Genomic DNA, 72,089 nt, shown 5'->3' with positions numbered 1-72,089 from the left:
CCCCCCACCATGTCATGACACAACAAAGAGGCCCTCACCAGATGCTGACAAGATGCTGGTCCCATGCTCTTGGACTTCCCAGGCTCCATAATTATGAGCCAAATAAACTTCTATGCTTTACAAATTACTTAGCCCAGGTACATGGGGGAAGAGGCATTGGGAAGTGAACCTAGGGTCATTCTACCTCTGAGCCACAACCCCAGCCCTTCTTATCTGTTTTCATTTTGAAACAGGGTCTTGGTAAGTTGCTAAGGATCTCACTAAGTTACTCATTCTGGCCTTGAACCTAAGAGCTTCCTGTCTCAGCCTCCCAAGTGTTAGGATTATAGGTGCACACCACTGCACCCAGCTCAGACTCAGGAATTTTGCTATAGCAACAACAACAAAAATGCACTAAGACACTCTTCTTTCCCTTCTCAATTGGCTTGCTCATTTATGAATTTACATAATGTATTTATGCATAAAATGTGTTTTTCATATTGAAATTTTCAAAATAAAGGTTTTTTTCTATCTCTAAACTGCCTTCTGATCTGGCACTTTTCTTCAGTAGACTCTGTTCTCCCTTACTCTTTTTATCCCTAAATTATTCACCTTGGTGCACTCTACCACACAGTGAAGCAGAAAAAAAAAAAAGAAAAATAACTTTCTACCCTTACATTTCCCACCTCCCTTCCTCTGTGTTTCATCGATCCTAAAGGCTTGCAATATATCCTGGCAAGAACAGAGTGGTCAGAAGTACAGCAGCTTCCCTGCCCTGAATTTTAAGCCTTAGAACAGGGAAAGAGTCTTTTCATATCCCTACTCATCAAAACAAGGTGTTAGCTACAAGAAGAACATATGATTCTTATATTTTAAAAAAAAGGTCATGAAAACCTAATCATCTTGCAAATGGGAACGTACAAGAATGGACACTCTCATGATGCCTTTCCTAGGCCATGGACCAGTTCTGCCGTGGTCAGCAAGGGGCCACCGAGAATATGCCTTTTCCTGGCCCCGGTCCTGTGTCCGTCTGCTGCTGCCAAGGCCGTCTCCTACTGCTCCAGCTTCCTAGGCACCATCAGGTGCAACTGCCAGGCTGAAAGGGAAGAAGCATTGATTTCAGCTTCCTACTTGAGAATGTCCGCACTGCTTTGACCTTGAACAGAGTGATTTCACTTATTTCACTTTCTTGCCAATCCTCGGTCCACAGCCAGACTTTGCTCTCTGCACTGTTTTGATGCATTTCTCTGGGAATTTTTTTCCTTCTGTTTCTCTCTGTGGCCTTTCATCTTGCCTGGCCTTGTGCCCTGACCCTCTCCAAACCCAGAAGGGCCTCCTAGCCAACCAGGATGGGCAATGAATTGCAGCACCAGCTCTTGGCAGACTGCCAGGCCTCAGGGAGGACCAGCAGCTGGGAGGGAACCAGAGCTGCCTGGTCTATGTCTCCTGGCCCTGAGAATCGCTTTGACCCTTGTAAATGAAGACAGACTGGCCCTAATATTGAGGTGATGTGACCTTTGGCAGGATTTTTGCATACTTGTGCCTCCTGGTTCTATTTGTAAGATAAAAATAATACCAGGAAGGTACAAATATTCACAGAGATACCCAATGTCAGAGCAGCGGCGAGTGCTTCCTAGAAGAAAGCAACGATTGCTTTAGGCTAGTTCTATTAAAGATTTGAGACAGTAGTGCAGGAGAATTAAAATTTGATCAGACTTTCCAACAATAAGATCCAAACTAGATTAGGTAACTCTGTAGTCAAGCAATTACACTTCCTTTCCAATGAATATATCTTATTGCCAGAAGTTGGATTTCTCTAGGAAATACTGATTCTTGTACAACACTACTATTTTAGGACCCATTCTTCCCTTGGGCCGTTCTTCTCCCCTATACATATCCCAACAAGAGGCGAGACTCTCTCTGAGTCAACACTCAACCTTACTACTTGGAAGCAAAATGAAGATCTTTAATTTCTTCTGCACACTGGGAGTCAGAAAGAAAGAGACAGGAGAACTGGCACCAGTTAGCTATGGTTTGGATGTGTTCTGTTCTCTAAGGATTTGTGTGTTAGACGCTTGGTCCCAGTGTGGTGATATTGAGATGAAGGAACTGTTAAGAGGTGGGGCCTAGCCGGGTGTGGTGGCGCACACTTGTAATTCCTACACATGAGAGGCTGAGACAGGAGGATTGTACAGGTTCGAAGCCAGCTTCAGCTACTTAGTGAGGCTCTCAGCAACTTAGTGAGACCCTGTTTCCAAATAAAATATAAAAGTAGGTCTGGGAGTATAGCCTGGAGGTAGAAAGCCTCTGGGTTCCACCCCCAGTACCACACACACACACACACACACACACACACACACACACACACAGAAAAGACGTGGGGCCTAATAGATAGTAATTAGTCATGGGAGAGTGCAGCCCTCAGAAGGAGTTAATGCTGGTCTTACAGAGTGGATTAGTTCCTGCAAGAGTGGGTTGTTGTAAGAAGAGTGAGCCTGGCCTCTCCTTAGTGCCTCTTGATTCCTGTCTCACCTTGTGATCTCTCCCTCTTGCATGTGCTCCCACCATGATGCCATCCACTATATTGTTGATTTGCCCAAATCAGAGCCAGGCAGATGCTGGCACCATGCGCTTGGACCTCCAGAACTGTGAGATAAATACATTTTTTTTCTCTTTATAAAATACCAGCCTCAGATATTCTTGTTATAGCACCATGTGGATAGAGACACAGTTCTACCTTCATTGGTTACACCTCTTTGGACCTCAAATTCTTGCCCCTACAAAATGAATAAGCTGTTTCCTTAAAAGTCTTTCCAGGCTTGACTACAACAATTCATTCCTAGCTGTGTCAAGTGCACCACAGCTCTGAAGGCAAGAGGAAAATAATTGGCTCTTGGGTCCACTGATTTCTCTTTAAACACAAATGGAAACCCTTTTCAAAGGATCCTGCTAGAAAGCCTGATACATAGGAGAAGGGGAACTGTTATCAGAGAAAGCTTTACTCCAGAGTCTTGGGCATCAATTCCTCTTGAGAAGTACTGGAATTTATAGAGACCCAAAATACTCTTCTTTAAGCATCATTTCTGCCCTTCACTCCCTGACGAGTTCACTGCACAGGACATGAGCACTTTCGTGTGCACTATTAGAAATGAAAATGAATTAGGTAAGATGCTTTTCCAAATCAACCAAGTTCACAGTATTTGGTAGGGAAAAAAGGCAACAAGGCAAAAACTGAAATGTTCTAGCTGATAATTATTCTGATTTTTTTTAACCTGCTCAGAACAAAATTAAGTATTTGAAAGATTTTAAAATCAGACACACCTGGACTCAAATTTGGGCAAGTTAGTCTCATTCAGTCTTCCCATCTTTAAAATGACACAAACACAGTACCTTTATCAAAGGACTGGCAAGATAATACATGTACAATTTCACTTTCTTTTTGTAAATACTTTGTCAGAGTTTCTTCATGCCAACCCTTTTGAATAATAACTAAGGATATAATTCTGAGTGTAAATGTGGCCTTTATCTTCATGGATTTTGCAGTGTGGAGTCAACATTAATTAGATATTACACAAATAATTTTGTAAGCTTAAACAGTGATAAGTGCTATGTGTCATTTGGGTGCCCCAGGGAACAGATGCAGAGACAGAGTTAGAAGCATAAAATATTCATTGAGAGTTAATGTCTGAGAAAAGTTCAGGGTGGGGGAAGCAGGATTGGGCAGGAAGAGCCTCAGACCACAACACTCTGTCAAAGGCTTGGTCAATTCAAGAAGGATTTGGAAACAAATATAACCCATTGGAGGAACCCCACTTTGGGAAGACATGACTGGGTGCTAGGACCCTCACTAGGCCCAGAAGTGAGAGACTTCTTGGGGCTGCTGCAGAAGACTGTGGCCCTAGTGGAGAACTAAGGGAGACCCTATAGGCACTAACAGCTGGAGGCAGTCAGTGTACCCTACTACTTGCATGTGAATGCTGGGGTTGTAAAGGGAGATTGCCCGGAACCCCCATAGCTGCACAGGCTGTGATGGAAAACCCTAAGAGAGGTTAGTGCAGAACCTCACTTGAACATCTCTCACAAAGCCATTTGAACAGAGATGTGGAGGACCAGGCAGTGCCAACCAAGTCAAGGCACAGATAGGATGAGGAAGAGCAGGAGTGAAGCACAGGGCCAGAAGACAGCAAGGAGCTGTCTCAGAGGGAAAGATTGGCTAAGGGGGCGTGGAAGGAAGAGATGCTGCTAAGGAAGTGAGATTTAGAAAGGAGAGTCTGCAAAGGAGTTTAAATAAGTTTCCCATGTTCCTTCTTCATCTCCTTAAGGAATGTCGGTGAAGACCTACATTGTTCTCTAGAATTTTCTTCAGTCTCCAATAATGTGCTGAATCTGGCCTTGAAGTAGAAGCTCTCTAGTACAGCTCATTCAGGTTCACCCAGAGATAAGGTATCCCAGGATTTTGAAGAGATGTGTATTATGGGAATTAGTTTTAGACAAAGAGACACCTTCTTCTCATCCTCTAGAGACTAAGGTGAGAAAAGAAGGTTGAGAAGGGAAGAGTTTTCTGTATATTAAACAGATTTTGAAGAGCCAGGCACAGTGGTGCATTCCAGTGCTTGGGAGGCTGAGACAGAAAGATTGCAGGTTTAAGGCAGCCTGGGCACTTAGTGAAACTGGATATTGAAATAAAAATTAAAATGGCTGGAGGTGTTGCTCAGAGGTAAACTGTTTCTGAGTTCAATGCCCAGAAGTTAACACACACATACATACACACACACACACACACACACACACACACACACACACACACACGGAATGATGCCGGTGCCATTTGCAGAAGCTTTATTTATTTATTTTGTGGTACTGGGCTTTCTGGAAGCCCTTCTACCTCCGGGCTACACTCCCAGACCTATTTTATACTTTTTTTTATTTTTGGAAACAGGGTCTCTTAAACCAGCGCGGCTGGCTTCGAACCTGCACGATCCTTTTGTCTCCACCTCCCAAGCACGGGGATTATAAGCTTGCGCCATCACCTCCGGCACTGCAGAAGCTTTAGAATTGTGAAGTTTATCAAAGAAATCTGAAACTTGAAACTTGGGAAGATGAAAGAGGAAAAGCTACACTGAAGCTACAATGAAGAGGAAGAGGCTGAATTTGGAGTAAATCTCCATAGTTCTTCCTCTTTCTTAATATTCTGCCCATTGACTTCCCCCATCAACCCAGGAAACAGACTTTTTTTCCTTATCCTCAAGTTGCTGGTAGAACTAAGAATAAGCAAGGCTTTGTTCAAAGAAGAGCTGTTATAACAAAATAATTGTAATTAGTGTGATAGTGCAGAGAGAGACGCTTCATTTTGTCTACAGAACCCAGGGCCTTATTTGCATTTGAAAAACAATCTCATTAGAGGAGCATATTAGATTTCAAAATATTTTCCAGGAAAATGTTTTGGAAGAATCATAGCAATCTTTTGCTTGTGTATCTGCACACACAGAAATATACAAATTCTGGATGTTCTAATTAAAAGCACATATACAGTTTTTCAATTAAAAAGCATTCAAAATGTAAGATAAAGTGATCACTAGATATTACTAAATTTTAAAAGGAGAAAGACTTATAGGGAGTTAAAAATAAAGGGATTGGGAGTTAGATGAATAGATACTAGAGAACACTGGCAACAATAAGAGAATTGTGGGATCAATGCTATTTTTAAATAATTGCAATAAAACCTTTCCAATAAGAATCAGGGTATTTCATTGGCTTAGGTGATTATAAAAGTAATACCTTTTTTTCAAGAATTTTAATTGGGTGGCTAAAGCCAGATGCATATAGAGTCACTCCTAATGCTATCATGGCAAACAACAATGGTGTTCAATTCACCAGCTGAGTAAATCCTGCAACCCAAAGGGATTCAACACAGCTACTCTGGACATAAAATTACCTCAAACTACTTTTCTTCCTTTCATGTTTCTCTTTTGAGTCTTTTTACTTCTGGTGAAACCTATTCATGTGTGCTTCAGCCAGCATTCATACCCAATACCCAGCAACCACAACTTAGAGGAAGGAAGATTTCTTAAATCACAGTTCTGGAGATTTCTGAGATTTCAGTCTATGTTAGGCCAGATGATGTCTGTGGAGCTCAAGGACATGGAAGCAGGAATCAAAGAGAATGCAAATGGAGGGAATCTGTTCTCACATCATGCAGGCCAGAAGCAAAGAGAGCAAGGGAGGATATGTGTGTGTGTGTGTGTGTGTGTGTGTGTGTATATATATATATATATATATATATATATATATATATATATATATATGTTTATATTCCCCAAGGCCATACCCCTAGGAACCCCTTCTCAGCAACCAAGCCCCACCTCCAACACATTTGCCTTATGTACAAGGTGAGGCCTGGGGGGATCTTCTAGATCCAAACTATAGCAACATGTCAGGCTATTTGTCTGTGTCCATTCCCCCCTACTCTTACCTCTCAATATTTCAGTTTCTCTCTTGGTTCAATGATTACAGAAAATTAAACTTTTGATTGCAAAGGATTTATAGGAAGGAAGACCAAGACCAAACAGGTTAATTTCCCCCAGGATCATGTAGCTGGTTAAAGGTACTGCTGGTAAAAGGCCTAGAAGCCAGGCCCCTCTCCTGCAGACATCCTGCTCAGCCCTTGCTCTTCAATGACTTTCCTGGAGTAGCTTTCTCATCTTCTAATTTTCCCTCTTGGGAGCGTTCGCCAGCTCATTATGGCTCCCCTATGGCATGGAGATCAATATTACAGTCGTGCAATATGTTTATACAAGTGCAATCTCTTGTGCTCTGGTTTGTTTCTTAAACACATTTTGTGGCCTTTTGGCCTAGTTTGCACATTGGGCATATGTTTCACTTTAAGCAGGCTGGCCTAAATGCCTTCCCTCTATGAGAAGGCTTAAAATGGGAGAAAATAACTCACTAGAAAATAATCTAATTTTCTTTTAAAGAAAATGTAAGCCGGGCATGGTAGTACACACTTGTAATCCCAGAATTTGAGAGGCAGAGATAGGAGGATCCCGGTTCACAACCTCAGCTACTACTTAGTGGGGCCCTTTGCAAATCAGTGAGACCCTGTTTCAAAATAAAGAATAAAAATATAGGGCTGGGGGTATAGCTCTTAAGTAGAATGTCCCTGAATTCCATCTCCAGTACCAGAAAGAAAGAAAGAAAGAAAGAAAGAAAGAAAGAAAGAAAGAGAGAAAGAAAGAAGAAAAATCCATGATCCTATTTCCTTACCCACCACTATAACCATTATATGCTTCCTCTAAACTGTCCTCAAAAGCATCATTTTAAATGTCATTGTTGTCTTTCCTTAACCCAACTTAGCTCAAACACACTGTTGGGTTAAGCTATTTATAAACAATTTTGCTCTTCCTTGGAATCAGTGAAAGGACATCCTAAGAACATCAATACATCTAGAGCCTAACACAAAACTGGGAGTTGGCAATAATTTTTGGTCATTCTATGGTTGGAAGGGTTGTGGCAGACTGCTAACTGCCTATTTAGTATCATTTTTACCTTACTTTAAAGAAACTTCTATGTTAGCCGGGCGTGGTGGCGCACACTTGTAATCCCAGCATTCGGGAGGCTGAGACCAGAGGATCGCGGTTCGCAAACAGCCTCAGCTATTTAGTGAGGCCCTCTGCAACTCAGTGAAACCCTGTTTCAAAATAAAGAATAAAAAATAGGGCAGGGGGTGTAGCTCGGAGGTCGAATGCCCCTGGGTTCCATCCCCAAAACCCGCAAAAAAAAAAAAAAAAAATCTATGTTATTTAAGGAAATTCAATGCCAGGCTTAAACTTTTTATTTTTGTAGTATATTAGTCAGCTTTCTGTCACTCTAACACAATACTTGAGAAAACAAATTTAATAAAGGTAAAGGTTTATTTGGACTCATGGTTTCAGTCCACAGTTGCTTGGCCCTGTAGTTTGAGGACTGTGGCAAAGTAGAATATCATAGCAGACAGCATTTTTGTTGGATGAGAGCTTCTCAACTCATGGTGGGTAGGAAATAAGAGAGGGAAAAATATATATACACATATACATATATATCTTTTTATATATAGAGAGATAAGGATGATATATGTCATATATATCATAATATATAACCATGTATATTATATTATATGTATATATAATTGTATATAATATATAGACATTTTATAGAGAGAGAGAAAGAGAAAGAGAGAGAGAGAGACAGACAGACAGACAGACAGACAGACAAAGGTCCCAACATCCCTTTCAAAGACATGGTTCCATCACCTCTCAACTGTGTCTATAAACTGTGCTATCTGTTGGCCAAAATTTCAACACATGACCTTTGTGGTGACATTAAGGTCCAAATAATATCACATAGCCTCTCTTTTAGTTAGATTTGTCACATCAAACCAAAGTGGTGAAAAGATGGAAGTAGACATCATAGTGTGGAATATTGTAAGAAATACTCTTTAAGGGGGACTGGCTGAGATAGTTGAGAAGTACAAGTTTGCTTTCCCTGATTCTTCCTTCATTCTGCCTACATGGTGGTGGATATAATGACTGGAGCTACAGCAACTCTGACCACAAAACAACCTTTAAGATGGAAGCTACATGCTAAGGATTTTGGCATCTGACAGAATAAGGCTGCAGCATCAATGACATTATGGTACTACCATATCCGCTCGACACTACCAACTTCCTAACTTTATGTTATCTTGGAGAAAAGTATATTTCCATCTCATTTAAGCAATACTTCTATCAAATTTCTTTTACTTGAAGCTACATAGTACTAGTTGATAATAAGAGCCAACAACTCTGAAATGTTCTCAGGGAGAGCTGCCCTTGAACACCTTCTTTAGTTAATATTTCCTCTAAATTTGTATCTTGTAAGTATTGGGGATTTCCTGATTCCTTCCACACATTTACTTCCTCTTTCTTTGCTTGTTTCTTCTTTTCCTTTCTTTCTTTCTTTCTTTCTTTCTTTCTTTCTTTCTTTCTTTCTTTCTTTCTTTCTTTCTTTCTTTCTTTCTTTCTTTCTTTCTTCACCTCTACTTTCTACATTGGTGCCTTGGCAAAGCCAGAACCTCCTTAGACTCCTTGGGCTTAACTCTTTTGACTCTTAGTGATGAGCTCTTTTCCCTATTTCCCATTGCATTCGCTGAAAAATTCTGGCTTTGCCTGGGCCTCTGCTGCTGCTGCTGCTGCTGCTGCTTTTAAAACTCATTCCCTTCTCACTTCCATCCCTCCACAAAAGATGTACAAACTGACCAAGTTTATACCAAATACTTCACAGAAGATTTAACATGTAATATTCGTTTTCAGGACTTTCTCTAAGATCTTCTCAAGATTGTTTTCTTCTAAAATTTCCAGATTTCTTTTTTTTTTTCCCTAACAGTCTCTATCAAACCTAGTGACTAGCTCCCCCATAGTTGCAGAAAGGGGTTATCCTGTGAATGATCCTAATGGTTGTCCACAAGTGACTCATGAAGAAAATGCTGCTTCTACAGAATTTTTTCTAAAGGTTAGTCATAGAAATGGAGAGGCCCTACTCCATTAAGCTTATGACAACACAGAGGATCTCCAATCCTTTGAGTCTGTATTTACTTAAAAAATACGTGATAACCTTCAAACCAATACAAATAAACTTGGGAGTAGAAATAAACAAAGATAAGTAAATTATTAAATAACCATATTGGTGCTTAGATTTTAAGGAAGTAACCTTTTTTTGTGTGTGTTTGTGTGTGTGTGTGTGTGTGTGTGTGGTACTAGGGGTTGAACCCAGGGGCTTTCTACCTTAAAGCTATACCCACTGCCCAATTTTATTTTTTTATTTTGATACAGGGTCTCACTAAGTTGCAGAGGGCCTCACTAAGTGAAGGAGGCTGGCTGCAAACCTGTGATCCTCCTGTCTCAGCCTCCCAAGTACTGAGATTACAAGCATGTGCCACCATGCCCGACTGGCCCATGCTTGTAATTTTAGTGGTAAATTTTTTTCCCTAGGCTATCATTCAGCAACATTAACTGGTGATTATATATTAGTTTGGTCAAGTATTTCCTCCTTGAATTTTGATGGTTATCCTTAACCCAAGCCCATACAAAAACAATCTTCTTGGTATAGATTCCCTACTAACAAGGCAAGCAGGGGATACTATGGTTGGGTTTTGCTTTTTGTTTTGGTTTGTGTGTGTGTGTGTGTGGTACTGGGATGTGGAATCCAGGGGCTGTACCCTCAGCCCTATCTTATAATTTATTTGGAAACAGGGTCTCACTAAGTTGCTGAGAGGCTTACTAAGTAGCTTAGGCTGGTTTCGAACCTGTGCATCTTCCTGTCTCAGACTCCCAAACACCATGCCCAGCGGGTACTATGGTTTGAATCTGGAATGTCCCTTGAAAGCTATGTTTTGTAAGCACCAGTTCCCAGTACAGCAAGATTCAGAGGCAGGACCTTTAGGCCATGATTGGATCATGAATGTTCTGACCTCATCAATAGGCTAATTCATTTGACTAGTGGATTAATCCATTGTTAGCTGAATGGACCATCAAAAAATAGGACCTAAGTGGTGGAGGAAGTAGGCTACTAAAGGCATGCCCTGAAGAGTGGGGTTTTTTTCTCACCAGTCTCTCTCTCTCTCCCTTTCTCTCTCTCTCTCTCTCTCTCTCTCTCTCTCTCTCTCTCTCTCTCTCTCTCTCTCCTCCTCCCTCCCTCTCTCTTCTCTTCTCTTCTCTTCTCTTCTCTTCTCTTCTCTTCTCTTCTCTTCTCCTCTCCCTCAGCTACCATGAGCTGAGAAGCTTTCCTCCTCTACCATGCCTTTCTGCCATGATATTCTATCTTGAAGTCAGCCAACCATGGAATGAATCCTCTGAAACAGGGAGCCAAAATAAATCTTCACTCCTCTAAGTTGTTTTCAAGTATTTTGGTCACAGTGATGAAAAGCTGACTAACACAGGGAACTACTGACTAATGTGACTTAATCTGGGTCATGTGTGCTCCTACTTTTATAAGAGTCTAGCTGTGACCCGGAAACATGGAAGAGACCACCATGGCTGCCTCTGAGAGGAAGGGTTCAGAGAAGATGGCTCAGAGGAGATGAAGGGCCAGGTAAGGACGTGGCTCAGCTCTCAGAAACTTATCATTACTCTCAAAAAATTGGGAATTGGTGTAAGAGATATAGCAAAGGTAGTCTATTTTAACAAGTGCAGATCTAAGACTCAGGACTTAAATGGCATCTCTCTTTGGGGACTGTTCAGAATATCTAATCTGGGGATTAAGTCATTTGTCTCCTAGAGATTCTCATTTATTTTGTCCCTTTATAATGTAAAAAACAATCATATTATTTACCCACCTCCATTTCTACCACCAGATTTTATCCCCCCCACCTTTGATGACTTGGTAAACAAAGGGCACCCCACCTATCAAGACCTCTTTTCTAAAGATAAACAACAAAATACATAGATAAAAGGCAAAATGAAAATAGCTCAAAATCAGTTAATATACTGGACTATGGATGATATTTTCTTTCTATTTTCAGTCTCCCCATATTTTATTTGCTTATGATACATATTAATGAGTACAAACATTTCCTGAGCACTGACTCTGGGCCAGGCACTCTGCTAAGCGCATTACATTTTTTATCTCTCTTAATCCTCTTTTAAAATCTTTGACTTTACATATAAGGAAGTAAAAGGAATTAATTTATGAGTGGGTAACTCGCATGGGAGTCCAAGTCTATCTGATGTTAAGGTTAAAATTCTTTCTACCATGTTTATTTTTATGATGGAAAACATATGCATTAAAATATTCAGTCACGGGTTTATCTTAGGGAGTTGAACTATTGTAAAATTGAAGAATATATGGCATGGTAGCATAGGTATTGTTGTATAGCTAGTATAGGTACAATAGGTATTTAAAGCCTGTATTCTGGAGCCAGAATTCATGGGCCCAACTCATAGCCTCAGGTCTTATTAACTCTGACCCTGAGCAAGTCATACAATTTCTCCATGCTGCATTTTCTCCTTCTATAAAAAGGAGATAATAAAAGCACATAGCATTGGGTCAGATTAAAAGAATTATAATATGTAAAATACTCAAATAGGGCCTGGCACAAAGCAAGTTCTATGAATGTTATTGTTGTTATTATTATTTTATTCTGAGATATTTTGTTTGTTTGTTTGTTTGTTTGTGGTACTGGGGATTGAACCCAGGGGCATTCTACCTCTGAGCTACATCCCCAATTCTTTTTATTTTTTATTTCTTTTTTTTTCTTTTTGCAGGTCTGGGGATGGAACCCTGGGACATTTGACCACTGAGCTACACCCCCTGCTCTATTTTTTATTCTTTTTTTTGAAACAGGATCTCACTAAGTTGCAGAGGGCCTCAATAAGTAGCTGAGGTTGTCTGCGAACAGCGATCCTCCAGTCTCAGCCTCCCGAATGCTGGGATTGTGAATGTGCACCACTATGACCGGCTATTTTTTATTTCTAAACAATGTTTTGCTAAGTTGCGTAGATAGGCTTTGAACCTGTGATTCTCCTGTCTCAGCCTTCTAAATACTAGGATTACAGGCTGCTCTGGAAAATTAACAGAAACCAAGGAGTGGATCATGAGAACTCCAAATAATAGCCAGTAGGCCAGAAGCAAGGTTACCACCTGGGATTTGTGACTGGCATCTGAAGTAGGACACAGTCTTCAGGGACTCAATCCTCAACCTGTGACATTTGACTCTAACTTCAGGTAGACAGTGTCCGAGTTGAATTATAGGATACCCAGATAGTATCTACTGCAGAACTGCTTATATGTATGGGAGGGGGGAAACCCACATCTGCTGTCAGAAGTGTTAAGTGCTTTGTTTTTACCAATCTCTTTCATCTCCTGAAAATAAATTTGGGTTGTAATTCTTCTAAGCTCCTGGATCAAGGATTTTAAGAATGAGACAGCCTGCCTTTTCAAGCAGCAGAGCTTTAAGGTAAGAGAGATCTAGGACATGATGCTCTCAATCTTTGGGGCTAAATATGCTCCTGATAGGGAGAAGTCTCCTGGTACCACTGTACACAGCACAGACAAGCATCGGAGTAGAAAATTTCTTTTTTATATTATCAAAGGTTTGTTCATCATTTTTAAAAGCAGAGAAAAAAGTGGCTAGGAATTGCCAAATAAATTTAAAGAAACAAAAGCACAATGTATAGAAAAACAGAAATATTTCTGCAGCAGAAACAATATTGTCTAATATATGCTCAAAAAGCCATGTGAGTTCTGTAATTAGGAGAATGGAGGAGTGCAATGGTCTGAATTTCACTGTAGGAAGAATCCCTAAAGGCCTAGTTATAGGATCACGTGTTCCAAAGCAGGAATCCTTGCTCAGAAAGTCATGAGCTATATCCTCAGGCCTGGCCTTGCAGATCACATTGGTGGCATCCAACTTGAAACGCAAGAATACGTATGAAATAGCAGATGAAGTAAAAGCTAAAAATCCCAGTCAGGTCAAAACAGAAATGGTATGCTGCATTTGTCCTAGGAAGTATAAACCAAATTGATAATACTTCACTTCCCACCTCACCTTGCCTGGCATCAAATTCTCCTCTAAGGTAGCCATAGCCATAGTTCTTCTAGGTGTTAGAATCTCTCTCTCTCTCTCTCTCTCTCTCTCTCTCTCTCTCTCTCTCTCTCTCTCTCACACACACACACACACACACACACACACACACACAAATGGTTCAGTCAATATAAAAGCTCTTAGGCTAAACTGAAATGTGTCATCTTTTCACTTCTTCTCTTTGGTCTAACTCTACATCTTGATAGGGCAGAACAAATTTATTCTGCCTTTCACACAATTGCTATCAAAATATTTGCAGACCATGATCACCTATTCCCTTGGTTGATGATTCCCCCTTCTCTAAAATAAATGAGATTTTATCAATTATTCCTGATTTTCTGACCCTTACCATCCTATTGACCTCACTCTAGTTGGTAAATATCCCCCAAGAGTTGTGGTAACTACCATGGAAACCAGCACTCCAGTGTGGTCTGACCACAGCCCACCACAGGAGGACCAGGCCTCTCTCTCCTCTTCACCTCACTTCCCCTCATGCAGTCAAAGATCGGATTGGTTTTTCTCCACAGCTACATCAGAATGTTGGCAAATATTCAACTGGCAGATAATTAAAGTCCCCAGTCTTTTCATATGAACAATCTCTGTCCAGGTAATCACTTCCATCCTGAATTTTTATGGCTGGGTTTTCTTTTACCCTAAATATAGAATTCTGCAATTATTTCTGATATATTTCATCTTATTGAGTTAGACAAGACACACCAGACTGTCTAGACAATTCTGAATTCTGATTTAGCTCTGTAGCTGTCCTTTTCAGCTTCATGTCACCTGCAGGCTTAGTAAAAATGCCATTTAACCTATTGATGCATTGCAAAAGCAAAGCCAACTTGTCTGCATTATTGTGTGTGTAAGCTTCAGTACATGATGCAGAATGACTTCTAAATTAGCTAGAGCAATTTATAGCCAGCTTTTTTCAACCCACCTTCACGACGAGTAATACAAAGCACGCAGAGAGGGGGAAAAAGAAGACTATTTAATGCAGGTAGTGAGCAAGGAAGAAAACAGAAAGAAGTAGTGACACTACCTGCACCTCCTTCCTTATTTGATCTCTGATCCCAGGATTGAACAGATTTTTGGTTTGGTCCAGGTATTATCCCTTGGAGGTAGATGTGACTGATGATGGGTTTATAGCTCCTCCTAAACCATATCTCATTCTTATCACCCAACTTCCCTGTGCAGGGAGTATGGGGGCAATAGGTTGGTATCAACGCATTATTTGAATAGGATGGATGCAGCAGCCCCAGTCCATACAAGACTCGGCCCTTTGATAGTTCCCCATTTCCCTGTCAGAACCCATGCTGTCCTTCCTCTTCCCTTCACCTCCATGGGATCAGTACCTGCCAGAAAAGGAGTTCTTCTTTTTGTTGATTTTTTTTTCTCCTATTTAGACCTACTCAGAGAAACTGAGGCCTTTTGTGGTCTTCTGTTAAGAAAACAAAGCTTACTACTAATACTAATGAATGATAGAGATAATTTTATGACCAGGGCCTGCTGACCAGAATAATGTTTTCTCTGATACAGTTAAAATGAAAATATTCTCTGAATCTGAACATATCCAGTATGACTTTACAGCTCTCTGCCTCAAGGGAGATAATGATAATAATAGTGTCTAGAAAAAAATTCCCTTACATGGGCTGATATGTGTTTTCCTTTTTCTTCACATCACAAGATCAGATAATCTCAAATGGAACTTTAATAAATGTCCTACACAGTCATCAGACTAGGAGCCATAAAACAAGAAAGAAGAAGATAGGACTGTGAAGAGCTGGCCCTAGAGTGGGGGGTGTGTCTCTGTATTAGCCTTTTCACTTACCAGCCTTATGATCTTGGGCAAATTCCTTACCTCTGTTCCTAAGAAATGAAAGAGCTATTGTGATAAAGAGTTAACTAAGTAAAGGAGTTAGTATAGTATTTGCCATATATATTAAATAGCCTTTTAATAAATATGTTCAGCTTTTTCTAGTATTCAGATTCTATGCTTTGATCTAAAACAATACAAAATGATAACAGTTGTTGGTGGGGTCTTAGAATCCTAGTGTGCTCGAGATTTAATCCAACCCTTTTTATAAATGATGTAAATGAAACTCGCCAAGGAAGGAAAATGAAGTTTGTCTTGACACAGTGTGAGCAAATAGCCACATATTCTGACTCCCAAACCTGTCCTAGTTATGGCCCTTATTTTTCCCAGGAAGCAACAGGAATTAGCTGAATAAATAAATATAGATTTTTTTTTTTTGCAGGTCTGGACTCAGGGGCATTCAACCTCCAAACTACACCCCGTGCCCTATTTTTTATTCTTTATTTTGAAACAGGGCCTCACTAAGTGGTGAAGGGTCTCACTAAGTAGCTGAGTCTGTCTGAGAACTGTGATCCTCCAGTCTCAGCCTCATGAAAGCTGGATTACAAGCGTGCACCGCCATGCCCGGATAACAAATATAGATTTTGATGCTACTATATTTTATGTAAGAATATAATAGTTATTATGGAATATATTAAGTTATATATTTATATATGTATGTTATTCTGCAGAAAGAATATGAATTATCTATAAATACATCTTACATAGCTCAAAAAAGCTTATGTTCAAAATTCCTACTTCCAAACTCCCATCTACTAAGCAACATGGGATTATGGAAAGAACACAGATCTTGGAACCAAGTGAGTTTGCATTCAAATCCCAGTTCCATCACTCACTGCTTACATGATCTTTAGCAAGTCACTTAACTCTTTAAGCCTCAATTTCATCTGGAAAATGGGGCTATCAAAACCCATTGCAGAGCCGGGCGTGGTGGCGCATGCTTGTAATCCACACGGTTGGGAGGCAGAGACAGGAGGATCGCGCAGGTTTAAAGCCAGCTGCGCGCGCTGGCTTAGGAGACCCTGTTTCCAAATAAAAATGCAAAAATAGGTCTGGGAGTGTAGCCCGGAGGTAGAAGGGCTTCCAGGAACCCCAGTACCACCAAAAACAAACAAACAAACAAACAACCCATTGCAGCCAGCGTGGTGGCGCACGCTTGTAATCCCCGCGCTTGGGAGGTGGAGACAGGAGGATCGTGCTGGTTAGAAGCCAGCTGTGCTGGCTTGAGACCCTGTTTCCAAATAAAAAAATATATATACATATAAAATAGGTCTGGGAGTGTAGCCCGGAGGTAGAAGGGTTTCCAGGAACCCCAGAACCAACACCAAAACAAAACAAAACAAAACAAAAAAACCTATTGCAGTATTTTGGGTGATGCATAAGATATAAAGTATGGCTAAGCAATACCTAGTATCAAGAGATACCCATCCCACATAGGTACCCCTCCTTAGATTATTCTCATTTTTCTCTCTTGATTCTGGTACTCTGCCAGGTACTAGTGAGATGGAAACCATATGGAGAGGGAAAGCTGCTGTCTGTCTTGTCATGAGTGGGATGGAGTCTTTCCCCCTTTTTAATGGCAGCATCAAAGAGGTCAATCTATAAGAACTATTCAAGGCCACTTGGTAATATAAGGCAACCCTAGAGCACATCAACTCAGGAAGCATGCCAAAACCCAGGGTTCCTCAGCTCAGGGAAACTGTGTCTAGACTGTTCAGCGTCAGGCTTTGGTTTTGCTGGCTGACCTTACAGCTGTCTAAAAGTTGATTCGCATCTTAAAGCAGCTTTTGCTTTGGACGCTTGGAATATCTACTACCACAACCTCCTTCTTTTTCTTAAGCTTCTTTATACCTCAGGTATTTATAAACATTTATGGAAGGAGGGAAATAAGGAATGAAGAAACGAGGGAGGGAAGGGAGGAAGGAGGGAAGGAAGGAAAGGAGAAAGCTCAAGAATACAACAATGACTGGCCCTGAGAACTGAGAAATAGCATTTTGTTCTGAGACTTGATCCATACAATCAATCCATAATGGATCAGATCAGAATATGCAGAGTCATCTTAAAGTGACAGTAAAGGTTCTCTCCCAAATAAGGCTTTTCTATTTTTTCTTTTTTTCTTATTTTTTAAATTAACAGTGAGGATTGAACATTCTATCTTCGAGTTACACCCAAAGCCCCCCTCTTTAAAAAATGAAACAGGGTCTCATTACATTGCTCAGGCTGTCCTCAAACCTGCAATCCCCCATCTCAGCCTCCCAAGTACCACCACTCCCAGCTCTCATATAAGACTTTTATATCAGTGATTTCTCCATTTGCCTGATGACCAGCATCACCTGAGATCCCTGTAAACATTCAGATTCGTAGACCCCTTCACAGAACAAATAAATTAAAATTTTCTGTGAGCTAAACAACACACACACACACACACACACACACACACACACACACACCACCCCTGTATGTCTTTCCAAGTGCCCAGCCTCATTCAGTTCCAAAGACTGGCTTTGTGAACTGTGATTTCACTGTAAAAGGAGGTCTCAAAAAGATCAACAAAAAGATATAAAGAGCAACACACTGGTCAGAAGACTGGTCAGCAGAGCTGGGCGTGGTGGCGCACATTTGTAATCCCAGCATTTGGGAGGCTGAGACAGTAGGATCGTGGTTCACAGACAGCCTTAGCTACTTAGGCCCTCCGCAACTTAGTGAGACCCTGTTTGAAAATAAAGAATAAAAAATAGGGTAAGTAGTGTACCTTGAAGGTCAAATGTCCCTGGGTTCCAATCCCAGACCCGCAAAAAAAAAAAAAAAAAAAAAAAAAAAAAGAAGAAGAAGACTGGTCAGCAAAGAGAATATGGGAACAGGCACTCAGTGCCTACTGTTAGCATGGTTCTGGAATGGGGTTTCCTACCAGGGTTCCCAAAACACCAAACTATCTGGAAGGTGAATTCTCGTTGAGGCAACAGAGGTCCAGATCTGGGCATCCTGATGTTATTAAATCATTTGCATCATCTAATTCCCTTTATCAAAGTTTCTTGCTCAACAAGCAACCCTCCAATTGATCACTTTCCATGCACCTAGCCTATAGGGAGAAAAGGAGCAGCTCAGGCCAAATGCTTCCCACTGTAAATTAATAAACTGGCATACTGGTTAAGGATCAGTCCCTTGTGGGTTAGTATGAGTCAGCATCCCTGAGTCTGATCAACTCAGGGCCTCTGCCAAGATCAAGTTTCTGATGCTGCAAAGCTGAGGGCTTGACCCTGGACCCCTGTGAATTCATCAGAGCAAACGTGTGCCATTCAGGCTCCAGGAAGTCAGCCAGTTAGCCTCACCTGGGGAAGGAGGGAGAAGGAGCACATTTTCCAAAGAAGCATACTATGGAAGACCTTTTTGATACTGTATGTGCTTTATTCAGAGGCATTCTACCTCTGAAATACACCCCTAGCCCTATTTTACATTTTAGTTGGAAATAGAGTCTCACTAAGTTGCTGAGGCTGGCTATGAACTTGCGATCCTCCTATCTCAGCCTGCTAAGCACTGGGGTTAAAAGTGTATGCCACCACACCCAGCTAAAAATAATTCTTGAAAAAAATCATTTTTGCCTGGCACAGTGGCATACACCTGTAATCCCAGCAACTTGGGAGGCTGAGGAAAGAAGATTGCAAGTTTAAGGTCAGCCTTGGGCAACTTAGTGAGATACTGTCTCAAAATTAAAAAAAAATAATAATTAAAAGGGCTGAGGGTGTAGCTCAGTGGCAGAACACCCCTGGGTTCAACACCCAGTACCGCAAAATTAAGTAAATAAATAAATACATACATACATAAATAATTAAATCCCTTTTCTGTTTTCAAAGGGCTTCCACGTGTTTTAGCTCATTTGACATATGCAGCAGTCCTGGGAGGTATTGGGCATATTTTCTCATATCAAGGATGAGGAAACTGAGCACACAATCACTAATCTAAGAACCAAAGTAAATGGCACAGCTGAGACCAGAAGCCAGGTCTTTGACTCTTGTTCTTTTCACTTCTCCTTTTATTTAGTAAACAAAATATCTTGAATGAGTCCCTAAAAAAGCATTAGAAACACTTGAGTGGAACAGAGGGGACCGTCCTTACATGCATGTGTGTAGTGGGGACTAAGTTAAAGACACAGACATGGAAGGGATAGTTGACAGATGAGCAGAAAGGAACCCAGGGCAGTGCTGGAAATAAGAAACACACTCATTTTTTTTTCTTAGCCAAGAAAACTGGGACCAATGCAATGTAATCAAACAGATGATTTATTGACCATGTCAATTGATCCTCCTGTCTCTGCCTCCCAAGCCCGGGGATTACAAGCGTGTGCCACCACGCCCAGCTTAGAAAAAAGTATTTTAAACCATGTATTTCAGTGTGGTGAGGAGTGGCCCTGATATCTTTTTTTCTCTTCTTTAATGACAGCATCAAAGAATGCAATCTACAACCAAGGCATTGGAAAGAGGTAGAAGCTGCCCATGATTAGGAATCTGGCCACCAAGAGCATTTGGAAATGTGGCTTGGTGACATGTTATCAGGAATAGATGTTTGTGCAGCATTCTTCTCGGAGAAAAGAAAGGATGGGGTGTGGTGCTCTCCACAATTTCCTATCACTGTATTTTATCTTAGTCCCTCAAGTCCCAGGTGACTTCACTAGACAGTTCCCCAAAATAAAACTGTTTTATTTAAATGCTTTATACAATTTTGAAAACAAAATCCAGATTCCAGAGGTCCAGGCATCTTGAGAGGGGCAGGTCCCTGGGCTCCTTTTGCTCTAGGTCTGACCCAGGCTCTGGCATGATCTGCAGCTGGGTCTTGGAGCTCCAGCCAGACCTCTGTGAACTGTCCCAGACACTTGCCTATGTCTTGCTTCATTCTTCATGTTTTGCTAACTATTTGATCTGGCATTCTCTTTAGAAATCTGTACATTCTTTGCGAGCACTCTGGGGTGGCAAAGGGAGAGAGCTAGCTGCCTGTTTCTCCTCCGACGGGTTCATGTCTGGCTAGATCAGCCTCCCACCTCTCTGGCTGATTCATCAGGCTCAGTCTATTCAAACAGATGGAACTTCTATTTAGGTATTTTAATAACATGTATTTAAGATACCCTATTGAGAATCTGATCTGGCAGAGGTTTGATGAAGTGTTGATGTGCTGAGAAACCAGCCTCCCTAGGCAAATAACTTCATCTTCCAAATTAGATCATTAGAATCAACTCAATAAGGTACTTAACTGTGGGCCTACTGTGGGCCAGCCATTGAATGCTCAGCATTGAGTTGAGTCAGAAAAGGAGAATGCTTGGTATATCCATCTTTGAAAGCTTCTAATTTCTCTGGGGAGAAACAGCACATGGCTAGATGTCACTGCAATTATTTTATAAATGTTGTTGCCTATGATATACAAGGGGTTTGAGTAAGTAAGAAGCTAAACAATCAGTGTAGTGGCCATAACATCTGTTTTATATAAAGTCTACATCAATCAGTTTAAGGGAAAATGGTTGCCCATGGTCTCTTGTAATGAGAAAAATGAAATAAAATATCTAACATTTATTGAGCACCTTGATTGAATATGCTGATTGCTCTTCAATGCCCCAAGTTTCTTCTTGACATCGTGCTGTTGCTTCTATTCTTGCCCTAACTTCAGGTGATATGCTTAGGTGGATCCTTAGGCTGATATAAGCTATGTTTATTTGACTCTGCTTTTTTTTTTTTTTTTTTTTTTTTTGGTGGTACTGGGGTTCCTGGAAACTCTTCTACCTCTGGGCTACACTCTCAGACCTATTTATTTTTATACTTTTTAAAATTTGGAAACAGGATCTCTTAAGCCAGCACGGCTGGCTTTGAACCTGCGAGATCCTCCTGTCTCCGCCTCCCCAAGCGTGGAGATTACAAGCGTGTGCCACCATGCCCGGCCCTTGTTGCTGCTTTTTTAAGATTGAATTTGGGATTTTGCAAAACAAATTTGCTCCCAACCTTCAGGCAATAAACCTATCTTTTCTTCATAACCTTTGCTTTTAGTCCCATGCCCTTTGGATCTTGTTTGGTAACCAGCAGCATTTACTATCTTGTATTGGTCTTCAATCAGGTTTGTGAGACTCAGATTTTAATAATAATGTAAGCTCTTTAAGGGTAAGCCCCATTTATATTTGTTCAGTTCATCAATATTTGTTCAGCACCTACTCTGCACCATATCACAGTTGCCAGGGAAACAAATATAAATAAGAAAAGATTCTTGTTCTCAAGGGCTCACACATATAATATTTGCTACTCTGAAATGAAATATAATCTCTTTCTAAAAAATACTGAGCATAGTGTCAAACACCTAGTAAGTCTTTATACATGATGCCATTATTACTTTTTTTTGAGACTGGATGGAAGAGTAGAAATAAATAAAATTGGGAAAGGAAACTGAAACTGTCAAGATGCTTTTGGAGGCAGGTAACAGAAAACCCAACTCAAGTGGCTTGAACAATAAAGGGGATTTATTGGCTCTCCTACAGAGGTAGGGTAGTGATTGGTCATGATTCAGTTGGGGCTTTGGCTTCCCTCTTTTGTGGTTATATGTTATTTTTATCCTCAGGCTTATGGCAAAATGACTTTAGGAACTCCAGGCTTCACATTTACATATAAGATCCAGAAAAAGAGAGAATCCATCTTTTCTAATAACACTTCCTTCCTGAAGATTCAACAAACCTTCTTGCCATCTTGAACCACCTGAGTCATAGGTCTTTTTCTCAACCAATTCCTTGGACTTGCCTTAGGCTAAGTTCCTGACCCAGGCACTGTTACGGAGGATGCAGTTACTCTTATCACTGAGAATGGCCTTCTTATACTGCTGTAATAGCCAACCTTCAAATCTCAGTGGCTTCCTTTAGCAAGCATACTTCTTGCTCTCATTACCCGCCAGTGCAGGTCGGTAGGGGGAGCTCAACCATTATTGTCACTCTGGGGCCCAGGCTGATGGAGGCTGTCTGCAGAAGAGGGAAGGGGGCCTGGTAATTGATGCTCTGATTTTAAAATCTATCTGGAAGTGACATTATGTTATTTCTATGCACATTTTATTGGTCAAAGCTAGTCACATGGCTATCTCTAACATCAACAAGCTGGGAAATGCAATCCTACCATATATCTAGGAAGAAAAGTAGAGTAATTGTGAATAGTCCAAATTACTATTATAATTCCCTTGGCTCACTCAAGACCAACTGGAGATATGACTGAAGAATTGGCTTCTCCTGAAGCACATGTACTTCCTTGGGAGAGGAATCCCTCAGAAAAAAATCAGGTTTCATTAGGAAGGGAAAAATGGATGCGAAGCAAACGACCAAAGATGTCTACTATCAAAGTTGCATGAAGGCAAACTGATCTCAGACACTGAAGAAATGGAGAAAGCAAGATTATGAACAGATTGGTGAAGGTCAAGAGGAGCAGAGGCAGCCTCTGTAGGAACCACCTAGAGATCTGCACAGCAGAAAGGGCCCCAATGAAAACAGGCAGGAAGGTCAATAGTGTATGAGTTAGCCATCTTTGCTGCTGTACTCCCAGGAGTGCAAGCATAGAAGATCAGGAACACATGAGGGATGATGGTGTGTGTGGCTTTGTGGGAGGCCTTGAATTGTTGAAGTTGGAGAGAAGAAGTTGAGTGATCTTCAAATGAGCAGTAGGGCCAAAGTCACAGTCTAACTTAGAACAAAAGTCATATTCTCTCTCTCTCTTTTTTTTATTTTTGGCAGTACTGGAGATGGAACCCAGGGGCATTCTACCACCAAGCTATATTCCTAGCCCTAGTTTTTATTCTTTATTTTGAAACAGGGTCTCACTGAGTTGCAAAGAGCCTCACTAAGTAGCTGATAAAAGTCATATTCTTACACTAGAAAAAGTCCTTGAAAAGTTTCCTGTAACAGCAATAAAGACTTGTGGTAGTTGGTAGAGACAGGTGAAATGGAATCCAAATGATGGAAAATGGTGGACAGCCGATCTGAAAGAGATACTGAAACAAAGATGAGGATTCTGTCCCAAAGGGCCTGAGGGGTTAGAAAAAGTCTCCAAGGGAGAAGACAGTGTAAGTTTACATTAGAGTCATGTTTCTACCCATGGGAGGCAACACAGTCTAAAAGAAATAACTCTACCTCTGCAGTCAAGAAAGTTGGGTTTGAGTCCCAGCAGTGCCTATAAATAGTGCAATATGGACAAATCATACATTCCTTTCAACTTGTTTCCTCAGCTGAAGGAAGGGTGTGGTAATGTCTCTACTATCCTCAGAGCTTTATGTGAAGACTGAACAAGACAGGGAAGCCCCAGGGTAGACTAAAAAGCGCTAGTGTACGTATGGAATTAAAACACTGAAATGGGCCAGTGGGAGGACTTAAGAATGTTTAAAGTATAAGCAGGATGCTCTCTCCAGTTGAACAGGGCCCAGAAGGAAAGACACAGTAAGATGAAGAGGAGATATCAGTGTCTGGAATAAGACTTTTAATGGCAAGCAATAGAAACCCAACTAAAATTGGCCTGAGAATAAAATAAATTAACTTATGAACTAGAAATAACTGCAAGAGTAAATATGGCTGCAAATATGGCAGGATTTAGGCGCTCAAGTGTTATAGCTGGAAATATGTCTCTCTTCACCCTGAGTCTCTACTTTCTGTTCGTTCCATTTTAAGGCAGCTTATCCTCAAATAGTGACAAGCATTGCCCCCCACAGCTACCAGTTATGTTCCACTGGTTTGGTAACGCTTATAGAAAAAGAGAGCACATTTTCATTTCAACAACAACAACAACAACAACAACAACAACAAAAAGCCCTTAGGAACTCTCCCCATCTAACCTGGATCATCCAGCCCTCTCTGAATCATTTACTGCGCCAGGCATCCATGGCAGCTGAATCACAGAGTGAGGAAGGAACACAAACTGAGGGAAACAGGAACCATAGGAAGCAGGTGTAAGAGATGACTGTGAACAAGAGAATGCAGGACAATGGAGGAGGAAACACCAAGAGAGGAGTCAAAACAGAGGGAAGAAAGTGCCACACAGGGGAAAAGGCAATTCAAAAGGGACTTGCAACTGCACTTTGTGGGATGGGACAGTGGTATATTGAGCAAAGGCTGAAACAAATGAGTCAAAGAATGGGAAGGCAGTGAGGAGGACATAGTTGAAAAATCCTAAGATGGCTCAGTATGCACTTGGAGAGACAGTAGCTGAAGAGGGGGATGCAGCTGGTATCACAGGCTTTTGTTTATGTCCTTGCTTGGTGGGTGCTTTGTTCCTGTGGGTGGGGAAGGTGTGAGGGTAGCGTGGGGTGAGGAGGCAGTGCCAGTAGGAAGGAGCTAGACAGCTAGACTGAGGCTGGAGATGTGGACATAGATGCCCACAAGGCTGCAATAATTTTAGAGCTTCATGAGACTCAGTGGAAAAAAGCAGCAGAGAACTTATCACGAAATCTACTAGAAGTTACAACCTGTCATAGATATGTGAAATGTGACTGACATACACCGCATGATAAGTCCTCTCCACCCACACGCTAAACATAAAGGCCCATCCTGTCCTGCCTCCTTTCCACCCTCCCACATACACATTATGCCTGACACAGGCACAGCACAGCAGGGAAGGGTTCTCTTGGAACATTGTCAAAATCGTTTTTCAGAACTCCCAGGTAGGTCACTATCTGAAATGAAAAGCCACCAGCTTCCCATTTGTGAAGCCAGTGGAAAAGAGCTGATTAAACTGACTTCATACTGAGCGAATCCTGTGAGAGGCCACTTAATTCTAGATCCATCCTCTGGATGTTAATAATCATCCTCACTGCCACTCCTGATATTGGTACAGTTTGAAGCATTTTCAAACTGAACAGCCTCACCTCTGTGCTTAAACCAAATGAAGACCTTCCCCACCTCTGACCCTGCACTTGAAGGCATGTCTGTGTGACAGAACTGGAGCACAGACATCACAGTTCCGGGTCACTGGAAGTCCAGGAGGAATACATATTATTTCCCAGGAATTAATGTAAAAGGCAACTTAGACAGCTAATTCCTTCTCTCTCTCTCTCTCTCTCTCTCTCTCTCTCTCTCTCTCTCTCTCTCTCACTCACACACACACACACACACACACACACACACACACACACACACACGTCCAGAACTCATACCTCACACCTTTTATTAATCTAGCCTATGCAGTTATTGCCAGGAAAGTTTCTCTAGCCACAAGCCAGAGTTCTTGTATCCTCTAGAGATGGCCATATCCAAAACAGACATCTTGGTTACTAGTCCCTGCTACTCCCTACTGAATGACAGTAATTATTGCAACACAGGAAGAGATATTACTTTAAAAGAAATAGCACATCAGCACAGATGTACTACTGTAGGACCCAACAATTCCTTGGTATATAGCTCCCCATATTAAAAACGGGTACCCAAATACATGTACATGAATATATATATATCACATATAGCTTATATATATATCACAATAGCTTAAATATGGAGACAGCCTAAGCATAAATCAACAGCTAATGAGAAATATAGTATGTGCATGTAAGAGAGTATTTATTACTCAGCCAGAAAAAGAATATTGATACCTACCATGTGTATATGCCTTAAAATATTATGCTAAGTGAAAGAAGCTAGGCATAAAGTCACATGGTGTATTTCATTTGTATAAAATATTAAGAGAAAGAAAATTCATAGACAAAAGATGGGTGGTTGCCAAGGTTTGCAGGAGTGGGATGAGAAGTTGGGGAACAACTGCTTAATGGGTGCAAGGCTTTCTTTTAGGGTGATAATAGTGTTTCAGAACTGGATAGAGGTGATGGTTCACGATATTTACTTTTAGATGGCTCATTTCATGTCATTTACCACAGTAAATAAAAGGAGGGGGGTAAGATACAGATTCAGCTGACACATACATCTCTCCCCTTTACCATTCCTTCTTTCCACATGATGGTGAAGGTGAATCAGCAATTTGATGCAACAAGCATCTTAAGCCAAGGCAGGCTGCACATAAAGATAAAAGGAGCTTGGGTCTTTGATATCATGAAGGCAACCAGAGTCACCAATCATGAGAAAAATAAAATCCCTGATGTTTTTAAAACGAAAGAAAAGTCATAACACCATTTTGTTCTTTAAAAAAAATTTTCTTTAAAGAATGATCTTAGTACAGATGAAGTAAACAAACTCATGTGCAAGCCTTGGGGTTAGTTGTAGTTGTTAGATGTCCTTTTGGCTAAATGGCTTCCAGTTGTTGGAAAAATGCCCTCTGTTGCACTCATCATCTCAAAGCATGTTCAGAAGAAGTTCTGGACAGATAATACAAACTAGCTAGCATCACTACATTAGGTGTACAAACAGTGACAGACATTAAAATAGTAGCCTTTTATATAAAGATCATAGTTTACTCATGACCTGAAGACACTGCCACGTTTTCATTCATCAGCTTGTCTTGTGCTAGAACTTGAGCCAGGTATATGAACCACAATATTACAGTGAGCAAAAACATAAATGCACTCATGGAGCTACATTCTATCAGGGAAAGGGAGAGGGTGGAAGTTATACAGTCAACACATGCGCAATTTTATTTATTTATTTATTTATTTTTGATACGTGGTTTTAAACTGAGAGGCATTCTACCTCCAAGTTATGCTTCAGCCCGATTTTATTTCTTATCTGGAAACAGGCTCTCACTAAGTTGCTGAAGGCCTCGCTAAATTGCCAAGGCTGGCTACAAACCTGTGATCTTCCTGTCTCAGCCTCCCAAGTACTGGGATTACAAGCATGCACCACGATGCCTGGCTAATTTAACATATATTAATATAGTGCACATAGGTCAACACCTTGGGCTTTCAACTGTCCTGATTTATAAATGGCTTTCCGCTCCCCACCTCTGGCATAGCTTCACAGATGCTCAGGCTCCTCTCTTACCCAAAAGTCAGCAGCTTTTTCAATATCCTATCATTGGTCTCAGTAGTTAAAATTTTTTGGTTCCTTAATACCATAGCTGCCAGTTTCCTTCCATTCTATTCTACCATAGGAAAAAAAGGAAACTAACAAATCACCCCTTATTCTCCTAAGGAGAAAAAATAAACCAATAGCAAAATCCATTATGATTCTCAAGACAAGGATCCTATATACAAAAGTCTACCTTTCTGGTAGAGAATGGGAAAGGAGGTTAGGCATGGCATTCAGGTCAGTTATGTAAGGAAAAATATAAGTAACCATTAAGTACAACATATAAGGTTACATGTGTAAGTAGCACCTGAGGAAAATGCTCTTGACCAGTGTTATCCAACAAAATTGCAAAATGCAGGCTACAAATATGAGCCATTCAAGCCGGGCGTGGTGGCACACACTTGTAATCCCAGCATTTAAGAGGCTGAGACCAGAGGACTGCGGTTCGCGGACAGCCTCAGCTACTTAATGAGGCCCTTCGCAACTTAGTGAGACCCTGTTTCAAAATAAAGAATAAAAAATAGGGCAAGGGGTGTAGCTCGGAGGTCAAATGCCTCTGGGTTCCATCTCCAGACCCGCGGGGGATATATATATATATATATATATATATATATATATATATATATATATATATATCATACAATATGTATGTATGTATGTATTTATGGTTTTTTGTTTTGGTTTTTTTTTGTTGTTTTTAGTGGCACTGGGGATGGAACCCAGGGTTCTACCTCCAGGCTCCACTCCCAGACCTATTTTATATTTTGTTTGGAAACAGGGTCTCACTAAGCTGCTGAGAGCTTAGGTAGTTGAGGCTGGCTTCAAACCTGCACGATCCTCCTGTCTCAGCCTCCCAAGTACTGGGATTATAAGTATGTGCCACCACACTCAGTTATTCATATAAATGTTCTAATAGGCACATTAAAAGAAGTAAAAATAAATAGATAAAACTATTTTAAACAGCATGTTTTCTTTAACCCAATATATCTAGAGTATTATCTTCTCAAAACATAATCAATATAAAATATTACATATCCTACATTCTTTATTCTCAAACTCTTCAAAATCCAGCATATATTATATAGTTTTAACACATCTCAATTCAGACTAATATACATTTCAAGTGTTCTATAGTCCTATGTGCCCAGTGGCTACCCAACTAAAGTACTCAATAAATTCTCTTTTGCATAAAATTAAAGCTAATGGCTCCCAGTATTGAAGCTTCTGGATTGTCTGGCTCTAGAAGCTATATTCCAGCACCCCCTACTGATAGTCCTAGTGACTTAGCCCTAGGTACCATGAATCGCAAGCGAACATAATTAACTGATTAAGAACATAATTAACTAACTTGCAATTCAGGCAGGAACAAAAAGACCAGCCCTGATGGAGAAAAGGTCACATTCACCTACTGCTAACTCATCTCTTTACCTATCCTTTCAACATTTGAGAGCCTACTATGCACCCAAATTAATTCATTCTATGTGTTAGTATTTTGCCCTTAATGGGCCTGTAGTCTTTTAGGGGAGGGATTGAAAATGAACAATTTTCAAATAATTTTACAGTGAAGAAATGAAATCGGAAAATATGATTGTGAATGGAAGAGATTACTTTAGATAGGGAAGGCAGAGGAGCTGGCTTCTCTGAGGTGGCATTTAAGCTGAGAATGAAATAACAGGGAAAAGAGTGAAGAGTTTTTACGCAGAGTACAGCCAGGCAAAGGCCTAAGGCAGGAAAAAAGGCTGGCCTATTTGAGAAGCAGGGAGAATGTTAATATGGTTATAGCAGTTAACAAGGAGAATAGTAGGAGATGCCGATAGCCAGGAGCCAGGCCAGTAGGAACTGTTGAAGAGGGTACGAGGTCTGGATATTATTCAAAGAATAATCAGTGAAAGATTTTAAGCAACAAAGTAAGATATCTGATTTACATTAAAAAATATTTCTGTGTGGGGAAATTTTAGACTACTGTGGTGGGGAGGGGTAGATAAGAGTGAAAGCAGGGAGAGAAGCTGGGGGCTGCTGCAGTAGCCAAGGTGAGAGTTGCTGTGGCTGAGAATAGGTGGTAATGTTAGAAGTAATGAGGTCAGATTTAGAATATATTTTCAATTTATCACCAAGTCCTGTCAGCTCTACCTTCAAAATTAGGTTACATAAATTAGATAATATTTTGGGTCTGACAGGACTTGCTTATAAATTTGATATGGGCTTGAAAAAAAAAAAAAGGTGGCCAAGTGTTAAACTTTTGGTTTGAGTTTGTAGGTGAAATGACACAATCATTTACTGAATCTGAAACAGGAGTAAAATCTGCTTCTATATTTTTGGTGAGTTGGAAGTTATTTGAACTCTATTTGAAGATACCACCAGCTGGGCATGGTGGTACATACTTGTAATTACAGCATTTGGGAGGCTGAGACAAGAAGGATCACAGTTTGTGGACAGCCTCAGCTACTGTGTGAGGCCCTCCGCCACTGAGAACCTGTTTCAAAATAAAGTTAAAAAAAAAAATAGGGGTGGGGGTGTATGTAGCCCAGAGGTAGGATACCCCTAGGTTCCATATCTAGTACCGGGGGGGGGGGAGTTACCAAATTCCATTAATTCAACCTCTTCAAACTTTTTCATATCTATCCCACCTTTTTAGCCTCACTGACTCGGACGGGTCTTTAGACCAAATTATTTTGTGGTAATGAGGACTAAACTCAGGGGCATTCTGCTTCTGAGCTACACCTCAGCCCTTTTTATTTTGTTTTGAAACAGGGTCTCACAGGTTGCTGATTCTTGCTACCTTGCTGAGGCTGTCTTCAAACCTGCAATCTTCCTGTCTCGGCCTCCCAAGGATTAGATGTGTGACATCATGCCCACAAGACCAAATTATTTGAGATGACTAAAATGGCTTTAATAATCTCTATGTTTAAATTCTAATTATCAATAATAAAAGTTGTTCTCCTGCTTAAAATGCAAAAATCCCTTTAAAGAACAACTGGGGAGTGTCTATTAAAATTTAAAATGAACATGTCCTTTGCTATGGTTTTGATGAAGGTGGAGTTTCCTAAAGGTCCATGCACTATTAGGTTGGTCTTAGTGTCGTGGTGTTGAGGTGGTGGAACCTTTAAGAGGTGGCATATAGTGTAACGTGGTGTAGTTACTGGGCATTGCCTTGGAAGGGATCAATGCTGGTCTCATGGTATAAGTCAGTTCTTGCAAGAGAGGGTTATTATAAAGTAAGTCTACACACTGCATTTGGCCTATTTTGCACACGGCTATTTCCCTTTTACTTCTTCACCATGTTGTGGTACAGTCAAATGTGCCCTCACCTGAGGTCAAACAGATGGGCTGCCAATCTTGGATTTTTAGCTTTCAAAACTGTGAATTAAATATACCCATTTTTTACGCCGGGCATGGTGGCACATGCTTGTAATCCCCGCGCTTGGGAGGCAGATCCCGCAGGTTCGAAGCCAGCTTTGCTGGCTTAAGTGACTCTGTTTCCAGATTTAAAAAGAAATAAAAAATAGGCCTGGGAGTATAGCCTGGAGATAGAAGGATTTCCAGGAACCCCAGTACCACCAAAAAAAAAAAAAAAAAAAAAAAAAAAAAAAATACACACACACACACACACCCCTATTTTTTATAAAGTACCTAGCCTCAGAAATATCTGAGTTGTTACAATATAAAACATGTTGTAAATTTTTTGTTCTATAATAAAATATATTGGAACAACACAAAACAGACTAATACAACCTTTGTTTGGCTATTTCTCTTTTATAATTCTATCTCATAGAAATAAACAATAAAAATATAAGCATAATTCCTTAAAGCACTGTAAAAGTGAAAAACCAGATAATACCCAATTACCCACCAATAAGAGAGCTGTTACAGAAACCATCATACAACTGTATTATAAAATTCTATTTATTTTTAATAAAATACAATGTATATGATATTGTGCAAGTTTTATGTGGCTCTGAAAAAACTAAGAAAATCGAGTTAAGGAAGATTAATTTTGGCTCAGGTTCAAAGGCTCCAATTGCTTTCGGCTTTTGGTGAGGTAGAACATGATGGGAACACATGGGAGAACAAAGCTGTTCATGTCATGGTGGCCAGAAAGCAGAGAGTGATCAAGGAAGGGGCTGGAGCAAGACACACCCTTCAGGGCACATTCCAGTGACCGAATACCCCCACTAGACCCTACCTCCTAGAGTTCCTACCACCTCCCAACAGTCCATTCAATTATGAACCCACCAATGGATCAATCCACTAATGAGATCAGAACCCTCACAAGCCAATCACTTCCCCAAAGCCCCACCTCTGAACACCAAGGCACTGAGACCAAGCCTTCAACACAAAAGCCTAGGGAACATCCCAGATCTGAACTTTAACAGATGTGATTTCATTTATGCAAAAAGCAGTGTAGGCTGTGTGTGTATGTATGTATGTATGTATGTATGTATGTATGTATGTATGTGTGTGTGTGAGGGAAGGGCATAAAGGCCTAGAAAAGATCTGGAATGATGTACATTAAACTATCAATAGTGGACATCTCAGGGTAGTGAGATAGGAGTGGGCTGGGGAGTTTCAGGTTTCAATATATATACATTTCTTAGTGAATAAATTTTAAAATAATACAATAATACATTTATGTAACACCAACAACAAAACTACACTACCATCTTGTATGTCATAACATGATGCATTTTAGGACCTGGCACCAATCATCTTCCCAGATAAATTTCATATCCTTATTTACCTCAAAGAGACAGTAATGTACTTTGGTATGATGAAAACCTTGGGTTGATTGTTGAAACTGGGTCATGCTTTAGGCCTACCTTCTTTGCAACTAGAAGAGAAAAGGCTGCCTCTGGTGCTCAGGACATGAAGCTCTTTCTGAAAAGAAGCCAGGGTACTTGTTCCTGCCCTTGAGGACATGCCAAAATTGGTTCATTCCTTTACCTATCTAAAGGAAGAAGTACAGATTTCATGACTTTCCCCTTTCTAGCCCATTTTGGTTTTTTTTTTTTTTTTTTTTTTTTTTTTACAGGTTTTAAGATTATCTGCACTTACCTTATTCAGAGTTTGTTTTGCTTCTTTTACAGCAGAAAGAACCAACAGAATAGACACTAAATTTATCGTATGCCAGTTTCTTTCTAAAAATCTTTCTCATTTCCCCAAGATTTTATATTAAAAGTTATAGTAGTCCAGCTCTGCTAAAAATAACAAATATAAAATAACTTTGATGAAAACAAAATGCTAAACAAATAGAAGGTAGAATTATACCAGTTTCTAAATTCTTAAGATTTTCATATTTTCTTTTGATCGTCATTTCCTACTTTCTTTTTTTAAAACTGAGAATAAAGAGAACAAGAAATTGTCATTTCCTAGTTTCTTTTTTAAAACCTGGGAATAAAGAGAACAAAAAAGTACATATGTAAGTCTTTCTATTGTGGTCCTGGCTGGGAATCTAGCCATAAAGTCAACCAGTAGAAAATGAACTTGCGCTTACCAATCTTGTTCCCACATTTCACGTCCAATTCTTTCAAACAATACCAACAGTTAGCAAATACTTAATTATTTCTCCCTCATTCAAATGACTAAAAGTGAAGAACTTTGGCAAGATGAGAAAGGAGAAAACTAATCAGCTATTGTTCATGCCATGGCCAGCTACATCCTTAACCCTAAACCTGCTACTTACACTATTCCCTCAATTCAAATATCCTTCACTTGGTTTCAATTGCTACAGTACATCGAAAGGCTTTTTAAAAATCATTTGGCCTCATTTTAAAATTTACTATCTACCACTTAAATAGATAAAATATTAGAGCTGGAAGGAATCTTGATCATAGTGCACTTCTTTCATAAATGACAGTTGAGAAAATAGCCCAAAAGGATGACAAGAAAACAGCAGTGTCTAGTTAGCTAGACACTGGAACTCCTGAACTAGTGATTCCAGACTATGTAAAATCGAATATTTTCTTTTAATTATTTAAACTTAATTCTATCTAAGATATTTTGCAAAAAAAGAGACTTCAAAATAAGAAAAATACTTCAACCTTAAGGACAGACAGAATGAAGGCTGCCTTTTGCCAGACACAGGTATGGACCACCTAATGCCAGGGTTATTTATTCATCACTTTTGCAAGTAAGATAAATGACATTTTTAGTGCAGAGAAGAGGGGGAAAATTTTTTCCTTTTGAAGACACAGTTAAGTTCCCATGCTGACTCCTCGAGGTGGGGAATTGTGTTATGGAATAATGTTCAAGTAAAGATAAAGTATTAATAATGGTACTCATTGCAATAGTGTTTGAAATAGATTAGAGAAATACACTCATTAAGTGCATTAATCAAGAATTATATATTTTCCCTTGAAACCACATAGCTGTTAAAAAGAATGTTATTTCATAACATAATTCCATACTACTGAAAAACTAAAAAAAGAACATTCGGTTTTAAAAGTTAACCTCTAGTTATTTTATCAAAATCAACTACTTTGTAGAACTAGTAAGAGTTTAAAAGGTGAATAACCCCATGTATACAAGATACATAACTAAAGGTCATTCGTAGACAACGTATTGCCAGAAAAGTTTAATTCTATACAATTGCACCTGTTATATGAAATAATATGACTAATAAGAGAAAAAGACTTTAATATTTTTTAATGGGAAGAATACACATTTTAATTACGCTCCAAGATGTTATGGAGCTAGATACTAACAAAGTTCAGTCAGTATAAAATAGGTTTATTGTCAATATCCAGTCATTAATACAACCTAGGCAAATGAACCATCACTTTGTACCAGGCTCAGATACTCTAAAATGCTATCTTAATTTCACTCATGGACTATAAAATGATAAATACTTAAAAAAATTACAATTCAGGAAAAAATATTACAAAAAATACAATTATTGTAGACCTTTATATGAAAGTCTTTTATTTTTAAAGTTCTGCCTACAGGAATAACACCTTGCTACATTCAGAACCAAAACAAAAAAACAACAACAAAACCCACTATATTCCTTGAGGTTAGAATGCTCAATAATAAACTGGATGCATTCTGAAATACTATGAATCACAAGAATCAAAAGAGAGACAAAGAAAGCTTCCAATGATGTTTGAAAGAGAGTGTGACAGAGAATAATCAATTATTCTATGCTGATTTCTGAAGGAATGGTTTTCTTATTTTTTTTTTTTTTGGTTCCCTTAATTTGTAGCACTCATAAGAGGTTTATAGAAGAGGAAAAAATGGGACCAGTCTCAGCTTTATATAAAAAATTCTCAAATCAGAACAAATTCAGGCAGTTCTAAGGCACAGTTCCCAATACTCTACACTCTTCAATCCTTTATACAGGCTCTTTGTCCTTTGTATTTTTTAATCATTTCTTCATAAGGGTTTAACAAGCATACTTTGTTTTTAATCACCCAAAATCCAAACCAAAAGGCAATAAGTAAAATAACAGAATCTACCAGTGTAGCTGATTCTAAAGACAAAAATTTCAGTTTAGACATTAATCACAAAAGATTAGGAAATACATACCTTTCTTCTGTACATACTCTCCCTTCCCTTTACATATTTCTCCCAAATCTTAATTTGGGAGAAATAAGCTTTAGCACTTCCCCCCCCTCATCAGTGATTTGCTTTTGTTGGCAGCTAGAGAAGGAACTGTTTGGAATGCTTGGTCAGAAGAGAGAAAAAGAATGTCTTCAGTGAATTACTATAATTTATCACAGTAGGCTTCTGTATGTACATAAGACAAATTTACCTTATGCATTTCCCTCATTTCAGAAGGTAGAAAAATGTGTCTTTGCAAGGAAGAGGAAAAAATTAGGTAAGGAAATACATAAAAATATCAATACTGTAGTAACAGCAGAGAAGGGAATGCTTACAACTAGCTTTCTGGGAAGTTTCTGGCATAAAAAAATCAAACTTTCCTTCCTGTTATTCTTTGTGCAGGACTAACAGGTGTTTATATCAAGTGGGTCCTCTCCCTCAAGGGTGAGGATGTTCTCTGAAGTGAGGCTACAGACAGGGAGAGGCTCACTCGAAGAGGTCCTCAAACATGCGCTGCCCCATTGCTATGTATGTCTCCTTCTCCTCTGGAGTCATCTGGGTCACCAGCTCTGGCCGCTGGCTCACTTCACTGTAGGAGAATGGCCGGCCAGCCACTGTGACCACGGGGTCATCTGCTACTTCCTCAAATTCATCATCTTCCTCCTCGTCCTCCTCCCGATGGTGCACAGCCATAGCAGCTGAAGGCCGGGGCGGGGAGTCATCATCGGACTCACTGGTCTCGCTTTCTGAATCACTGGCATTGGCAGCATTCACAGGCGCAGCTGCCCCCACTGAGCCGGCTGCAGCAGAGGGTGTCTTCTTCTCATGAATGAGCAGTGCTCGCATGACCTCCTCATTATCATCTGGCCCTGCACGGCCTTCCTCGCGCTCCTGAAATGCATCCATATCTATGCCACCTGGGGATTAAAACCCAGAAAGTCAAGCTCCTTACATATAAAAAGCATCTGTTCTAACTAAGGAAATACATATTTAATGCATTATAGTGAAATAAATAATAATATGATAAAATACACAGGCTTCACTGGCTCCACTTCTTGAACTGCTGTCCATATTTCAAATAAACTGGAGCTTAAGTAGGATAATGGTCAAGTACATGGGTCTTACAAATAATATAGCAAAATTTGAATCCTGGTTCTTCCATATATAAACTGTAACACCTTGAGTAAGTTATTCAATCTCTAAATTTCTGTACATTTTTTATAAAATGGATGATAACAGATCTGCCTTCTAAGGCTTTGGATAAGAATATATGAAATAATGTCTACAAAGGACAAGTATAGTAGCTGGCATCATAGGAAATCAAAACATGGTTCCTCATCTTGCTAAAGTAAAAGCCAAAGGACTTACAATGGCTCTAATGTTCTACATCATCTGGATCCCCTGACCCCTGACATCTCCTTCCCCTCTCATTCTCCTCCAGTAAGGATAGCCTCAGTGGGACTCCTTGCACACATGAGGCACACCTCTGCCTCAGGGCATATGTACTGCCAGTTCCCTCTGTCTGAATTATTTTTCTTCTAGGTAGCTATACAACTAGCTATATCTTCCATGTCTTCACTCAAATATCATTTATAATGCTCTATTTTCTCCCCAAGGCACTTAGTTTCTAACATAATAACTTATGTCTATTGTCTTTGTCACTTCCTAAGGATATAAGTTCTACAACAGATATTTATCTTTTTTTTTTCCACTGATACCCCACACACCTAGACAATACCCGTGCCACTTGTTGGGCACTGAATAGCTATTTGATGAATGAGTGAGTGAAGAAATGGTGGTTTTATTTTCATTAAGCAAACTATAGTTTGAAATCTATAAAAAGGCATTTAATTTCAGCAACAAATCTCTTTATCGTACACCTGTATCATTCTTGTGTATACATACTGATTGATGTAGATGAAATACTTAAGAAAAACATTCGTATTTTGAATGCTGCTAATACTGCTATCTTAAATATAAAAAGGACTGAAAGTGTTGTTTGGAACAGCATTCCTTGATTAAAACATTAACACTTAATAACTTTGTGATTTAGAACAAGTTGTATCGATAAGAAAGAAAAATAAGTCAGAAAAAAGAGGCTTATGATAACATAAATAGCAAAATGAGAGTTAAAATTAAACTTAACTACTTCAAAACATGAAGGCAGAACTTCTTCCCCAGAGCTCTTATTGCCAATGCAGTATTTTAACAGAAAAGGAAAAAGGAAAGGAATGCATGTGAGTTTCTGAGGTAATAACTGCTAATAAAAGTGTGTTCCGATTAATTAATTAATTTTACCAATGCAGAATTTTAATTTAAGTTTAAAGTAATTATAAAATTAGAGGGAAAATTAGTTTTGAAAAATAAACTCATTTCTCATGAACCTTGAGAGGTTTGGGGAAAAGAGAACTTGTTTTCTTACAGATAAAAACAGAAAACAAAAACAAGGATACATGAGTATTTCTCTGGATGATAAAGTAGATACAGTCCTAGAATAGTCCTATTTAAAAGTTATAAATTACTAACATGTATACTATGAAACATTCAAGTTCAATGATGCTAAACAATTCTGAAGGTTAAAAGACCACATTGCAACAAAAGGAAGAGTTTAAGATTGTGTAAACTGGCAGAAAGGAAGTAGATCTATTTTATTTAGACATGTAGAAGAAAATGTGTCTATAGGAAAATAATCTAAAACTATTTAAAGATATGATCCAAGATATTAGATATAGGGCAAGGGAGGGACCTAAAAGGTCCCTGCACATGGTTCTAAAGTTATTGTTCTATTAACATGCTTCAAGAACCAAAGCAAAGCCAGGCTGGTGGTGCATGCCTATAATCTCAGTACTTAGCTGGGTGTGGTGGTGCATGCTTATAATGCCAGCACTTGGGAGGCTGAGACTGGAGGATCACAGTTCGCAGAAAGCCTCAGCTATTTAGTGAGGCCCTCAGCAACTTAGTGAGACCCGGTTTTAAAATAAAGAATAAAAAAAATAGAGCAGGGAGTATAGCTCAGAGGTAGAATGCCCCTGGGTTCCATCCCCAGACCCGCAAAAAAAAAAAAAAAAAAAAAAAAAATCTCAGTACTTGTGAGGTTGGGCGTGGTGGCACACGCTTGTAATCCCGCTTGTAATCCCTGCACTTGGGAGGCAGAGGTAGGAGGATCATGCATGTTTGAAGCCAGTCTTAATGGCTTAAGAGACCCTGTTTACAAGTAAAAATATAAAAATAGGTCTGGGAGTGTAGCCCAGAGGTAGAAGGGCTTCCAGGAACCCCAGTACCACAAAGAAAAAAAAAAAAAATTCAGCCTAAGCAACTTAATGAGGACTCTTTAATCAATTTTGCAAGATTGTGTTACAAATAAAATAAGGCTGGGGGTCTACCTCAGAGGTAGAATGCCCCTGAGTTCAAGCCCCAGTACCAAAAATTAACAAACAACAAAACAAAAAACAAACAAAAAACAAAGCAACATACAAAAATGTCAGGTAAGAAAATCAGAGAGATATTGGGGATATTGGAAATAAAACTCAAATAATTAATGATTAATCTGTATAGAAACAATAGGTACTATTTGGTCACTGTGTCTCAAGTAAACTGTATTAGCACTGATGATGGTATGAAAAAGACAAAACAAAAACTGGGCAAAGATGGCTTTGCAAAGAAAAATTACTTATAAGGAAAGCAGAATAAAAAAGAATTAGAACTTTTTAAGTAGTAATGAAGACATGATTGATATCTGTAAAATTTAAAAAGATAACAACATGACTTGAAGTTTGAAGAAAATTTAAGTGTGAGACTAAGGCTCACTTCATGCCTTCCTTGGATAAAGCCTATTCTGCATCAGGAAAATTTAACAAGGACAAACTTGACAGCATACTATCCTATTTTATATAGGAAACCAGAGTAGGTGAATTTGGGGACTTAAGGCCTATACAAAACAGACCCTAGAAAACTTACAGGAACATACGTGGTCTTCCTTAGATGGTAAGTGGGTCAAGAGACTCAATTAACTTAGATGACTTATTTAAGGCCCATAAAGATCATATTCTACTATTCTAGGAATTATAAATATTGAATGTTAAATTTAAAAGCTTAATTGTATGTAATATTGGTTAATCATAGTTTTATTTAATTTTGTTTCTAAGTCCAAAGAAAAGAAGGTTTGGTTGCTTTAAGAAAAGGCAAGAAACCAGCATGGGGAAAACAAACCTACTAAATAACTACTACTATAGTTATTAGTATAACTACTCTATAATCTAGAAAAACTTAAATCAAAATAACTAAACATAAAAAGCTAATTAGTAGGAAGAAGGAGAGTTAAGTATGGTTGTCAAGGAAAACTTTTTTTTCTAACTAGAATATCAAAGAGAATCACATTCAAGGTATCATTTGCCTTTATCATTACTACCCAAAAACTCCACACTACTTCCAGAATTCCTAGTATACACAGTATACAAAATAATAATTTTAAAATAAAAAAGGTTAGGGAAAAGGCCAAAACAAGTTGTTTCCAATACTGATAAATTACTTATCATTAAAGAATCATACCCAGGTGACATGCTGGTAATGATACTCAACCTGGGAACAGGAGCTGATGAAATCTAACCAGAGGTATAGACTCCCAGTTGCCTCAGCTTTCTCATTTCTAAGTAGTCTATGTCCTGTCAGTCTTAACCTTCCATTTCCTATATCATCATACAAAGTCTTGACTAGAACTTAAAAAGTAAAATCTTGTGGTTCTCAGACTTGTGAAGATTACTACATAATTCTCAACCCTTTTTGGCTCACGGAAATTTCCACAATCTTCTAGAATAAATCCTATCAATCTTCTTTGGCTGGGAGGATATTCAATTCTTTATGCACGTCGTTTCTTTATATATATTTCAAGTAGCACAAACTCCTTGGTATTTTGGAGAAAACAACATTAAAATTTGGACTAATACATAGTTATGGTTTTCAATTCAGAAAAATAAAATAAGTTAGGGCAATAGAAGATTAAAGGAAGGTAATTCTGTCCACCTTGAACATAATAGCATTTTTCCAAGAAATTAATACAAAGATATGGTAACTTTCAAATCTAAAAATGGAAGTTTAACAACAGTTATTTTGTCTAGCTGAAGGACAATACAAGTGTATTGGTTAGTTTTAATGCTTACTGCTTAATTTCTTACTTCCCAATACATACAATTGTTTTGTATAACAGGTACAGTGAATTATCAATAAAATTAAGAACTGCCTAGACAAGTTCTCCACTCAGCTAATTTTCTACTGAACCCAAGTCATATCCATTTTACTGACTTCTATTCCTACCTTCCTTCATTTCTTCAGAACCATATGCTCCTTGGACAGTACTCTCTCTCAACCAAATGGGTCTCTCTTTGGCAGATTTTCCTTCCAGTGAGGTGCGATAAACATCTTCTTGGTCCTCCATATTAATGACAACATTCTGAGTGTACAAGTCCTCATAGGAGGGGCCTTTGGTGGTCCATGCTTCTCGGTGGTGCCCACTTGCCACGCCAGCAGCTCCAGCAGCTGCTGCTGAGCGGTCCTTGCTATGCCGAAAGATTAGAGGAGAACAAGAAGAAGAAAAATTAAAAGTCTTGGTATTGAAAAAGGACAGCTGGGGAGATGATTATTAATGTATTATGAATAAATGTTTTCTTAGCCATTAGGCATACATGCTTTAACAATTCTGAGAACACTCTTCTATAACTTGGGGTGAAAGTTGCATGGATTAGAAAAAGACATCATACTTATTTTTAAATTCCTCAAACACTAGACCTTGCAAATAAATGACTGAGCTTTTATAGATTGATGTTTTAATAAATCTACTTAGGGAAGGGAGAAAAAATATACATGGTGACATAATCCGCTTAGAGATACGTGTCTAGCCAAAACAAATACTCCCCCCAACCAAAGACCTCTCCCAGGAACATCTTTCATGAGAATTTTGTTTTAAAAAAACAAAACAAAAAACAAAAGTTATAATTTTACCAAATAATCTCTCATAACCAGGTGTGGTGGCACATGCCTATAATCCCAGTACTGGGGTGGCTGAGATAGGAGGATCACAGGTTCAAAACCAGCCCCAGCAATTTAAAACTCTGCAACCTAGTGAGACTTTGTTTCAAAATAAACAATGGGCTGGGGGTAAAGCCATGGGATACCTCTGTACCTCTGGGTTCAATCCCCAGTAGCACAAGCAACAAAGACTGTTTCAACATTTCAGTTTACCCCACAAGAATCAAATAAACACTTTGCTCCTGCCACTCATGGAGTAAGGCATATTTCTCTGCACAGGCCAGCCTCTTCTCTACCAAGTTGTATCTTTCTATTTTCTCATCTATGTTGATTCTCTGTATGGGTCTCCAATTACTGTTTCTACCCCAGGGGTTACTTTGTTTTGCTCTTTACCTCTGCTCCCCTGGCCTTTTTTGCCTAGTAGCATGTTATAGGCCTGACTGTTTCTTATCTTTCTCTAGTTACTTATCCCCCCATTTCTGAGTGAAGTCAAGACTTCCATCTTTCTGCTGTGTGGTTTTCTTTGCTTCTGTCACTCTCAATCAATGCCAAATTCTTTTGGATATGCTCAATTCTGTGTCTGTATTATATGATGCCTTTTCTTTCTCTCCCATGTACTGATGTTTTCTGCATCAATTTCTATGCAGGACTCACCCTCTGTCTTTTCACAGCTATGAGCCATCCATAAACTGCATTCATGTTTCTTGAACTACCTGCTCACCCAATACTTTTTGCTATGTTCTTTTTGGAGTCCATTGACTTTCTTGGCCTCGTGTTTCTCCTTGAATTCTCTAAATCTTTTCCATGGATTCTGGACTATTTCCTGTATGGAGCCTGTTTCATTTTGAAGCCAACTAATTTTTTGTCTTCTCTCTTCATAAGCCATTTGTTACTTTTCCTTCATTTTAGTCCCTTGTCTGTTCTGCTTATTATATTACTCTACATTTCTTTCTGGGCCCACTTCATATCTCCTTGGGCTGTCTCATGCTTAGTTGAGGTTTCTTTGATGTATAATCTCTCTGTTAGTGTATCTGTTCCATTATATCTCCCTTCAGACCACTGTGTTTCTGACCATCTTCTAGAGGTAACATGGGGCTCATCCTATTATTCCTGTCTTACCACCTCTGATATCCACAGGCCCTCTGTTAATTCTGCAATCAAATAAACTCTTTCCTGTTGCCCAATCCACCCTGACCCAGTCATTCAATCCAAGCCTTCCAGCTACTGCCTCAGTATTTGTTTTACTGCTGCACTTTGGACTACTTTGTATAACCCTCTTTCTCACAGCATTTTCCCCTGCACCTATTCTATATGTTCCACATTCTAATAACTTCTTTTGTCTTCTCCCTCTTTGTCTCCTTGCTCCAACTCTCAATCAGTTTCTCTCCCACTCTGGGTCTTTCTAAATATATGCAATTCATCTATTTGTCTTGCTGTATTTTGCATTCACATGCTATAGTTGCAAGTAACTTGTTTCTCTCTACCTACTACCTCTTTCTGCATTCATCCATTGTTACTTTTTTAAGTTACTGTTTGTCTCAATTTAACCACTGCTCCTAGTCATTCTCCTGTTTTCTACCTGTTTTATACTGTCTTCTAAAAGGCTGTGAGGCTCCTCTCCCTATAATTTGGCTGCATACTTTGGCTTGGAAGTTGGCTTTTTTTTTTTTTTTTTTTTCTTGGTGGTGGTACTGGGGTTCCTGGAAGCCCTTCTACCTCCGGGCTACACTCCCAGACCTATTTTTACATTTTTATTTGGAAACAGGGTCTCTTAAGCCAGCACGCGCGGCTGGCTTCGAACCTGCACGATCCTCCTGTCTCTGCCTCCCAAGCGCAGGGATTACAAGCGTGAGCCACCACGCCCGGCTTTGGGAGTTGGCTTTTTGAATTTTGGTTTCCCTCAGCATTCACCTTTCTTTATCTGCTCTTGGCTTTGAAGGGCAAGAAAACTGCACTGGAGACAATCATACAGCCAAGAGATTTAATCAGGCAGCAGGTTGGAAGGAGAAGTAGTCAGAGAGAGAGAGAGTGTGTGGCCATGCTTGGGGTTAAATACAGTCGTAGGCTGAGTTGGCACTTTGCCATGGGCCAACTGGACCAGATGTTGCATCTCATTGGAGGGTCGTCTGCCCTTTAAACTTATTGGTTGACAGAAATGGTGTGTGGGCAGTTTATTCAGCCTCTGGGAAGGGGTTGGACCTTTCCAGGAAACCGAAGCTAAGTATGGGGGTAGGGAGAGTGCAAGAGAGCTCGGCCCGGGTGGGAGCTCCTTAAAGGACCATTGGCATGTCTATCAGGCTTGATCTATTTTTGTGCTTACTCTACATTCAGAGTCTCTCCTCCCTCACTTATTTGACTCCTCGACTCCTCTCAATGCCTTTTCAGTTTTCAGCCAACATCTTTGTCATATTATGTTGAGTGTGCTCTCTATACCTGTCTTCCTCAAAATGTGTCTTCTGGGCTAGTTAATTCTACTTGGGACAGATAAGAAGGGCATATTTTTTCTGGCTCTGACCTGGTTAACTATATTCCTATCTATCTTTCCTTCAACCAGACTCTTAAATGACTCACTCTGAGGCTACTGTGTTTCTCTTTATACATAATCCTGAACACTAATTTTCACATATGCTCTATCTTTAGTCTTAACTCTTAAGACTATCTCCTGAAGGTACAGGGATTATTTTGACATCCTCAGTAGATACCCACTCTAGATACATCTGCACTGACAAGGGAAGGCAGAATGATGAGATGACTCTGTTAAGCGAGTGTCTTTGCCAGTCATACCAGTAGTAGCTAATGACGGCTCAGTACTACCCTAGAGACAGAGGGAGAAAATGTGAGGAAAGCTACAAGCAAAACTGGAAGAAGAGCTTAAGAACCATCTTTTCTCTCACTTCTGCACTAGTCAAATTTCTTTCTTTAATTTTTCTCTTTTCCTTCCTTCCTTCTTTCTTTCCTTCTTCTTCTTCTTTTTTTTTTTTTTTTTTTTGTACTAGGGCATTGAACTCAGGGTCTCAGGGGCACTCTACCACTGAACTATACCCCTAGCTCTTATTTTATTTTGAGACAGGGTCTTGTTCAGTTACTGCACAATGGCTTCAAACCTGCTATCCTCCTGCCTTGGCTTCCCAAGTACTGGGATTACAGTCCTGTGCCACAGTGCCTTGCTTGCACCAGTCAAATTTCTATTAATCAACTGTATCCATTTGGGGTCACATCTGCTATAGTTTGAAGGTTTCCACCAAAACTCATGGTAAAATTTAATCCCTATTGTAAAATACTAAAAGGGTGGAAACTAAATTGGACTATGGGATTTGGAGGTGAGACCTTTAGGTAACAATTATGATTAAATGAGACCATACGGGTGAAGTTCTAACCCAATGAAACTGTGGCTTTATAAGATGAGAAGGAGAGACCTGAACTAAAATATTCTGTCTCATCATATGCCCTGTGCACCTTGGGGCTGCAGAGGTTCCCATTAGCAAGAAAGACCTCACAGAGGCACCCAATTGATCTTGAACTAACTTTGAGCCAAATAAGTGTCTATTCTTTATAAGTTAAAAATAAAAAGAATTATTTTGAGTAGAGAAAAATAAAACCAGAGAGAAAGAGTAGGATAATTAAAATGTTAATAGAAGATAACTTTTAAAGTCTTTTGTTTTCAGTATTCTATTATGGAAATTTAAGGTGGATTCTATTGGAGTTTGAGGCAAGAGAAATTTGACAAATTTCAAAAACTTTAAAAGATACTCTTACCTATAGAGTTAACTCTACAAATTTTATTTCTACCTTCACTATGGATACAAATCTAAATCACCAGCCAATGTGACACTAAAAGAAATCTAGATGACAGACAACTAGGCTTACTCCTGTACATTTAAAATTATTCAATGGAAAGAATGTGCAGAATTTAACTGAAAATGGCAATTCATGTTTAAATCTTTTTTACATTATTTAGGAAATTTTAGAATTTTCAAAATCAATCTCCCTTCCTTCTCTTGTTCCTTCCTTCCCCAGGAACGTGTGCATGCTAGGCAAACGCTCTACCACTGAGCTATACCCCCAGTCCTCATATCACTTTTGTGGTTTCTTTTCTTATACTTGGGACAGGATGAATGATTATATCCTTGGAACAGAATGGGTCATTACAGAACTTTATACTCCTATTATACAGAAAGACCAAATCAATACCACTTCCAGGATGTTATATCCAGGCAGTGGAGCTTGCCAGATGCTTGGCATAACATCTTCTAACCTAGCACCAGTAGTTATCACATGGAAACAAATGTACTTGTTTGGCTGGCTCCAGGAAACCCATCCTATCTTTCTTGCCAGTCTGCACTTCCCTCTTTCTTCATGGTGAGTAGGATATTTAGTTTCCTTTTTCTTGATCTGCTTATTTCTTCTACTTCTTGATTCTTCTTCATCCCTGGAGTCATATCATTCTTGATTAGAAGATGGCTTGATATAGCAAGCTGCTATTTGCCGTCTAGTGCTTTGTATCACTAAGACTTATCTCAGTCATGCAGTGACTGAGGGTTATTTAAAGAAAGACTTGTAGGGAGAAGGTGCATTAGAGGAAGGATGGCTGTGGTGATGGTGGTGACTGAATGTTATTATAGTGGGAAGTATCTTATAATAAACAGGATTAATAACTATAGGTAGAAGAACACAAGAATAAATAAACTGGTATTATATTGTATAAAAAACAATCAGAGTGTGTCCAAAGAGACTTCAACATGAAATAACCCATAGGCTTAAAAAATTATGTATTTGTAAAATAATTTTCACTCACAAACTTGTAGGTTAGACTAAAACTTTAGTTATATTGGAAAAGTATAATTTTTTTTTTTGTGTGTGTGTGTGTATGTGTGTGTGGTACTGGGGGTGAAACCCAGAGGCTTTCTACCTCCGGGCTATACTCCCAGACCTATTTTATATTTTTTGGAAACAGGGTCTCACTAAGTTGCTGACAGACTCACTAAGTAGCTGAGCCTGGCTTCGAACCCGTGTGATCCTCCTGTCTCAGCCTCCCAAGCACTGAGATTACAAGCGTGCATCACCACGCCCAGCGGGGTGGGGGGGATTCTTGCTAAGAGATCCCAATGACAGTAACAAAATCTTAAGGCTACCTAGGAAATGGATGACAATGGTTCCTTACCAACTGTGGCTGCTCTCTGCTTGTTTACTGATTTTATTCAAGTATCAGTAACTAGTTGTTTTAAAGAACTCTGGAAACTTCCCTAGTTATTGGATGTAAAACTTAACTGTTGACTTACTACCACGCCCTCTGCCAGATGCTGGTTTATAAACCAACACAAGTACACAAATTCTAGATAGTGAGGCATTAGGAAATAAATAGGAAGATGGCGACGGAGGAAAGCGGCACTTACAAGTCCCGCTAACAATCCAACTCTACTACCACAAAACCAGCGCCTTTCAGAGCCAGAAAACACCACCAGCAAAGAAATAAAAACGGTAAATACAAGGGACAGAGAAAAAGGGCTGGAAAAACAAGACACTGGAAAAAAAACAGCCCGAAGTGCCGCGCCCGCGCGGCACGGAGCCGCCAGAGCCGCCGGAGCAGCCGGAGCCGCAGCGCAGATTGGGGGGAGCCGCGGTTCAGAGCATCCGAGCAGAGCGGCCAGAGCAGCTGAGCGGAGCGGCCAGAGCAGCCGAGCGGAGCGGCCAGAACAGCCGGAGCAGCCAGAGCCGCAGCGCGGATTGGCTGGAGCGGCGGCACGGAGTAGCCGGAGCCGCGGAGTAGAGCGGCTGGAGCAGCCGAGCAGAGCGGCCAGAACAGCTGAGTGGAGCGGCCAGAACAGCTGAGTGGAGCGACCAGAGCAGCCGAGCAGAGCGGCCAGAGCAGCCTGAGCAGAGCGGCCAGAACAGCCGGAGCAGCCAGAGCCTTGTCGCGGAACGGCCGGAGCGGCCGGAGTGGCCAGACCCGCGGTGCAGAGCAGCCAGAGCTGAGGTGCAGAGCGGCCGGAGCAGCCGGAGCGGCCAGAGCCGTGGTGCAGAGCAGCCAGAGCGGCGCGACCTACATCTCCCCTAGCAACACCAGGCTCCAGAGAGGAGGGAGACTCAAAACGGAGCTCAAATCCAGAGAGCAGGTACTCTGGCCTCGCGGCCTAGGATGCAGAAGCAGCGTCTTACTGCTGGCGGCAGCAGCGAGTTCACCGGACGGCCCTAGACCAACCCACTCAACCAGCCACCAGGCGCCTGAGAGGAGGGGTGAACAGCGAGCCGAGGTGAGCAGGTGCTGAACAGCCGGGCGGCAGTCGGCAGTTTTGTTGGTGCAGGGAACATCTAAAGCTCCCAAGGGCCAGGCACAGCACAACTGGCAAGAACTTAGAGCGGAGTCCAAAACCAGAGAAGAAATACGCGCATCACGGCCGAGGGCGTGGCAGTAGTGTCATATTGCCAGTGGCGGCAGCAGCGAATCCACCGAGTTCACTACAGCTCCATAAGCGCACTCAACAACCGTGAGTCAAATTGTGGCCCCTAGGGGAGAAATCCCAGTACTGCACTCCCAGGGACTTGCGCACATAGTCTCCCTGGGTCGGAGATTTTAGCAGTTGCAGCCCAGTGGGGGAGTGGCAGTGGCAGAGATATCATACCATAGTCACAACTCCCCACTGGAGAACGCCCAACTTGGCACCCCCCACGGTCTAAGCAGCCTTGATTGACTCCCTGGGTTTGACACTTTGTGATACAACCCAGTAAAGGAGTAGTGGTGACTGAGATACCACAGACTCGAGATCCAGAGCATCTTAAGTGAACTCGTAGTGACTCAGGGAAGAACCCAGAGAAGGCACAAACTTCCAAAATCATGGGAAAGAGAAATAACAATGGAGCAGTGAATGCCCACAACCCCACAACATCAGAATCTGATAACACAGAAATCCAAAGATCTCTAGAAGATCAAATTAGGAAAATAACTTTAGAAATAATAGAGGACTTTCGAAAAGAATTTAGAGGGAGTCAAAGAGAGATAAAGGATGCAATTAATGAAGTAAAGGCCTCAATTCAAAGTATAAGCAACAGATTAGACCACATGGAGAATAGAATCTCGCTTCTTGAAGATGATCATTTTAAAAATGAACGCATAGTTTCTAATTTAGAAAAAAAAAAAACCCCGACAGCAGGAATCTGACATTGAAGAAATATGGGCCCATTTCAAGAGAGCTAACCTAAGAATAATTGGAATAGAGGAGGGAAAAGAAGGTGAAACCAAAGGGATCAACAATCTCTTCAAGGAAGTAATAGCAGAAAATTTTCCAAACATAGAGCAAGAGGTCGATACACAGGTCCAGGAAACTTATAGAACTCCCTTTAGACAGGATCAGAGAAGAGGATCCCCACGCCACATAATTGTCAAAATGACCAATGTGGAAGCCAAGCAGAGAATCTTAAAGGCAACAAAAACAAAGGACCAAGTGACATTCAGAGGCAAACCAATTAGAATCACTCCACACTTCCCAAACCAAGCTATGAAAGCCAGAAGGGCTTGGAGTAACATATTCCAAACTCTGAAAGAAAACAACTTCCAGCCAAAAATTTCCTACCCAGCAAAACTATCCATCAAATTAGATGGGGAAATAAGAAGCTTCCATGACAAACAGCAACTGAAGGAATTTATGTCTTCAAAACCAGCGCTAGAGAAAATACTCAAGGAGATTAACTGCAAAGAGGAAATGGGTAATACACGCCGGAACCAAAGAAACAAGAATTCCCATCCAGCAGATAACTAAGCAAAGAAGAATAAACAGTATCTCAAACAGAACTAAGACCTTAACATGTTGGGAATTAAAAATTATCTCTCTATAATCACACTGAATGTAAACGGCCTCAACTCCCCAATAAAAAGACATAAAGTGGCAAAATGGATTAAAAGCCAAAATCCATCCATCTGCTGCTTACAAGAAACACACCTTACAAGTAAAGATAGGAACAAACTCAAGGTAAAGGGCTGGAGCAAGGTAATCCATGCTAACGGTACAAGAAGACAAGCAGGAGTAGCAACTATGATATCAGACAAGTTAGACTTCAAACCCAAACTTATTAGAAGAGACAAAGAAGGTCACATTTTACTGGTAAAAGGAATAGTCCAGCAAGAGGAAATAACAATAATCAACATCTATGCCCCAAACATAGGGGCAGCTACTTTCATAAATCAAACTCTTTGTGACATGAAGTCACACATAAATCCCAACACAATAATACTGGGAGACTTCAACACACCTCTCACAATACTACACCGATCTTCCAGACAAAGGGCCAATAAAGATGTCTCAGAACTAAAGAACACCATTAACCAAATGGACCTGTTGGACACATATAGAATATTTCACCCAACTACAGCAGAGTTCACATTTTTCTCAGCTGCTCACGGAACCTTCTCCAAAATAGATCACATCCTGGGACACAAAATGAGCACTAGCAAATTTAAAAAAGGTTACATACTTCCCTGTGTCATTTCAGACCATAATGGAATGAAACTAGAAATCAACTATAAGAAGACCCAGAGAAACAACATAAACATGTGGAGACTGAACACCACACTTCTGAATGAAGAATGGGTCATAGAAGATGTAAGAGGTGAAATCAAGAAATTTCTAGAAACAAATGAAAATAAAGAAACAACTTATCAAAACCTCAGGGACACTTTGAAGGCAGTATTAAGAGGAAAATTTATAGCACTGAGTGCTCACATAAGAAAAACAGAAAATCTTCAAATAAATAGCCTTATGACACACCTCAAAGCCCTTGAAAAGCAGGAACAATTGAACCCGAAAGCCAGCAGAAGACGGGAAATTATTAAAATTAGAGCAGAAATTAACGAAATAGAGAATAAAAAAACAATACAGAAAATCAACAAAACCAAAAGCTGGTTTCTTGAAAAAATTAACAAGATTGATAAACCACTAGCCAACCTAACTAAAAAAAAGAATCAACCCAAATTATGAAGATAAGGGATGAAAAAGGAGACATTACTACTGACAGCGTAGAAATCCAGAGGATTATCAGAAACTACTTTGAAAAACTATACTCCAACAAAATGGAAAATCTGGAGGAAATCGACAACTTCCTAGATAAATACAACCTTCCTAAACTGAGTCAAGAAGATATAGAACACTTAAACCAACCAATAACAATCAAAGAGATTGAAATAGCAATAAAGAGCTTACCATCAAAGAAAAGCCCAGGACCAGATGGTTTCCCAAGTGAATTCTATAAAACCTTTATAGGAGAACTAATCCCAATACTACTCAAACTATTTCGGGAAATAGAAAAAACCGGGACTCTCCCAAATACATTCTATGAAGCCAACATCACACTAATACCCAGACCAAATAAAGAGAGTTCAAGGAAGGAAAACTACAGGCCTATATCTCTGATGAACTTGGATGCAAAACTATTAAACAAAATACTAGCAACACGCATTCAAAACCACATCAAGAAAATCATTCACCATGACCAGGTAGGGTTCATACCAGGGATGCAAGGCTGGTTCAATATACAAAAATCAATCCATGTAATTCATCATATAAACAGAATCAAAGACAAAAACCACATGATCATCTCAATAGATGCTGAAAAAGCATTTGATAAAATTCAACATCCATTTATGATAAAAACACTGCAGAGAATTGGAATAGAAGGAACATATCTCAACATTATTAAGGCAATCTACAATAAGCCCACTGCCAACATCATATTAAATGGGGAAAAACTTCAAGAATTCCCCCTAAAAACTGGAACGAGACAAGGATATCCACTATCTCCACTTCTCTTCAATATAGTACTAGAGACTCTAGCCAGAGCAATAAGGCAAGAAAAGGAAATCAAAGGAGTACAGATAGGAAAAGAAGAACTTAAGTTTCACTATTTACAGATGACATGATACTATATTTAGAAAACCAAAAGGCTTATAGAACTGATCTACAAATTCAGCAAGGTATCTGGATACAAAATCAATCTTAAAAAATCAGAAGCTTTCCTATACACCAACCATAAATCCACTGAAAAAGAAATTCAGAAAACACTTCCACTCAGGATCTCCCACAAAAAAATAAAATACCCAGGAATAAACTTGACCAAGGAGGTAAAAGATCTCTACAAAGAAAATTATAAAACACTGAAAAAAGAAATCAAAAAAGATCTTAGAAGATGGAAAGACCTTCCATGTTCATGGATTGGCAGAATAAATATCATTAAAATGGCCATCCTCCCAAAAGTGATCTACAGATTTAATGCAATGCCCATTAAACTACCAAGATCATTCCTCAAAGACATAGAAAAATCAGTCCTTAAATTTATCTGGAATAACAAAAAGCCCAGAATAGCCAAGGTAGTTCTCAGCAACAAAAACCACGCAGGAGGAATCACAATACCTGACTTTAAACTATACTACAAAGCCATTGTAATAAAAACAGCATGGTACTGGCAAAAGAACAGATATAGAGACCAATGGAGCAGAATAGAAGACCCAGAAAAAAGTCCACACACTTTCAGCCAATTGATTTTTGACAAAGAGGCCAAAAACATACACTGGAAAAAAGATAGCCTCTTTAACAAATGGTGTTGGCAAAACTGGTTAACCATATGCAGAAAATTGGATGTTAATCCCACTTTTTCACCCTGTACAAAAGTCAACTCACGATGGATCAAAGACTTGGAAATTAAACCAGAGACTTTGAAGCTCCTTGAAGAGGGCATAGGTCCAACACTACAACACATAGGCACAGACAAACATTTCCTCAATAAGACCCCAAAGGCACAACAAATTAAAAGGAGAATCAATACATGGGATTGCATGAAACTGAAGAGCTTCTGTTCAGCAAAGGAAACTATCAAGAATCTCAATCGAGAGCCAACAGAATGGGAGAAGATTTTTTCCACCTACACCACTGATAGAGGACTAATATCTAGAATATACAGAGAACTCAAGAAACTCAACACTAAGAAAAAAAAAGCATCCAATAACAAAATGGGCAAATGAACTAAATAGACACTTCACAAAAGAAGAAATTCAAATGGCCAATAAATGCATGAAAAAATGCTCAACATCACTGGCAATCAGAGAGATGCAAATCAAAACTACCCTGAGATTTCACCTAACTCCAACTAGAATGGCAATCATTCAAAACACAAATAACAACAAATGCTGGCGAGGATGTGGAGAAGTGGGAACTCTAAGACATTGTTGTTGGGATTGAAAATTAGTGCAACCAGTTTGGAAAACAGTATGGAGAATCCTCAGAAGAATGGGAACAAATCTACCATTTGATCCAGCAATACCACTGTTGGGTATCTACCCAAAAGAAAAGAAACCAAACTACCAAACTAATGCATGTGTATCTATGTTCATAGCTGCACAATTCACCATAGCCAAACTATGGAACCAGCCAAGATGTCCATCAACAGATGAATGGATTACAAAACTGTGGGATATGTACACAATGGAATTTTACTCAGCCATCAAAAAAAACTCAATTACATCATTTTCAGGGAAATGGATGGAACTGGAGGACATTATGCTAAGTGAGATTAGTCAGTCACAAAAAATAAGAAACCAGATGCTTTCCCTAATATGTGAGAGTTAGGGAGAAAAGAGGAGCAAACAAGACAACCTAAAGGAGGAGAAATGAGGGGGGAAGAGGAAAATCTCTAAAGCTCACAATGTACTTAAACATATCGAAGTCAATCATTAAGCTAAGCAAGGGAGGGAGGGACGGGGAGGGAATGGGGTGGGATTTGGGTAGGGGTTAAATCAGCGATGAGTACATGTTTGTACACACAAGTTTTTTACCCCAATAAGTTGTATGAATAAAATGCACCAATAAAAAAAAAAAAAAAAGGAAATAGATAGGATGAAGAGTAAGCTTTCTTTAGGCTTAAAATAGGACATGTGGAAGAGATGGTCCAGTTTTGGGGTTTGGGGACATTTTTATATCTATTTGGTACCCTAAGACAACCTGGACACCTTGGCTGAACTTCCCCTTATTGTCCCAAGAGGACAAGATCAGCGCAGTAAAAAGACAGAACAAATTAAGATCCTGTAGAATATAATTGAGCCGTTAAATTAATCAATTCTGAACTGTACTATCTTAGGGCTTCTGGTCATGCAAAACAAATTCTCTTATTGTTCAAATCTCCTTCTTGTTGGATTTTCTGTTATATCCTAACTGATATGTGGTGCTAGATTAAAAAATTTATAGTAATAATGCAGATACAAAACCACCCCAAAGAAACTCAAATTTTTCAGGATACTCTATTCTATAACATCAGTACCAGAAGGAATAAAAAACTAAGAATGTCCCTAAAAATACAAATACAACCAGGACTGTGCGCGCTACAGACGGGAGTAGATGGGTATAAATTTATCTTGACACTGGGAAGAGGATGAGAAGAAAAGGACAGAGTGGGAGAATATTCCCTTCTCATACTCCAGTTCTCATTTATGCTTTTCAAAAAAGAATATAGCGACTTTTTATGGCAGAACTAGCCTGCCTCTACAATTATTGTACAATGATAAAAACAGAAAGCCATCATTAGAAGTATTAGCTCATGGATAACACTTACTAGATTTTACTTTCAAGGAATTTGCGTTTAAAACTAAGGAAGGCAAGAAATATGTGGTTTAAATGTTTAAGAAACCAAAAGGAAAATGCTGTATTCCTTAAAAAATTTACAGCCTTCAAAAATTGGCCAGGAAAATTCAAATATCCCCAAGAGGCACTAATTTAGGATTAACTAATAATTAGCTGAGTTGCTACATGCCCAAGCAGAGTGAGTAGCTGAAGTCAAACCTAACTATTTAAACATTTCTGCCAAGGCCCATATAGTTCCTCATTCAGTACAAATAAATTTGAACAAGGCACAAGTTCGTAAGACAAAAGTGGCAGAGCTTAGAACCTATGTTACATTACAATTGTTACCTAACCCTCTTGTTCTCCACAGTTAAAGCAAGTTCAAGTGTAAAAGTATTCTTGGTAAGGGCACAGGGCCTCCACTCACCTCTGCTTCAGGGCTGGGATTTCTGTGGGTTCTGGCTCAAGTATTTCATGGGCCAAATTCACATCCTCAGTCTCTCGAAGCAATTCATAAATGGGCTCAATTTGTTCATTAAACCTTGCCAAAAGTGTGCGTGCATCTTTTTTAGGCATTGCTGATTCATCTTCTTCTACCTCTGTATGGCAAAAAGTACAGCGGAAAGTTCCTACAGAGAAAACAAAAGTCTCAGGTCAGGGAGGTGAAATCTTCTAGATAAGCATTTAGCAAAGTGTTTATGCCTCCACCCATTCCTGATATATTATTAAAACTTTTAAATACATAGAACAGTTGAAACAATTTTATAGTGAATATACATGTGCTTACCAACTAAATTCTTTTTTTTTTTTTTTTTTTCAGTATTGGAGATTGAACCCAGGGGCATTGTACCTCTGAACTATACCCCCAACCCTATTTTTTATTCTTTATTTGGAAACAGAGTCTCACTAAGTTGCAGCTCCTTAGAGCTGAGGCTGGCTGAAAACCTGTGATCCTCCTGTCTCAGCCTCCCAAGTACTAGGATTGTATAAGTGTGCACTTCCACACCCGACTTTATCATCTAAATTCTACAATCAACATTTTTCTATATTTATCACATTTCTATTCCTCTCTCTATGCATCTATCATTTTGATGTGTTTCAAAGAAATTCCATCCCTAAGAGCAGTTTTAAGTCACATATCTAAGATTTGCATATTTATTTCACCTTAAAACCAAATTCTTTACAGCTTATCACTGCACTTGTATCCTTTCCCAACAACTTTCTTTTTACATATTACACTTTCAGGTCTACATTATAGAAGACATCAAATAAATACCTAAAACTAAATGCTTCTGGTCATCTTGTACATCATCATAGGGCTATATCTTTAAATTTAATAAATTCATTCCCAAAATTAAAGTTAAAAAATACTTTATATTTCTTATATAGTCTTTATATCCGACTCAGAACTAAACTGCAGTAATTTCTTGTAAATGTCCCAGAATTTTCACATCTACTATCATCTTAATAATCTAAGCCACTAGAACAACGCTTTAAAAAGCTTCCTAAGTATGGCCCTTAGATCTCTAGGTTCTCCTTCTCCAGTCCCAAGTGTCCTGTGCCACCACTTTTATCATATCACCCTCCTCCTCTAAAGTCTATTTGATAGTTGGATTTCTAATACCTGCAACATAAAATCTAAATTTTCACAACATTCAAGACCCTGCATAATTTTTCCCAAAATATCATAACCCAACCACAGTTCTTTACCCCCTCAGAGTAAGATAAACATTTGAGATTAATATTTACTTTATTTGTATAGTATTCTGTTTCTAAAATGCTTCTGTATACACCTTTTAATTCTTATACCAATCCTATAAAGTGATGTCAGAACTGAAGTGCTTAAGAATTTGTGATTTTCCCAAAGTCACATAGCTAAGAGAAGAAAAAACATCAGCTACTGTATGTTAAGTGTTTATAATGTGCCAGTTATCATCAACCCTCTGAAATTGGTATTGCAATTGACTATTTAAATCTGTAAAATACAGAAGTTTTAATGAACTCATTCCCAAAATTAATTTGCTCGAAATCATAAACTACTAGCTAGGGGGGTAGGATTAATTCAAACCAAACCATTATGTTAAAACTCATGCTCATAAGTATCATCTAAGAGTCTACATCACTAGGTGCACTTGGGTTTCCAGTTTGGTTCTTGTTCCCAAGCCAGAGATATGTATACATCATCCTTCCTTTTTGACCCAATTTACTTGAGGAATTAAAAGAGACCATATAGGTAACTAGTGCCTGGCACATATTAAGTATTCAAACATTCAGCTTTAAAAGGCCCCATATATGACTGATAAATAACCCCACTCTTACCCTTTCTTCCCCAGACACAAAATAAGCAAAGTAGGCATTTCTACTTCAATGTAACACTAGATACTACTAATATATTCCCAGTAGATTATGTTTCTCTACTGCCCCTGCCACACACAGCCAATTGCATGTAAAATCTTTGCTCATATGCCTGGTCTAAAACATTCTTCTTCCATCTTACTGCTGTCCAAATGCTGCCTAATTTTCTACATCTATCCAAATAAGAAAAAGAGAGAGAGAAAAAAATAGTCCCTCACAGGTAGGAGGTGGCCTGGCACTCACTCATAGCTAGGCTGTGGTGTTTCTCTGCCAGACAGAATCTCAAAGCTTGTCAACATCAAACAAGATCCTATGTAATAATCATGGAAGTGAGGCAAAAACAAGCCACTGTGAATCACATCTGGCAGGTAAAACAGCAAAGACTCTGTACAACACACACACACACACACACACACACACACACACACACACACACCAGTGAACCCAAGTGACCGCTGCTCTTCTTTATCATTACAGTTTCAGCTCTGTCCTTTACTCTCACCTGGTAGGGTAGATTAAGACACCTAATCACAGAATTACCCCCACCCCTTCTTGACAACACCCAAATAAATAAATAAACCATATTTTAAGAAAAGGTTGACTACAACTCAAATACCTGCTGGATTTAAAAAAAAAAAACGAATACAGGATTTAAATTCCCTTACAAAGACTGTCAAAGAGAACTAAGAATACTTTAGAAGACAAGTTACCTAGTTTAATAGTTTCCACCCATTCTTTGTGTGAAAATGTACCTAATAAAAAAACATAAAAGCTACTATTATGGTAGAAGCTAAGACAGAAAGACAGCTAAGGCAAAGGGCAATGCACTAAGCCTTTTACCACAGTTTTCAAAGCATCACAAACCAACCTCTCAATGCCCCCGCCAGGCACACTTCACTGCAGAGGTTTGCATTGCCGATGCTCAGGATGCTTTTCCCTCCAGAGAGACAAATGGCTTATATCTTACTGTGCTTCAGTTCTGTACGAAAAAGTCACTTCTGAAAGGCCTTCCCTAGCCAATAGTATTTAAAATTCCAAAACTGTTTTGTCTATCCCAAAAGCCCTATCCTTTTTCTTTTTCCTCGACATTGTTCTTATCCAACATATTATATTTATTGTTATCTATTCATTTATTTAGTCATCCCAAATACACCATTTCTTTTTCTTAAAGGCAATATATATATTCTAAACTTCAGCTTTAAGTAAATACATCAACATGCTTGTCGGTGTGACTTGTCCTTATAAACAGGAATGCTTTTCTTAAGGGGGTAAAGGGAAAGAGAACACTATTTAAACACTATCATTTCATAGGACAATCTCAGAACAATAATCTTTTAACCTTAATAAATTTATTTTCATAAAAAATGGGAGAAAAAACACAGTATATAATCATAAGGAACATGTATTCTAGCCTCATCCAGATTTAACTAGAGTTACTTACAGCAAGTCCCATTTTGCAATTCTGCAAAGAATGACTTTTATATTAAAGAACTGAGAAGGGCCTGAGATTTTACTCTCCTAGCAAGCTAACAAGTTATTCTACCAGTTTCATAAATGCTGGAAGAATACAAGACTCAAAGGTCAAAGAATTTTATTACTCATGGCAATAGTACTAGCAAGTGTCAATATTTCAGCCAGGTCCCTGATCCCCAATCCTTATGACAAACAGACCAGGTGACAACTGTACCTGCACTGGGTGTGTTATAGGAACAAAACCTTAAACTTAAAAGGAGTCCACATATTTTATATATTTTATAATAGGTATAAGCATCCCTGTCCTTTTGCTCTGGTGGGTGTATCGGGTCTTCACTATATTGGACATTAAGTAAAAATGTTCTGGAGAGAGACTTTTTTGTTATAAAGGACAGTAAACAAAACTATTCTTTGTTATGGAGAGAAGCAACTGCTCTATCTTCCAAGGCTGCCTAACATCCTTGAAAAGATAGTCCAGAAAAATAGGCTTACAAGAAATGAACATATTGCCATATCTGGCAAACATTATCAGAGGAGAAGCTAGCCTAACATCCCCTAGTTCCTTATCACAAAAACACAAGTTGTAAATGAGAAGCAGCCTATCAAAATTTGACATTTTGTAGAAAATTACTTAAGACTAGTTTAACATACCAAAAACATTTTTTTAATGAATTTTACTAAGCATAATGAAAATACAAATTAGTTTTTCCCAAAACCAGAAGGGGTGACAGGCTGGAGGTGGTGGGGGTAAAGAGACAGACAGAAAGACAGGCATTGACTGACTACATACTATCTACTGGGCAGAATGATAGTGGGATAGGCAGGCACAGAACCTGTCATCAAGAAGCTTAGTAGAGAAGAAAGGTATCTAGAAATAAACATGACCAGGAAAGAGTGCAAAAATAAAGTACATAAAAGCTTTAAAGTTCAAAAAAGGAATATAACTTCCAACTAAGGGCAAAAGGGAAGGCTTATGAAGAAGGTATACATTTTGAAGTAGAATTTAGAAGATAAATGATTGTTACAAAGATCAAGAAAAGGGGAAGGGACAGGACATTCTAGATCCTAAGAGAAGCAGATGGTTAAAAAATGATGGTAAACTGCAATTTGAGTCTGGTAAGAATATATATAGTTATCAATATATATCAATATAAATCTTGAATTTATAAATCAATATATATCAATATAAATCTTCATTTCGACTTTGTTATTCTGTAATAGGGAAGACATTGAAGAGTTTGGGGAAAGAACACGAGGTAATCAAAACTAGTATTTACAAATACTGGTCTGCCTTAGTGTCTTCAAATGGAATATTTGTACAATATTAAAAATACTTTACCTGGTGGAATTAATACTTAGGCCCTGCCCCGGAAATACTGATTTAATAGGTTTGAAGTAAGGCCCAAGAATATAAATTTTAAAGCTCTACTAGGAATTCTGATACATATCCTTGATGGAGAATTGTTGCTAAGCAATCAAATGGCAAATATACTAACTCTTCTGATAACTGAACCACTCTATACTAAGTTGCATGCACAGAATTTATTACTCAAGAACAAAAGAAGAAATTGGAATTAATACAATGCTCTGTACCATCTTCCCCAAATATAGGACCAAGACAAAAGCCAGCAGCAGTGAATCCAAGCCATATAAGAGGGAATAAGCAAGCTGGATTTAATAATGTAACAGAGAATGAAGGTTACAAAAATTCTGTAGGCAAAGCTTGACAAATTATGGGATTAGAAGAAAAAAGGTGTTCAAGGATAACTTACTTATTTGGTCATCTATACTCACAAACTACAAAAGAAAGGTACTTTACAAATATCCACATGTAGTCATCAGAGCCAAATCTGTGCCACCGTACTGTCAAAATCTCACATATGAGGGAATGAAGACTTAGAGATGCTAAGTCAGATCATAGCATAAAAACAAAACCAATAAGCTTAGATTCAGACAAATTTGTCTGAATCAAAAAACTAAATTCAATGTATCATCTTGAATCATGTATCTCTTTTACCTTGCTAGGTACAAGTTAGCAAATTCTTCCCATGTATTTACATAAGCTCTCATTAAAAAAAAAAAGATGGAACAGAAACAGAAAATAAATTATTGTGATGAAGAATTTATTTAATAAACAGTAAGTGTCTATCATGCTGAGAATTTACTTAGCTGACTCTTAACCTATCAGGTTTGCTAAAGGATCAAAATAATTCAGTTGCAGATCATAGGCAATGAAAGCAGGAGAAAATGGTATTTTGTAAATAGATATTTGAAAACTATTTTAGAGGCATCTGTTCGTTATTATGGAAATGTGCTAATTCTATGACCCAGGACTCTTCAAATCAAGGTAAGTTATCATGCCAAAGGAGGAGAGACCTAACTTTGGGAAGGGAGGGAGAGAGGGTAGAAGAGAAGAATTTACACAATTTTAACTTTCTTCCCAAATAAAAAATGTAGAAACAAAAACAAACTGAGATGAAGGTGGGAAATAAAGACTCAGAGCCAAAAAGAAAAAAAAGGGTAAAGAATACAATTTAGAAAACAGAAAAAATTATAGTAGTGACTATTATGCTGGACAAGGCTTTCAACTTAACTACTTCCAACATGTCTCTCATTTTAACATATGTCACTTTAATTGTGTGAGTTTTCACTCAATTAAGAAAACAATGTAGCCGGGCGTGGTGGCGCATTCGGGAGGCTGAGACCGGAGGATCACGGTTCACAGACAGCCTCAGCTACTTAGTGAGGCCCTCTGCAACTCAGTGAGACCCGGTTTCAAAATAAAGAATAAAAAGTAGGGCAGAAGGTGTAGCTCGGAGGTCGAATGCCCCTGGGTTCCACCCCCAGTCCCGCAAAAAATAAATAAATAAAGAAAGAAAGAAAGAAAGAAAGAAAGAAAGAAAGAGAGAAAGAAAACAATGTAAGACTTCCGGGAAGATGGCAACCGAGAAAAGCAGCCTTGCTAACACTTCCAGGAAGATGGCGACTGAGAAAAGCAGTCCTGCTAACACTCGATCTCTACTGCCACAAAATCAGCGCTTTTCATAGCCAGAAAACACTATCAACAGAGAAATAAAAACTGTAAATACAAGGGACAGAGAAAAAGAAGATTAGAAGAACAACCAGAGACCAGATAAAAAACCAGCCCGCATTGCTGTGGTGGAGCCACACCGGCACCATCTTCCCTCATAGCACCGGGCTCCAGAGAAGAAAGGTAAAAAAGGAGCTGAAGTGAGCAGTTGCAGATCATTCAGGTATAATTCAGCAGTTTTTTCAGCACAAAGAACATCTAAGACTCCCAGTGGCCAAGCTCATCACGCCCTCCAAGGACTCAGAATGGAGCTCAAAACCAGAAAAGAAATACGCCAGCTTCACGGCTGAGGGTGCAGGAGTTTGAGATCAGTCTGGACAATATAGTAAGACTCTATCTCACACACACAAAAAAGAGGAAACTATAAGCTTTGAGATGTAACACTGACATATGTGATTAATTTTGCTGCATTGTAAAAATACAACCACCATATACCTTAGGAAGCATATTTGAACATTGTTTCCCCTTCCACTATTTTATTAGACTGTATATGTATGTATATATGAAAGTATAGCCTTGGAAAATAAGTGCCTAAAAGTGAAAATATTATTTTCCATTATATCACAGTGTTTCTGAATATGGCATAATTAAACAGAGTATTTTTTGCATGAATATTAATTACTCTATCTGGAGCCTTCAATTCCTAAGTAAGGCTTCCAAATTAACAAAAAAGTGACGAACATCATTTTCTAAAAGTACTAATAAAACAATGTCATTCTTCTCCATCCTTTTATATTATCTTCCAAATAAAAAAGTGGTATGAAGATAGTTAACAGAAACAAATTGATATAGAATATACTGAACTTAATTTTACACATGTTAAAAGAAGGCCTAGAGTGGTTTTCTCAAGGTAATAGTTACTAACACAGCCCAAGACTAGGAGTTAAGGCTCTGGAAACCTATATAGTATCATTTTTACTGTTTATAGCCACTGCTTAAAACAAATAAACTTCTGGAAAGACAAATCTGCTCAACACAATAATTATGTAAAAGAACTCCATGTAATAAGTGCTCTAAAAAAATACAATTCTATAAGCTGACCAAACATTACTAATCATAGGCTATTAAAACATTAAAATATTTAACTAAGAACCACTTTGCCTTGTTAGATTTCAAAAGGATTTAACAGATGGTGAGGGAGGGGCTGCAAGGTAAAAGGATAATCATAAGACAATTAAGACAGAGAAAGAGCCGGGCGTAGTGGCACATGCTTGTAATCCCAGCATTTGGGAGGCTGAGACTGGAGGATAACGGTTCCAGACAGCCTTAGCTATTTCGTGAGGCCCTCCACAACTTAGTGAGACCCTGTTTCAAAATAAAGAATTAAAAAAAAAAAAAATAGGGCAGGGGTTGTAGCTTGGAGGTCAAATGCCCCTGGGTTCCATCCCCAGGCCAGAAAAAAAAAAAAAAAAAAAAGACAAAGAAATATGGTTAAATCAAATCCTAAAGTCTCAAAATGGCGATCACCTTTTATTTTAATTTCCAAATTTTATTTTCATAAAGCAAATTTCTTCAACTTAATTGAAAAAGGGAAAGATACAGGGAAAAAAGGCTATTACCTAATAGTACACACACAACAACATACATTTCATACAGTTAAGTATAATAACAACTTTAAAATCATCAATCAGTAATTCAGAGCAGAATATATAACAGAAAAATATTCATGCACATGTAAAAGAGCAGAGCAGATTTAGTGTTCTTTTAAATCCAGAAGATCTCAAATATATTAATGATATACGCAATGCACCCACCCCCAATTCAATTATCAATGAAATTGACTTGTGTTCTCCCTCTAATGGACACTTACTTAGATTTGGTCTAACCATGCATTATTCTTAGATTCTGAAAATCATTATAAGGGAAAAAATATTCACTATACCTAGAAACAGGCAAAAATTAAAGTGGTGCTTAGATGAATACTAAGTTTGCAATAAATATTCTAAATTAGGTGTAAATCAAACTCATCTCAATATGTAGTAGGCAAAAGCCTGTAGTTTTGATATGAATATCTAAAAACAATAATCAACTAAATATTGTATTATGCCAGCACCAAAACTAAGAGAAATGACTTTGCTCTTATGTGAGCATCAAAATACAATAAATAAATAAGTAAATAAGCTATAAAAGTTTAAAAAAGAAACCTCAAATTCTCAACATCAAAAGCTACAGAATTTTAGCTGGGCGTGGTGGCACACGCTTGTAATCCCAGCATTTGGGAGGCTGAGACCGGAGGATCACGGTTCGCGGACAGCCTCAGCGACTTAGTGAGGCCTCTGCAACTCAGTGAGACCCGGTTTCAAAATAAAGAGTAAAAATAGGGCAGGGGGGTGTAGCTCAGAGTCCGAATGCCCCTGAGTTCCATCCCCAGACCCGCAAAAAAAAAAAAAAAAAAAAAAAAAAAAAAAAAGCTACAGAATTTAAAAAGAACACACCTAAGGGTTTGAGAGATACAGAAGGGTACGTGAGAGAACCATTAATTCTTTACTATATTTCCATGACTTGGTTTTTTTATATTCATTTAATTTATTCTAGTAATCACCAGTTCTACCTCCCTACCACCACCCAAGTCCACACCATTAGGCTTTGGATATAATTAACTCATCCTGGGTAAGATTTCAAAGACTAAAAATTCAGCAATTGAGCAATTGATCCTAGATTTTTCTGTTTAGCTATGCTTTTGAGTGTTTTAGTAACTGAAAAGACTGCTTACACAACATCTCTTGTCCTAAGTAGTAAGAGATGAAGACAACCCCAAACTACAAGAAACCTCTTATATAAAGATAATGTAAATGGAATTTCAATAACAAGCTAGACAACTGATCTATCTATACCAAAGTTACTTCTAGTCATGAAGCAAGAAGGAACCCATAAGAGTTAATCGTAAGCTTACATACAAATATCTCAAGTAGATACTATTTTACTTATATTCAAAGTTTTAGAACTCATCACTAGATGAAATCTCATTCTATTGTTGACTATGTTGAAGAATTACTTATTAGAGATTTAATTTAGCTTATGTAAATTGTGATGACCCTAAAATCTATCATCTCTAAGTCTTTTCCTGGAAGCCACATAAAGCAAGCTGAATCTTCATGAAGGCTACTATATTCTTCCCTAATAGTCAGTGTAAAACATTCTAGCACATCACATACACACAGATATATGTAATTGTATTATGGAAGATGCTCCAAATTCAAGAGTACAACATAAGCATGTAGACACCACATATACATCTTCGGGGTCCTAGGGATTGAACCCAAGGCATCCTATCTCTGAGCTATACTTCGAATCACAGAATTGCAGGCATGGATCACCACACTAGGCTCAGGCATACATCTTTTGATGAGTTAAACCACATTATCTCTAAATTCTAATCTTTTTTTTTTTTTTTTTTTTTTGCGATACTGGGAATGAAACCCATGGGCATTCTACCTCCGAGCTACAATGTCAGTACTATTTTTTATTCTTTATTAAAAAAAAATTTTTATTGGTGCATTGTATTCATACATCATAATGGGGTTAAAAAACTTGTGTGGACATACATGTACACATCACCCATTTAGCCCCTACCCAATTCCCACCCCATTCCCTCCCCATTCCTCCTTCCCATGCTTGGTTTAGTGGTTGACTTTGATATGTTTATGTACATTGTGTGCTTTAGAGAATGTCCTTCTTCTCCCCTCCCATCCCCTCAGTTAGGTTGCCTTGTTTGCTCCTCTATAGGACTTCCTTTTTCATCTAGAGTTCCTCCTATTCTCCAACCAGAATGGCAATCATTTAAAACACAAACAATAAATGCTTGTAAGGATGTAGAGAAGTGAAAACTCTAGGACACTGTTGGTGGGATTGAAAATTAGTGCAAACACTTTGGAAAACAATATGGGAGATCCTCAGAAGAATAGGAATAAACTTACCATATGATCCAGCAATAGCACTTCTGGGTATCTACCCAAAGAATGGAATCCAAACTACCACACTAATGCATGAGTATCTACATTCATAGCTGCACAATTCACAACTGTCAAACTATGAAACCAGACAAGTAGTCCATTAACAGATGAATAGATCACAAAACTATGGGATATATATACACAATGGAATTTTACTTAAAGAAAAACACAATTATGTCATTTATAGGGAAATGGATAGAACTGAAGAGCATTATACTGAGATTAGTCAATCACAAAAAATAAGAAATCAGATGCTCTCCTAATATGCAAAAGCTAGGGAGTAAATGGGTTATAGGAGGAATGCTAGACGAAGGAGATACTATAAATGAGCAAATAAGGAGACCTATCTGAGGGGATGGGAGTGGATGGAAGAGCAAAATTCCCTAATATACATGATGTACATTAACATACATATCAAAGTCAATCACTAAGCCAAACATGAGGAGGAGGAGGAGGATGGAGGAAATGGCAGGAATTGGGTAAGGGCTAATTTGTGATGTGTGCATGTATGCCTCTACCATCTTGTACTCCATTAAGATGTATGACTATAATACACCGATAAAAGTTTAAAAATATTGTATTATATAATTCCTTTTTAAAAAATTCAAATTAGTTTTATCTCGAAGCTTATTTAAAATAGGATTCTGTTGTCTTTATGTATATTCAACAATCAGTTTCTAATCTATTTCTAATTCAAATGCCTAACAAGTTTACTCCACCCACAATAAAATTACAGTACCATATATGCTTTTACAAAACTGTAAAACAATATTATTTTGCCCAAAATTCCTACTAGTGAGAATCCTTAAGGAGAAACTTAAATAGGAATATAATGCAGTATATACAAAAGTATTCAAAGTATTTTATTTATTCCTACAAAAAATAGATAAAATCAAGGTACCTAACAGTATAAAACAGACAGTAGGGGAAATCACACCTATTCAACATATTTTGAACAATAAATAGAAAAATTTGGTACATTAAAGAATCAAGAGATCATAAATATTCTAGGCTATGATTACAACATAGGTAATATGTAAAAGGATGGATAGGTTGTGTATGTGTGTGTGTGTGTGTGTGTGTGTGTGTGTGTGTGAATGAGGAATAAACCAAGGGATGTTCTACACCTGAACTATACCCCTAGCCCTTTTTATTTTTGTTTGAAACAGGGTCTTCCTAAGTTGATGAGAGTCTAATTGCTGAGGCTCTCCTCAAACCTGCGATCCTTCTGTCTCAGCCTCCCAAGTACTGGGATTACAAGCACACACCATCACACCTGGCCTAAGGCTGATAGTTTTGAGTGATATTTTTCCTCTTTAATATATTTTCCGACATTAGGTTTGCATAACTTTTAAATTTAAAAAATGAAAAGTATAAAGCTATTTCCATATTATCTAACCTTAACAACTAAAAAGACATGTGGCTAAACTTAAAAGTGCCATTAAGTGCAAGGCAGGATGGCATACGCCTATCATCCTAGTTCTTGGAAGGCTGAGACAGGAAGATTGCAGGTTTGACACTAGCCTCAGCAATTTAGTGAGTTGCTACCTCAAAATGAAAAATAAAAAGGGCTGAAGTGTTACTCAGAGGTAAAACCTACTAGGTTTCATTTCCAGTAATGCAAAAAAAAAAGTTTTAAAATGCCATTAACACTAAATCATCCATGGCTAAGATTTCAAGAATAAAAATAATTTATTTACATCATCAGAAAGCTTGCTAAATCTAAAACATGTACTTACAATGAACAAGATGGTATTTTGCTGATTTGAGGGATTTCGTGTTATGTTGTCTTTGTTTTGATTATATAAATCCCCCACATTTTAGAAATTACAATGGCTAATTTTTGCCTGATTAAGCTTCTGAAATCAAAACTAGTGGACAAAGGCTAAGCTATTCAGTTTTAATGAAATAAAGGTTTTATACATACCAAGCATCAAGCATTTAAGAGAGTTGAACACACGAACACCAAAGGCAAAATCTAAATGGCAAGTATCAAGAAAATCTACATTCTTTAGCAAAAGGAGAGATGGGTAGGAAAAAGCTATAAACTGAGAAAGGAAGATCACTGGCTTATATGTAAATTAATGATAGTAAGAAAATACTTTCTAGGCTCAGCCTTGAGACCAGAATTTTCTTCCTCCTCAGAGCTCAGGAAGGAGTTGCTATCCTTTATCTAGTAGCAGAAAGCTACTCAGACTTCAGATTATATATATATATATATATATATATTTATTTATTATATATACACACACATGTATATATGTATGTATGTATGTATCGGGTATTAAAACCAGGGGGATTCTACTTCTGAGCTATATCCCTACCACTTTTATTTTTTGTATTTTGAAAGAGTGTCTCACTGGGTTGCAGACTGAATCCTCTAATCCTCCTATTTCAGCCTTCCAGGCACTGAAAGGCATGTGCCACTGTTCCTGGCTAAATTAGTTACAATTTTTTTAATCAGACAAATAATAACTTCTAGAAGTCTTCAAATCTAATTCCTGAATGTTACTTAACTGTTAAGATAGAGTCCATCAGTAATTTCCATCATTTGATCAGAAATGTAGTTAGAAAAATTAACAATCTCCAATAGCAACCATGAAGTAACAGATATTTGTATAGGACTGTGGTTAGCATGAAAACTACAATCTACTTGTTTAGACTGTATAAAAATATTATAGCAGAAAAAGTTATTTCTTCCATTGCTACACACACCAAATGTTTATTTCCCATCTTCATAATGAGAGGAGTAAAAACTGAGCAAAGAAGAAAGGAGAAAAGACAAATATTTCTGAGGAGTAAGTATAAATCATGGGAAGGAATCAAATTATTAGTATATATATATATATTAAAAAAAACTGACAAGAGACTGGGGACTAATTCCAAATAATGAGCTTATTTTGTCCTCAAAGGAAAACCTGACAAAAGCCAAATTATAATCAAAAGGTATATTCTTAGAACAAGGGCCACTAGTGATTTATGTATTTTCAATCATGATAACTCAGGCTTCATGGGGGGAAAGAATGGCCAATCAAATATTAGTATCCCAGGGAAGCAGGGCTAAGATTAAGTGACTTCTTGTTCTCTTGCATCCCTTCTTTCTACCATCCTGCTGACCCTAACCCTCATATTAAAAATAGAGTCACTGCTAGGTGTGGTGGCGCACGCTTGTAATCCCAGTACTTGGGAGGTTGAGAGGGTCGCAGGTTCATGGCCAGCCTCAACTACTTAATAAGGCCCTCTGCAACTTAGTGAGTCTCTGTTTCAAAATAAAGAATAAAAATAAGGTTGGGGGTATAGCCCAAAGGTAGAATGCCCTGGGTTCAATCCCTAGTACAGCAAAAAAGAAAAAAAGAAAAAAAGAAGTCATTGTTCAGACTGGTCACAACACAGCCATCTTGGTTCTAGCTTTCTTTCATAAAATGTTGTCAGGCCCTTGCTTACCCTAATCTCAACTCACTGATTCACATAACTCTGGCTATATTTGGATACTACACTAGCTCTTCCACAGGATTACAGCTAACAATGCAGATACTAACTCTAGGTGAAATTTAAAAAGCATCATAAATCAATCTCCTCAATACTAATATGTAAGTATTGGAATCGCCTCCTCTTAGAAAGTTTCATAAATTTAAGTAAGACTCAAATGATGAAAAAATGTAGTAGAAGCATATTACTTTAGATTATCCTCTCTGAGGGACTGGATAACACCTTCCATTGCCGTCAAGAGTGATGAAGACAGGACCACTGTAACACCAACATCTGCAGAGAATCACAAAACCAAACCCAGAGCTCCTTTAAGAAATGTTAGAGTAAATGGTAAAAGTCACAAGACCTTTCTAGTCTATTTTGAAAGAGCTCCAAATATATTCTACAACCTTCCTGTATAAGTATATTGAAGGAATTATACTCAGGATGGTTAAGATTTTCTTACAATCAGGATCTTTCCTATTAAGCCCTTTCAGGCTAAACAGTTTAGGTGCAGATAGATATTTAATTTAAAAATAAAGGCAAAAATTCTTTAAATTCATCCAAATAAATGCTTCACAGAAAATAGAAAAAAGTAAAGGTAACAAGTTCTTCTTACCTCTTTTATTTATAACCTAAATTGGCATGGAGGCTATCTGCCATTTTAACATTTTCTTAAATTCTTTACAATGTACCACACATAACACACACAAAAATTAGAAAATTAAACACAAACATAAGTAATCATTAAAACAAAATGTTTTGTGTGAAAGTTTAAATTAAAATTTCCAATATTAAATTATAAAATATAAAATGCAAAACTATTAAACTATAATCTTGAACTTCATCACAGCAAAGGATAATAGTTATTAGTACAAAAAAAGAAAAGAAAAAAATCCCCCAAGAACAGAACTGACGATAGACTGGGACCTACTCTATTGATTCCTTCTATATTTTTATAATCAGCAAAACTATAGTCTCTTCTCTAATTAAAAAATACAAAATAAACTAGCATGTTGAAATTTAAAGTTTCTCATGTTAATGCTAGACATCATTTTTGGCAAATGCATGTTTTGTAAAATTTATTGCTAAAAGAAATCCTAGCCGGTGTGGTGGTGCATACTTGTAACCCCAGCGCTTGGGAGGCTGAGACAGGAGGATCGCACAGGTTCAAAGCCAGCCTCAGCTACTTAGTGAGGCTCTCAGCAACTTAGTGAGACCCTGTTTCCAAATTAAAATACAAAATAGGTCTGGCAGTATAGCCCGGAGGTAGAAAACCCCTGGGTTCTACCCCCAGTACCACACCCATACCCACACCCACACAAATCCTTAAAACTAAAGTACTTAATTAAATGAAGTGAAATAATGCTGTGGACAATTCTCTTCCATTAATTTGTGGCTAATTTGTGCTAAATACCTATCTACTGTTAACTTGGCTAACTCTTAGCTTTCTTTTAGGTCTCGGCTGTTAATTAACTTTTTGCAGAGGCCTTCCCCAAATCAAGATTAATATGCCCTAATTATGCACTCCAGATAGCACTTTATACTTCCACTAAAAAAGCATTTAAATATATTGTATAGCTATCTGCAATGACTGGCACAGGTAGATGCTCAATTATTTGCTGAAAGATATCAAAAGTAAAATCAGAATAGCCTCAAAGCAGTATGAGCAATCAATCCTTCAGAGTAGGTCACAGCTATAAATGAAGGCTGGTTATAGACACAGAGGCAGAAGCAGAGGCGCCATGGGTGGGAAAACAACATGGATGAGTATATTCCCTTGTGAAGGAAAAAACTTTGCAAAAGCTTCTCAAAGTAGTAAGACAACTAACCAGGACAACAAACCTAACTACATGCTGACTCACATCAATCCATTCACTTTTTTATTTTTTATTTTTTGGTACTAGGGATGGAACCCAGGGGCATTCTACCTCTGAGCTACACCCCCAGCCCTATTTTTTACTCTTTATTTTGAAACAGGGTCTCACTAGGTTGCAAAGGACCTCATTAAGTAACTCCTGTGTCAGCCTTCCAAATGCTGGGATTACAAGCATGCACTACCACACCCAGCTTCCATCCACTTTTATAATGAGCTATATGACTGACTTAAAAATTTGACGAATCACTTAAGAAAATGGGCACACATCTTATTTCACTTGATTCACAAAATATATTAAGTCTCACCTGTCATGGGTTCAAAGAGTTGATTAGCTTCTAAGTCTGTGAAAGTACTACTACACACAGGACATTTGAAGGAAGCCCGATTGGTGGAGTCTCTCTCATCCATTTCAATCCTCCTCCTCATGTGGTCCAATTTATATTTTACTACATTAACAAGAGTACGATAATTGATAAAGTAGTAGTTATGACGAGTGGTTTTCCCATCTGCGGCAGTCTCTACCCTCATTCTGCATTTGATGAATTTATCTCCCTTTAAATTATTCAAAACCGATCGAAGTTGTTTCCGATCAAACTTGAGCAGCTCCAGCATATCCTCCTCTTTCACACATGGGTTTCGGATTAAGATGTCCAAGGCCAAGGCGTGCTCAATGCCATAAAAGCCCCGGATCACATACTTGGCTAATCTCTTCAATGCTGCTGGAACTTCGGTGAGGACATCAGGATCTGCCATCTTTAGCAGCAAACTTCAACTTTAAATATACTGAATTCAGAAAACAAAAACAAAAAATAGATTAGCAGGCAAGAAGACATGGTAATCATTTTAACTTTATAATAATCACTGTTACTGGTAGCTATTTACTACAACTATTCCTGGAGTGCTATAAGGGCACTCAAACATGGCTTCAAAAGACTTCTAACACTTCAGCATTTAATAGGAAAGAAGAGGATTTTTCTCTAGAGTGCACAGAAGATTATACCTAAGAAGCTTGACATATTTCTTAAATGGTTACTTTTGTGATTGACAGTGTGCTTGATTCTAAAAAGTTACTTATTTATAACAATGATATATCACACCAAGTCCACCTTATTTTAGAAAGAGAAACACAAAAATGCTCAAGAGGTACTTACAATGAGGAAACCCAGCAGTTAGCTTATCCTTATAGTGTCTTTTTTTGACAATTTTCTACCATGTTTTACATAGTCACGGTTTCACAATCAAATCAATAAACCACAAATAATCACCAGTTGGGATTGTTTGATAAAAATCAACTGTTGTAAATTTGAAAGGAATTACTACTTAGATCAACAGCTTTATCAATTTTGAAAAGTTGAACTTGATAATTTTTGTTTTGTTTTGTTTTTTGGTGGTACTGGGATTCCTGGAAGCCCTACCACCTCCGGGCTACACTCCCAGACCTATTTTTACATTTTTATTTGGAAACAGGGTCTCCTAGGCCAGCGCGCCCGGCTGGCTTTGAACCTGTGCAATCCTCCTGTCTCTGCCTCCCAAGTGCAGGGATTACAAGCATGCGCCACCACGCCCGGCTTGAAAATTTGTTAACTAAACACCATCCAATCTATAAACTAATTTCAATGGCACAGCCCAGAAAGCTGTCCTCTCAAAAGCCAAGTTGGCATTCAATTTTTAGATTTACAAATGACAGTCAAAAAACATGGACTTGAGCCAGGCGTGGTAGCGCATGCTTGTAACTTCAGAAAATTCCTCAACCTCAGTTGTTTTTGTTTTTGTATATCAAAAGTGATTAGCCGGGTGTGGTGGCACACACGCTTGTAATCCTCGCGCTTGGGAGGCGGAGACAGGAGGATCGCTCTGGTTCGGAGCCAGCCTCGCTGGCTTAAGAGACCCTGTTTCCACATAAAAATGTTAAAAAATAGGTCTGGGAGTGTAGCCTGTGGGAGTGTATCCTGGAGGTAGAAGGTCTTCCAGGAACCCCAATACCACCTAAAAAAAAAAGAAAAGTGATTAACAGTACCTCTCTCATACAATTGATGTATGGACTAAGTACAGTGTTCTGCTTTGGGGGGGCTGGCATAAGAGTTCAATTAAGTACTGGCATGCATAGTAAAATACCTATTCATAAAAGTGACTCATAGTAATATGAGAAACAAACTGAGGCTAAGGTAGAGGTACTCTTGAAGTTAGGAGCTACAATAAAACTTAAACTTAATGCTGGATCTTTTTCAAGATGGCCTGTTGCAAATGAGTTGACTACCTGACCTCCAACTTAGAATGCTAACAAACGGATGGCACAAGGTAATGACAAAACCATTATGGCAAGAAAT

The 72,089-nt window shown here is 38.7% G+C and overlaps 1 protein-coding gene across 1 annotated transcript; it reads right to left on the bottom strand.

Annotated features, from left to right (window-relative positions):
- Positions 1-35,412: 35,412 nt before the first annotated feature.
- On the bottom strand, positions 35,413-70,535 carry GTF2E1 (general transcription factor IIE subunit 1; the record flags this gene model as incomplete). Its single annotated transcript, XM_080696430.1, has 4 exons — positions 70,068-70,535; positions 53,971-54,172; positions 40,237-40,478; positions 35,413-35,843 (listed from the first exon to the last, which is right to left on the bottom strand). The coding sequence occupies exons 1-4, from the start codon at positions 70,513-70,515 to the stop codon at positions 35,413-35,415; spliced, it is 1,323 nt and encodes a 440-aa protein (XP_080552556.1). The 5' UTR covers positions 70,516-70,535.
- Positions 70,536-72,089: the final 1,554 nt, after the last annotated feature.

This window comes from Muscardinus avellanarius (assembly GCF_963383645.1).
Source record: "Muscardinus avellanarius genome assembly, chromosome: 5".
NCBI classification, from domain to species: Eukaryota; Metazoa; Chordata; class Mammalia; order Rodentia; family Gliridae; genus Muscardinus; species Muscardinus avellanarius.
This window is presented reverse-complemented; position numbering and strand designations above follow the sequence as displayed.